We start from the raw sequence: 72089 nt of genomic DNA, 5'->3' as shown, positions 1-72089 counted from the left end.
GGATTTAGGCCAATTTTTCTTTTTCTTTTAAAATGTTTTTGTTTGGCAGCGAGGATACTAAGTACGTCCCTAATATAAGTGTTAAATGTTCTTGCAGGTGGGAGGTATAAGAGGAGTAGCCTATGTTAACCTTTGTCTTGCAGAGAGGTGTTAGGTTTAATTATTTATTTTTCTCTAATTAGAAGTGTTGTTTGCATTTAAACTATTATGCATGTTTTATTGCTTTTAGCCCTACATTATTGCACACATAACCTGCTGCCGGACCCTGGCTATAATAAGACTTTTAGGATGGTGTTAAGAAGGATACTTCCTCCAAAGCGAGATTGCTATGTAGAGGTTGACCTTCTATTCCTCAAAAGTTTTTCATGGTGTTGACTATTGTTGACACTTAAATTTTTTGCCCAAAAATCATTTTCGAAAATTGGAAACTTGTTTTTCCACAAAAATATTTCATGTCAAGTTCTTGCATATAGATTATCTAGGTGCTTAATATAGTTTTTTTAATGGAAGATGTTTTTCCTAAAAAAATAAAAAAAAAAAGATAAAAGAAGCAAGTTGGGGCCAATGATCTAAATGTGACTAGCCAAGCCTAGGAGGTCAGGTAGGAATTAAAATGGCAAGTTGGGGCCAAAACACAATTTTCAAAAGTTGAGGGACCAATTTGCAAATTTTGTAAAATTTCACCCGAGCCCCTAAATCATCATCTTGGCCTCCAATTGAGTTGAAATTGAATTCGGGCCAGGTCTACTTAATCGAATCGGGCAAAAAGGACCAAATTACATTGAATTAGGCATTTTCAGGCAAGAAAATGACCAACTTTAAGGGACTCTCTTGCAAAATTAGGTAGAGAAAATTGTGAAAAATGGTCAAGATCATAAACTACTATACATGAGCTTGCTAATTGATCAAAAAACGCTGCCAAATTGATGGATTAAAGCACTAAAATCAGCAGCCAAAATTCAGTCCATGAGTTGGTCTCAATTCGGAGTTGCTGAGTAAGTAACTTGGTGACCCCACTATATCCTCCTCAGCTGCCCAATCAACCCGATCTCTGCACGTGATGGAAGACCATTATTAGCAGTACAAGTGGACGAAAATTGGTCAGGGATAAGCTGCTGAAAGCACGGGAAAATCGTAGCAAACTCCGAACATTCAACAGCTGCAGAAGTTGAAAATTTTGGCCAAGTCATAAAGTTGTTGAAGTAGCCCTATTGACAGGCTTGGCAGGTGGACAAAAGACCGACCAAAAGTCCCTTAACTCGAGGGATAAGATCACAAAAGAAAGCTCTTTCAGGGGACAAAATGTAGGAGACAAGAGAGAGAGGAAGGAGCTCATGGTCGTCCCCCAAAGAGGTCCTCAGAAGCAACTCCAGAAAAGCAAAACCCAGAAATTCCAAATTGACCTTTAGAGAGAAAATCGAAATTTTCGTATACTTGTAGCGAAAATTAGCCAAAACCTTCAACTAGAGAATGAAACTTCACTCAAAGATATTTCCATCCATAGGTCACACGTTGAAAATGGAGCTCAAGAAGGTCTCCTAAATCCCCCCCGAAAACCACCCTCCTAGCTGGCCAAGAAAGTCTGAAGATTTTTCTAAGTGTTGAGCACGGTTGGTCACAGGTGAGGGAAAGCGAGTGTTTCTAAGAAAATTGAGAGACAAATGAGGAAAACATTTACTTTCACCCCAAACTAGAATACATATAGTTTTGTTTGGTGTTAATTTTTCCAACAGAAGAGGTCTTGAAGTCTAATTTTAGAGTTCAACAAAACCTTCATTGTCAGTTCTTGTTTCTGCAGATCTCATTTTCAGTTTAAAGGAGCCAACTTCCATGTGCCCCCCGAGGATGATTTCTTGGTTTCCTCAGCCAAGAACCACTTGCAAAAGAAACTAGGAAGCAAGTTAAGAATCCTAGATGTATTTTTGGTCAATTTTGAAAAGGTTTCAACCATGAAAAATCAAGAGGAAAACCAGTCCAAAAAATTGATCTTCGAGGCTAGAATTAAGTGCTGAAATCTCTTCAAGACTTGCATATTTGATTTGCTATACCCCATTTCCGTGCATTACTTGTCTTTGTGACTTTGATTAATGTTATATGGGAGTACAAGTGATGCATAGGTCAGCTTGGTTTGGTCTTTAAATCCCTGTGTGAACTATGAGATCATCAAAAACCAAGCCTATCCACATTAGTTCATGACTGGTTAGTGTGGACTTTGCATGTGGGCTTCTTGGAGAGGTTGTTTTGATGTGTTCAGTTGGTCATTCTCTATAATGTTTGTTGCATTTGAAAGCTCATATTACCTACTTTCACTCGGATCAAGTAATGTTTTTCTTAGATCTCGTATGTGATGAGTGTCTGGGCTTGAATATGGGCATGCAACCTGTTTGCTTGACTTGAGTTCAAACCCAGAATTGTAAAATCAGTTCAAACTTGCATATTTGAGACTGATTTCAACCTAGTTCTTGTGTGTTTTAAGTTATTTTTTCTATCTGATCTTGCTCCCTGCATGTGGTAGTATAATTTTGATACTTTAGTTCCACATAAGATTGCTCATGGGTTGAGATTGAAGGCCGCAAACATGGCTTGGAAAAGCTGCTTTGGGGTTATTTGATGCACGCCAAGTGTTCGACAAAATGCGCGAACCAAGTTTCAATCGTGAAACGGTCAATTCAAGCTCCGTTCTTATGATATTTATGTATCGAGCTCTTCCATATTAGTATAAATCAACATATATCGATTTAGAGAATTATTTTTAAATAAAAATTTTAAACAAATTAAAAAATATGAAAATTTCAAAAAATTATAAAAATGATGGATGTTATCAAGTTATGATAGAAATGACATCTATGAAATTTTCCTAATTTTAAAAGGCCATTTTCCTAATTTAATGCTATTTTGGTATTTTATAACCATTTTTGTAAATAATCCATTTTGCGCAGATTAAAATTATTTAGAGTAATTTCATGCATTTAGAGTAATGTCATGCACATTTAAATTTCCATTTTGCTCATAAGGGGCCTGTCCTGGGGCTTGATAACAAGGCCATGTAGCATTATTTACCCGACTTGTATCGGGTTTTTATTTTCTGCATTTATTTTCAAGTCATGTCAATTTCTTGGATGTTTACTTACGCACTACTTTTCATTACTTTGAATGTAAATTTCTCTTCTAAATTATGGTAGGATTAGTTTAGATATTAAGGAAAACAAACCTACAAAACATTTGCATGGACGCTTAGCGGTTTTATAAGAATTATAATTAGTAATCAAGATTGTGTGGCCATTTAGATAAACAACCTTCCAAGTTAGTGGTACCGCAAGGGCGTTAATAGAAACATTGGCATAAACAAGTCCCCGCTCCTAGAAATCTTTGGTTGCGTAGGAATCGAGACAACACTCCTGTGTCTTGATTGGTTTCTAGCTGACCCCAATAGGCTAGTGACGACTCCTAGAATTACATAGGTTGTTAAGAACTAAAAAACAAAAATACCCCTAAACCTTCTTTCAGGTTCCTCCTGGACGGAAAAAGAGAGGTCGTGACAACTATGTTTGTCCATATCCGCGAGATTGTGTGATTATAGGACATTCCATTCGATTGAGCCGAAGTTAGGGGGACCTAACACGTTAAATGCGAGACTGCAATGGTCAGATCATCCTCTTAGCTCCACTTTGTTAAGCCGTCTAGATAGAAATTGAGCCTCACACTTCATGCGTGTGTCTATGTGATTGTCATCCATTCCCGGTAAAAATAAGTTGTCTGAATTTTCACTTCACAATTTACTTATTTCATTGCAATTTCGTCGGTTCATGACAATAGGTTTTGTCGTCAGTTTAAGCAATTTGGAAAACTGACGTACAATTCATTTCTACTCCCAAAAAAGAGCTCAAAATGCAGCTGGACCAATTAGATCATGAAAGTCAGAGATATGTGAAAGCCAAGATCGCCCGACTTCTCCCGTTGTTAGAGATCAACATCCACTCTGGTGTTATATAGGTTCTGCCTCACTTCTGGTGTCCATAGACTTCCTCCGTCATGTTTGGTGAGTACGAGCTAACTCCAACACTAGAGGAATATAATGTTGCCATTGGAATGCCTCTGGAAAAGGAACTTATTAGGTCACCTATCGGTGTAGATTATATTTCTGAATTATCACAATTTATAAAAATCAAGGCCGAAATGGTAAGGGAGGTTGTTTAAGTCAATTGCTATGCATGCCCATTTTTATTTTTGGAAGAATGTTTTTCAAACCAATCAATGATTTCAAAAGCTAGGATTTTCATATTAGCATTTTTTGGACTAATCATTTTTCCTTATCGAAAAAATGCCATTAATCCTTTAATTTCATGGGTGGTTAATCGGATTTGTGACGGGTTGAATTATGTCAATATGGTTTTAGCTGAAACATTTTTGTCATTAATCCGTTTCAAACAAAATGAGGAAAGGACTATGCATGCCCTCCCTGAACTTTTGCTAATATGGTTTTTCTCCCACATAAGAGGGTTTAGGCACCTTATGAAACAATTTAGGATCGATGATTTTCGACACCCCATACAAAAATTTGCGGTCCTGTAACGTTTTTCCCCAAATAAACAGTATGCCCGTTGGATTAATTTCTTAAAAAATCCTAACCCTAAGGCATTCCTATGGCATGCTAAATGGTTCAATGTTGAGGAGGCTCATTTCTCTCACAAGCATGATGAGCCAATCCCATTGCTAGGCCTTTCCGGTGCTACTTCCTATTACCCACATAGGGTGGCCCGTTAGTACAAAGCTCTTCAGGAAGTTCCTCCACCTCTCAAGACAGAGTTGTTCCAAGTTCGTTTCATTCATACGGACTATGACTACTTCAACGAGATCCGGATGATCATTGTTGCATGGCATGAATGCCACCCAGAGAAGATTTTGGTGCCCAAGAGACTGAAAAGCGATGAGGAGATTCACCATGCATCGGCGTTCTACATCCAACAACACCGAATTCCTGTCGCCTTGCGTCCAGTGGTCCCTGATGTGACTGAGAAGCCCACCTAACAAGCACAAATTGAGCATCTTAAGCAGAAAGTGGAAATAATTGAAGCTGAAAATAAGAAGCTTCGCAAGGCGTTGGGATCCCAAAAGCATATAAAGTGAGATGTTTTAAATTTTGATTCCTAGTTCAATGTTTTTAATTCTTAGTTCAATTTTCAGGGATTTTGATTTCGAATTATAGTTCAATGTTTTCAATTTTTAGATTCAATGTTTAGGGATTTTGATTTCAATTCATTGTTAGGGAATTGGGTTCAAATTTCAAATAAATTTTGAATAAAATGAGGTGATTAGACCATTGTCATGGGCCATTTTCCTATCTTGTCATTGGTTCTTACATTATCTTTTTATCCTTAGGTGACAATGGATCCGCCATGCTCGCCTATTGTTACATGATCAATAGCTAAAATGGCCAACCAAATTGAAATGCGTGATCGTATGTCTACCATGGAAGATCAACTCCAACAATTAGCCGCCTCTACGCAGCTTATAATAGCTCAAATCAAATCCCTCTGAGTGAATTCGACTCCTCCACCCGCTCTCCCTGAGATATTAGTCCTGAAATAGGCAAACAGGGCCCAAATGAGTGATGATGACATACCTGAGCTGAAAGATGACTTGCTGTTAGCCTCTGCTGGAAAGGCCAATCCTAATAGCGTTCCCAAGACAGAGCAGGATGAGCACTTTGCGAAACTAGAAGAGAAAGTGAAACAACTGCAGGAGTCACAAAACTCACTCCCATTCGACCTCTCAGTTTATGAGAAGGTCAAGATGCCAAGCAAGTTCAAGATGCCAGAATTCGAGAAGTACATTGGTACTTCTTGCCCAAAATCCCACTTGCAAATGTACCACGTACGCATGGCCCAGCATGTCAAAAATGAGCCCCTCATGATCCAATCATTTCATGCGAGTTTGACCAAGCCTGCACTGAATTGGTACGTAATGAAGAATGTGAACCTCCTCGACACTTGGAACGAAGTGGCTGACGCGTTCCTCAAGCAGTACAAGTTTAACATGGACATTGCACCTTCCCGAGAAGATCTTGAGAGGATGGAGAAAAAGAGGAACGAGTCATTTAAGGAATACGCTGTGAGGTGGCGAAATCTGGCGACTCAAATCACTCTTGAGCCTATTAACAAGGAGTTGATGAAGTTGTTTGTCAAGACTCTCCCGTCTGAGTTCCGTAACCGAATGGCTAGCATGTACATTGAGAATTTCAATCAACTTATTCCTGTGGAAGAACAAATCGAGATGGGGATAAGGGAAGGATGGTTTACTGAGCCATCGAGTAATAGATACTCTACCAAGAAAGAGAAAGAAGCTGCCGTTGATGTAAATGTGGCTTATAATCAAGAAAGTACCAATCATGCTCCGGCTACCCAGGCGAATTCAAGGCAACAACAAAACTGCTAGCCACCAATCATTCGCCTAAGCAAATTATAGAGGACAGTTCTCTCCTCTCCCTAGATCTCCATCCCAAGTGTTGGTAATCCTCCGAAAGAAAGGCTTGCTCACTAGCGAACCAAAACACCCTAACCGTGAAAGCATTCGGGGTTACGACTCGACGAATAAGTGTGACTACCATAGCAACAAATTGGGGCATTCAACTGATGAATGTTTCACCTTCAAGCACCAGATCCAGAACCTATTGGACACGAAGGCTTTTCTATTTCAAACTGCTCGACCGAATGTCCAGAAAAATCCGCTACTGGAACATGAGGGTAAGGTGAATGCTATCTTGGAATCTAAAGTCAGTCGAACCAAGAACTCGAAGGTGCACGTGGCGGATGCCTACAACGGACTGGTGAGAGCTGAATATTATCCAAATAATGAGGATGTTCCCCTATCATTGATGAGGGAAAGAGTTACCAAGATGGTGGATGACGTCATCATCATGTATGCTGACCATAACTGCATAGTTCCACTAATTCCCATATCATTATCAATTGGGAAGAGGAACACGTTGTGCTCAATGCCAACAAAGAACGAATTAATCCTTCGCTCGTGGACATGCCCCCACAAGAAGATGCGTCTGATGAGAAGATAGTGATTGAGATGCCTTAGCCGTATGAGTATGTCAACAATAAGGCGGTGCCTTGGTTCTATGATCTAGATGTTGACCTGGTTACAAGGTTTGGTCGGACTTATGCTCAAATTGGCGCCCAACCTGCAAAGCTTGTCACAGATGAAGAGGCTAAGGAATTTCTTACTGTAATCAAGGCAAGCGAGTATAATGTGGTCGACCAGTTTCGAAAAATGCCCGCCCAGATCTCTTTGCTCGAACTCTTGCTTACATCCCTTGTGCATCAAAAGTCTTTGATGAAGGTGCTGGGTGAAATCCGTGTACCAGAAACGATCGAGGCAAACAAGTTGGAGGATTTTATGGGATCGGTTCTTCTCAAGGACTTGATCGCTTTTTCTAATGAGGAATTCCCTCTTGAAGGTAGGGGGCATAACAAGGCACTCTACATATCGGTTAAACACAAGGCTTCCCATGTGTCCTGAGTGTGACATCCCAAAAATTCAAGTCAAGCTCTAAGGTGTATTAAAGCTCATAATTGAGTAATGAAATTACCTATGGTTTATGCTTTAGCCATTAGTTTTCTCTTAAGGTTAAGTGATATGCTTGTGTTCATGAATTTTTTAAATTTGGACTATAGGATAAATTAATGAGAATAATCTATGCTTGGCTATGCACCTCATAAATTAAATTCCTATAAATAAAATGTTACAAGACTTTGGCCATGTGGAATTTAAAATTTAAAATTTATAAAAGAAAGAATAAGAAAAGGGGTAAAATTGATTTTTTATTTAGGTTTGGGCCTTAAGCCCAAAGGTGGATTTTAATGGGCCAAGTTGGCCGGCCCATTGAAGCCCACAAGTGGGCTGCCGTCGACCATGAAAGGGGGAGGAGTGGCCGGCCCATTTGCTGGCCCAATTGCTCCCAAAGCCCATGCATGAGCCTTGCCAAGTGGCAAGGAGGACTTGCATGCATTGGCCATTGGAAGAGACAATCTAATGATTGCAAATGATGAGGAATTGGGGAAATAAAAGGAAGAGGAGAGAGAGAGGGTGGCCGGTTGTGTTGTTCGGCCAAGTGAGAAAGAGAGAGTGAGTTGCGAGAGAGGGAGAGCGAGGCCGAGATGAGGAGGAGCTCGCCCGTCGCCGCCCGTGTGCCGCTCGTTCGTCTGCCGTGTGCCGTCATCATCCCTGGTCTAGAGGCAAGTTAGGATCCTCTTGCTACTCTTGCATGTGTGTGTTGCATGTATGTTTGGAGTAGTGTCGAATTTTAGGTGATTAGGAGGGAGAAACCGAAGCTAGAATGACTTGTTCTTGAGTGATGTTGCTGTTTTCGCATGAACTGCCTGAGCCAGAATCTTGTGAGAGCCTGCATGCATGTTTTGAGTTCGATTTTCACTTTTATTCATTCATGAAAGTTGTATCCAACATCTTAAAATACAACATAATAAAATTTGGTGCAAAAGGATGGAGATTTAAGGGGTCAAACTCTCATCCTACGGAGATACTAGTCTGGAATGTTTTCGTATGAACCTCCTGAGTCAGAATCTTGTGAGAGCTTGCATGCTTGTTTTGAGTTCGATTTTGAATTTTATTTCTTCATGAAAGTTGTAGAAAACATCTTAAAACACAACATAATAAAATTTGGTGCAAAATTATGGAGATTGAGGGGGTCAAATTTGCATCCTACGGAGACACTGGATCTAGAACTGTTTTGCTGACCTTGTGGTAGATTTGTGGTTGCATGTTGATTTTTATCAAGAATATCTTTTATACTTATTCATGAAAATTGTAGAGAACATATTAAAGATTAATATACTCAAATTTTAAGTAAAATGAACAAGTATAGCCTAGTGAATCGACTTACTCTTGAAAACGGTAAATCTGGAGACGCGGTACAGGACACCCGAGACTTCATGGACCCATATGGTGACTGTTCTTTGGAAATTTGACTTAGATCCCTTAATTAAAGTTGTAGGAGATCTCTGGAAGTAAAACATATCCAAATTTCAGAGGAAACGAAGAAGAAAAAGTGGGTAAAAACTCGGTATTTCGGAGATGACTACACTGGACGTTTCGGTATGAGAACCAGAAGCTTCGGACGACTATAGGAAATTATATAAAACTAATTTGGCCTATAAATCTTCATGAAAAATCTACTATAGTGTCTTAACTATAACATGGTAAAATTTCATAATTTTTGGAGGTCGTTTGGGTATTTTAATCAAATTATTTCAAAAACTGCACATCCTGTTTTTATCCGAAATTGCATGCTGTGATTGTGTGAATGATATCTTTTGTGTGGAACTTTATTGGCCATGTGTTTTTCATGAAATCATTACCTTATTGTCTTGGTTATCACATGCTTTAATTTCATGATTTTTAGGAATCATATGGATATTTAATTTAAATATTTTCAAAAATGGTACAAGCTGGAATTTAAATAAATTTCAAAAAGGCATGATAAATGGACTATTCTAAATTGTATTTTTGCATCTTGCTGCATGTACAATGATGACTGATGATGCATGTATAAATCAAAGGATGAAAGTGATCTTGTTTGCCATTGCATCATGTGCCATGCTGAGTTGAGACCTAAAGTGGTGAACATAAATAATGATAAATGAGGAAACTGTCTGTGGCAGATGATAATGCCCTGGGAGTGTCAGGATGCTCGGGATGGGGAGTGCCGGATGGCCTGGATTGTATTGAGATACAAGGCCGGATGTCCTCGGGAGTTTCGAGATGCCCGGAATGTGGGGGTGCCGGAATCATTGGAGGTTTGTGCCCAAGGGGATGCCTCGCGATGCCAGTTGGGGTGCGAGATGCCCGGCCAGGGAGTGTAAATGCCGGAAGCCCGGAGGTTTTTGCCCGAGGGGATGCCTCGTGATGCTAGTTGGGATGCGAGATGCTCAGAATGTGGGGGTGCCGGATGCCCGGTGGCCTTAAACGGCTGAATGCCGGAGGTTTTTCTCGAGATGCCAGGATGGGGTGCGAGCGTAAAGTATGAGATGAAATTGATGATCCCGAGAAAGAGTGATGTGGTGATCGAATTGAAAATTTAAAAGTGGAAATTGAATCTTGCATATATGACATGATATGATGATGATCACCTATGGCATGATGATATGCATGAATGGCATGTATGATGTTGTGATTGTATTGTATGATGCATTGAGTGGTTATTGGATTCCTTTACCTGCTGAGTGGTTGTACTCACCCCTTCGGGGACCAACATTTCAGATTAGCAGGATGCCGCTCCCTACTGTCACGCGGGGCGTCTTTTACGGCCTACCTTCGGATGGAGAGGTCGAGTGCGAGGAGTTTGACTGTCCCTCTATTCCTGGTCTTACATATATTCAAGTGCGCTATTTAGTTATGTACGATGTGGGCCTGGTTGAGGGCCCTATTGTCCAGGAGTTCATATCCGTCCACATTCGATGCGATGGATTGATGCGTAGGATGTTGCCGCCGCCACCGCCTGATGCATCGGGATGGGTGTGAGGGCCCATGTGTGACAAGTAGGAGTTGAAACTTTTTGGGATTGTTAGCCGACACTAATGATGGGGGATCTTTCACGTTAGTCGTAGTGGGTCGAGTGTTTCTTTTTGGGGTTTAGGCCGAGTGTGGCTTCATGTCCTGGCCTTTCTTTTGATGTACCGACCCATGGAAACGCATCTTGAAAATATGTAAATAAAGTGTCATGGCTTGTCTTTTATTATGATGTTTAGTGGTGTGCAATTGTATCATGGTTGATGGAGGAGGAGATGGCGATGTTCTATTTTGCTTCTGCTAACGAGTCGCGCTAGGACCATTTTAAATATATATATATATATATATGTTTATGATTTACGACGCTTCAGCTAAGAGATGTAATTAGGTGTAACACGAGGTGCCTGTGGCGACCCTAGGTGGTTCGGGGTGTCACAGCGCCCCTTTTTGGTATCAGAGCCAGTGGTTATAGGTGGAGTGATAAGGAGCCTCATTTGGAAATTGAGGAACATGATGACAATGCACACCATAGGATATAAAACAGAATAATTGAAAAACGGGTGATGAGTATTCACTCATAGATCCCTAGTAGTTAATTTTGAGTTAGCTTTAGGTACCAGTAACATGTGTATGTTACTTATGTAGTAGTAGTAGTTGCTTTGAATGGAGGCAGTGAGTCTCAGATTATTCCTGAGGCAATGCTTAGAAATTGCAGGAAAGTCATGGTGCGAGCTGGAAGTGCTCATCCATCAAGGGCTGAAGCCTCTGCTACAAGGGCTGAACCCCAAATGGAAGACATCCTGCAGGCATTGGCCAATATTGGAAATCTGATGGAAAGGCAAGTGCAGCAACAACCTGGGGCAAAACGCCGTACTCAAGGACTGGTGGAGCAATTTCTGAAGTTGAAGCCACCTAAGTTCAATGGAATGGGAAGTCCTGAGGAGGTGGAACAATGGATTGATGGGATGGAACGAATTTTCCGGTTGTTGGACTGCAATGATGCCGAGAAAATAACTTTGACAGAGTACCAGCTGGAGGGAAATGCAAAGTTTTGGTGGAGAGCTTCGAGGGATACCATCTTCCCACTAGGTATTGAGGTTAACTAGGAAGAGTATGTGAGAGCTTTTAATAGAAAGCATTTTTCTGACTATGCTAAGGATAGGAAAATTACTGAATTTGTTTAATTAGAACAAAATGAGCTGACAGTAGACCAGTATGAGGCTAGATTTTTTGAACTGTCTAGATATGCTCCTAGATTGATTGAGGATCAGGAAGAAAAAGCTAAGAGATTTTTGAAAGGGTTGAGAACTGACATTAGAAAGCAACTAGTGCCTTTGAACATAAGAGATTACAATGAAATTTATGAAAGGACACAGTTAGTGGAGCAGGAACTGTTAAGAGAGCGGTCGAAGTTTAGGAAACCGCTGAACTTTAATGATGTGAGAAGGGGTAAGAGACCCTATTCTGGTCAATGTCAGACTTGGAATGTGAAGAAGAAGAGTAATTTTGGAAATTTTAGGGGAGCAAGAAGTGGTCTGAATATAGGGAGAGCACCCTATCAACCTGGTGTTTGTCAAAGGTGTAATGGGCGATATGGCCCAGGACCTTGCAATGGACGACTAAAATGTTTTGGTTGTGGACAAGTGGGCCATCTTAGGAGAAGTTGCCCACAAGAAAGGTCGAAAGTGAGTGTTGGCTCGGTGCGACAGGGATATCGGAGTGCTGTTAGATCAAACTTACAAGGAAATCCTCAGAGGCCACCAGCACAAGGAAGGGTGTATGCGGTCACCCAAGAGGAAGCGGAAGCTTCCAAAAATGTTATCTCAGGTACGATCCTTATTAATGGTGAAAAGGCATATGCATTGTTTGATACAGGTGCAACGCATTCATTTGTGTCTGAAAGATATAGACGTTTGAATAAAATAGAAGTTATGCCTCTTGAGACGCCTCTTTGTGTTTCCACGCCTTTAAAGGATATGGTATTGTCTAAGTTGGTGTGTGGGAATTGTAAGATATCAATAGAAGGAAAGGATATGGAAATAGACCTAGTTGTAATGGCCATGTATGATTTTGATGTTATCATAGGAATGGACTGGCTTCGTAAGTATCGGGCTAGAATGGATTGTTACAGAAGAGTGATCCAATTTGTTTTGCCTGATCAGTCTAGTTGTGAATTTTTAGGAGGTCAGACCCATCTACCTATAGCACTTATTTCGGCAGTAGAAGCCTGTGCGTTACTTGACAAAGGATGTCAAGGATACCTAGCCATAGTTAAAGATTATGCAAGGGAGGAGCCTAAACTTGAGGAAGTTCGAGTAGTTAATGAATTTCAAGATGTATTTCCTGAGGAATTGCCTGGATTACCACCATAGTGGGAAGTTGAATTTGAAATTGAGTTAATGCCTGGAACAGGACCAATATCAAAAGCCCCATATAGGATGGCCTTAGTCGAATTGAAGGAATTGAAAGTGCAACTACAAGAGTTGCTTGACAAATGATTCATTAGACCAAGTGCTTCACCTTGGGGTGCACCGGTCTTGTTTGTGAAAAAGAAAGATGGATCGATGCGCTTGTGCATTGACTATAGGCAGCTGAACCAAGTGACCATTAAAAATAAATATCCTTTGCCTAGAATTGATGACCTGTTTGACCAACTCCAGGGAAGTTCGGTCTTCTCTAAGATTGACTTGAGGTCGGGATACCATCAGTTAAGAATTAAGAAAGAAGACTTTCCTAAGACTGCGTTTAGGACTCCTTATGGACACTACGAGTTCCTTGTTATGCCATTTGGACTAACTAACGCGCCGGCTGCATTTATGGATTTAATGAATAGGATATTTAAGCCTTATTTAGACCAGTTTGTGATTGTTTTTATTGATGACATCCTGATATATTCAAGAGGGCCTAAAGAGCATGAGCAACATTTGAGGATAGTTTTGCAGACCCTGAGAGAGCATAAGTTGTATGCCAAGTTTAGTAAGTGTGAGTTTTGGCTGGACCAGATAATATTTTTAGGGCATGTGGTATCGGGAGAAGGAATTGCAAAGAGACCCGGCTAAAGTTGAGATGGTAATAAATTGGCCGAGACCAACGACACCTACTGAAATACGAAGTTTCTTAGGACTGGCTGGTTATTATAGGAGGTTTATTGAAGGATTTTCACGACTGGCAGGACCTTTAACTAAGTTGACCCGAAAGAACGTAAAATTTGAATGGAATGGGGAATGTGAAAGGAGTTTCCAAGAGCTTAAAAGGAAATTGACCTCAGCTCCAATCCTGACTATACTGACTAGACCTGATGGTTTTACAGTGTATAATGATGCATCTCACAAAGGACTGGGATGTGTTTTGATGCAACATGGCAAGGTTGTAGCCTACGCATCTAGACAATTAAAACCCCATGAACTGAACTACCCAACGCATGATTTAGAACTAGCAGCTATAGTGTTTGCCTTGAAGATATGGAGACACTATTTGTATGGGGAGAAGTTTGAGATTTATACGGATCATAAGAGCTTGAAATATCTGTTCTCACAAAAGGAATTGAACATGAGACAAAGGAGGTGGATGGAGCTATTAAAGGATTATGATTGTGAGATAAAATACCATCCAGGGAAAGCGAATAGGGTAGCGGATGCTCTTAGTCGTAAGTCGGCTATAGAGATGGCCAATTTAAGAATGGCGGAATGGAGCTTGTTAAATTCGTTACAGACTCAGAATTTAAATTGGAAATGGATTGTCTTACTTGTATGCTTAGTGCATTAAGAATAGAACCCGAGATTATTTAGAAAGTTAAAATCTTGCAAGAATCTGACCTGGAGATTTTGAAAATAAAAGACACGGCATCTTTAGGAAAAAGACCGGAATTTCATGTCTCTGAAGATGGAGTGGTAAGATGCCAAGGACGACTCTGTGTTCCCGATAACGAAGAATTAAAGAAGGAAATTCTGTCGGAGACACATAAGAGTAATTATAGTATTCATCCGGGTAGTACAAAGATGTACAGGAATTTGCATCAGCAGTTTTGGTGGAATTTGCCCATAATAATAGTTTCCAGAAAAGTATAAGCATGGCTCCCTATGAAGCATTATATGGAAGGAGATGTAGGACTCCTGTCTGTTGGAATGAAGTAGGTGAAAGGAAATTGACAGGACCTGAACTGGTACAAGTTACCACTGAAGGTGTTGAAATTATCAGGAAAAAACTTAAAATAGCTCAGAGTAGGCAGAAAGACTACGCAGATAGGCGTAGAAGGCCTTTGGAATTTAGCGTAGGAGACCATGTATTCCTTAAGGTATCTCCAATGAAAGGGATATCTCGATTTTGGATGAAGGGTAAGTTAAGCCCTAGATTTGTTGGACCTTTTGAAATACTCAAAAGGATAGGAGATGTAGCTTATTGCTTAGCGCTACCTCCTAAGTTGGAAAATTTGCATGATGTGTTTCATGTATCGATGTTGAGGAAGTACCAGCCGGATCCTGGTCACATACTCGATCATGAAGCCATCAAAGTGGATGAGAAAGCGAGGTACATCGGAGAGCCTGTACAGATATTGGATTGAAAGGAACAAATTCTTAGGACAAAAAGGATCCCATTGGTTAAGGTATTATGGTGACATCATGATATGGAGGAAGCCACATGGGAAAGTGAAGATCATATGAAGAAAAAGTACCCCTATTTGTTTCAAGAAGGCACGAGTGGTGTCTAATTTCGAGGACGAAATTCTCTAAGGAGGGGAGAATTGTGGCATCCCAAAAATTCAAGTCAAGCTCTAAGGTGTATTAAAGCTCATAATTAGGTAATGAAATTACTTATGGTTTATGCTTTAGCCATTAGTTTTCTCTTAAGGTTAAGTGATATGCTTGTGTTCATGAATTTTTTAAATTTGGACTATAGGATAAATTAATGAGAATAATCTATGCTTGGCTATGCACCTCATAAATTAAATTCCTATAAATAAAATGTTACAAGACTTTGGCCATGTGGAATTTAAAATTTAAAATTTATAAAAGAAAGAATAAGAAAAGGGGTAAAATTGATTTTTTATTTAGGTTTGGGCCTTAGGCCCAAAGGTGGATTTTAATGGGCCAAGTTGGCCGCCCCATTGAAGCCCACAAGTGGGCTGCCGTCGACCATGAAAGGGGGAGGAGTGGCCGGCCCATTTGCTGGCCCAATTGCTCCCAAAGCCCATGCATGAGCCTTGCCAAGTGGCAAGGAGGACTTGCATACATTGGCCATTGGAAGAGGCAATCTAATGATTGCAAATGATGAGGAATTGGGTAAATAAAAGGAAGAGTAGAGAGAGAGGGTGGCTGGTTGTGTTGTTCGGCCAAGTGAGAAAGAGAGAGAGTGAGTTGCGAGAGAGGGAGAGCGAGGCCGAGAGGAGGAGGAGGAGCTCGCCCATCGCCGCCCGTGTGCCACTCGTTCGTCTGCCGTGTGCCGTCGTCATCCCCGATCTAGAGGCAAGTTAGGATCCTCCTACTACTCTTGCATGTGTGTGTTGCATGTATGTTTGAAGTAGTGTCGAATTTTGGGTGATTAGGAGGGAGAAACCGAAGCTAGAATGACTTGTTCTTGAGTGATGTTGCTGCTTTCGCATGAACTGCCTGAGCCAGAATCTTGTGAGAGCTTGCATGCATGTTTTGAGTTCGATTTTGACTTTATTCCTTCATTCACGTTGTAGAAAACATCTTAAACTACAACATACTAAAATTTGGTGCAAAATGATGGATATTTAAGGGGTCAAACTCTCATCCTACGGAGATACTAGATCTGGAATGTTTTCGCATGAATCACCTGAGTCACAATCTTATGAGAGCTTGCATGCATGTTTTGAGTTCGATTTTGACCTTGATTTATTCATGAAAGTTTTAGAAAACATCTTAAAATACAACATACTAAAATTTGGTGCAAAATTATGGATATTTAGGGGGTAAAATTCTCAACCTACGGAGACACTGGATCTGGAACTGTTTTTCTGACCTTGTGGTAGATTTGTGGTTGCATGTTGATTTTTATCAAGAATATCTCTTAGACTTCTCCATAAAACTTGTATAGAACATATTAAATATTAATATACTCAAATTTTAAGTAAAATGAACAAGTATAGCCTAGTGAATCGACTTACTCTTGAAAACGGTAAATCTGGAGACGCGGTACAGGACATTCGAGACTTCATGGACCCATATGGTGACTGTTCTTTGAAATTTGACTTAGATCCCTTGATGAAAGTTGTAGGGGATCTCTGGAAGTAAAACATATCCAAATTTCATAGGAAATGAAGAAGAGAAAGTGGGTAAAAACTCGGTATTTCGGAGATGACTACACTGGACGTTTCGGTATGAGAACCAGAAGCTTCGGACGACTATAGGAAATTATCTAAAACGAATCTGGCCTAGAAATCTGCATGAAAAATATACTTTAGTGTCTTAGCTATAACCTGGTAAAATTTAATAATTTTTGGAGGTCGTTTGGGTATTTTAATCGAATTATTTCAAAAACTGCACATCCTGTTTTTATCCGAAATTGCATACTGTGATTGTGTGAATGATATCTTTTGTGTGGAACTTTATTGGCCATGTGTTTTTCATGAAATCATTACCTTATTTTCTTGGTTATCACATGCTTTAATTCCATGAGTTTTAGGAATCATATGGATTTTTAATTTAAATATTTTCAAAAATGGTACAAGCTGGAATTTAAATAAATTTCAAAAAGGCATGATAAATGGACTATTCTAAATTGTATTTTTGCATCTTGCAGCATGTACAATGATGACTGATGATGCATGTATAAATCAAAGGATCAAAGTGATCTTGTTTGCCATTGCATCATGTGCCATGCTGAGTTGAGACCTAAATTGGTGAACATAAATAATGATAAATGAGGAAACTATATGTGGCGGATGATAATGCCCTGGGAGTGTCAGGATGCCCGGGATGGGGGGTGCCGGATGGCCCCGATTGTATTGAGATACAAGGCCGGATGTCCTCGGGAGTTTCGAGATGCCCGGAATGTGAGGGTGCCGGAAGCCCTGGAGGTTTGTGCCCAGGGGGATGCCTCACGATGCCAGTTGGGGTGCAAGATGCCCGGCCAGGGAGTGTAAATGCCGGAAGCCTCGGAGGTTTATGCTCGAGGGGATGCCTCGTGATGCCAGTTGGGATGCGAGATGCCCGGAATGTGGGGGTGCCGGATGCCCGGTGGCCTTAAATGGCTGAATGCCGGAGGTTTTTCCCGAGATGCCAAGATGGGGTGCGAGTGTAAAGTATGAGATGAAATTGATGATCCCGAGAAAGAGTGATGTGGTGATCGAATTGAAAATTTAAAAGTGTAAATTGAATCATGCATATATGACATGATATGATGATGATCACCTATGGCATGATGATATGCATATATTACATGATATGATGATGATCACCTATGGCATGATGATATGCATGAATGGCATGTATGATGTTGTGATTGTATTGTATGATGTATTGAGTGGTTATTGGATTCCTTTATCTGCTGAGTGGTTGTACTCACCCCTTTGGGGACCAACATTTCATATTAGCAGGATGCCGCTCCCTGCTGTCAGGCGGGGCGTCTTTTACAGCCTACCTTTAGATGTAGAGGTCGAGTGCGAGGAGTTTGACTGTCCCTCTATTCCTGGTCTTACGTATATTCGAGTGCGCTGTGGGCCTGGCTGGGGGCCCTGTTGTCCAGGAGTTTATATCCGTCCACATTTGTCGCGATGGAGTGATGCGTGGGATGTTGCCGCCGCCACCGCCTGATGCACCGGGATGGGTGTGAGGGCCCATGCGTGACAAGTAGGAGCTGAAACTTTTTGGGATGGTTAGCCGACACTAGTGATGGGGGATCTTTCATGTTAGTCGTAGTGGGTCGAGTGTTTCTTTTTGGGGTTTAGGCCGAGTGTGGCCTCATGTCCTGGCCTTTCTTTTGATGTATCGACCCATGGAAACCCATCTTGAAAATATGTAAATAAAGTGTCATGGCTTGTCTTTTATTATGATGTTTAGTGGTGTGCAATTGTATCATGGTTAATGGAGGGGGAGATGGTGATGTTTTATTTTGCTTCCGCTAATGAGTTGCACTAGGACCGTTTTAAAAAAAATATATATATATGTCTATGATTTATGACGCTTCGGCTAAGAGATGTAATTAGGTGTAACGCTAGGTGCCTGTGGCGACCCTAGGTGGTTCGGGGTGTCACACCGAGTGCTTATTGATAATGGGTCCGCTTTGAACATATGTTCGTTGGCCACCCTTCATCGCCTCAAGAAAGACCCATCCAAGATATATGCTGCAATGACTTCGATGCGGGCTTTTGATGGGACCAAAAAAGAGGTGATCGGGGAAATCCATCTCGATGTGCAAATAGGGCCGGTCGTCTTCAACATTCCCTGTTAAGTGCTGGACATCCCTACTACATTTAATTTCCTGCTAGGTTGTCCCTGGATGCATACTGCTAGAGCGGTGCCTTCAAGTCTACATTAAGCTATGAAGTTCGTGATCAAAAGGAAGCTAGTCACTGTGTATGGTGAAGAAGACCATTGGATCTATCATGAGACAGCTATCCCCTATGTGGAATTGGATGTCGAGTTCGAATCGAGTTACCACTCGTTTGAGCTGGTGTCCACTATACATGCTTCTCGAGATTCGTCACCACCCACTCCTGAAGTTTTAGATGCTGTCCTCATGGTTGAGAGAGTAATAGTTAGGAATGGCTTTGTTTCTGGCAACAATCTTGGAAGAAATGGTCAAGGCATTCGAAACCCCATTGAAGCCCCTCAGTGGTCCCGTTCGACTAGATTAGGGTACCATGGAATAGGTGGAGAAAGTTTTGGAGGGCGAAGACAGAAAAGGCAGAACCTGCCACCTGACCAAGGGTGAGGGAGGCAAAACTCACTGCCTCCAAACATTCACGAGACATTCCCTGGTCCTCCAATAATGATGCAAGATGAAGCAAAAGTGATGGACACCCTGGGGCAACCAAGCGACAAATTCCACTATTTGGTGAAGTATTCAGCTCCTCCCAACTTTTATATTGATCCCCGTGACATAATCCCAGATGGATGGGGTGGCATGGACGATTCGACACCCCCGAAGACAAAGAACCCTGATGATGCATTGGAAGGAGTTACAAGCTTGTTCAATGACCTCCTCATTGGAGCTATTGACGAAGGACCCCCAGAAGAGATGGGCCCTGGCCCACAAGAGGACAATCTTATAGCATGCAAAGGTGTGAAAATGGTCTAATCCAATGCAGTAAGTGCGGATAATGATGATCTGGAAGACTTAATCGAAGATTCCATTGAGGTGTAGCATAGCTCGGAACAACATGAAAAAGCCAAGGCTCTTACATCCGAGCAGACCGTCACTATTAATTTAGGTGACACTAAAGAAGCCAAGGAGGTGAAAATTTGGGCGAATCTCCCCAAAGACGAGGCTGAGCGCCTAATTCAGCTACTGAAAGAATATCGGGATGTCTTTGCATGGACCTATGCTGACATGCCTAGTCTAGACCCCTCAATCATTGAGCATTGCCTGCCTACTGATCCGAACATCTCACCTAAGAAGCACAGGCTGCGAAGAACTAAACCCGACCTCTCGAAGAAGATAGAGGAAGAAGTGATGAAGCTTTTGAAAGTGAGATTCATTGAAGTCTCACAATACCCTAAATGGGTGGTTAACATTGTTCTAGTAATGAAGAAGGACGATCGAGTTCGAGGTTGTGTTGATTATCAGGATCTGAGCAAGGCTAGTCCGAAGGATGATTTCCCATTACCTTACATAGATGTCCTTGTGGTTAATACTACCGGATTTGAATTATTCACATTTATGGATGGTTTTTCTGAATACAATCAGATAAGGATGAAGGAGGAAGACCAGGAGAAGACTGCATTTATCACCCCGTGGGGAACCTTCCATTATAAGGTCATGCCCTTCGGACTCAAGAATGTAGGGGCAACCTACCATCGAGCCATGGTAGCATTATTTCATGACATGATGCACTAGGAGATTGAGGTCTATGTTGATGATATGATTGCAAAGACCTGACCTGAAAAAAGCCATGTCGAAACCTTGAAGAAGTTGTTCGATCGACTTCGTGAGTTCAAGCTTCGACTAAATCCCTTTAAATGCGTGTTCGGCACAACATCCGGTAAATTACTTGGATTCATTGTGAGCAGCAAAGGGATTGAGATTGACCCATCTAAGGCTAAGGCCATATGCGAGCTGCAACCTCCGTCAACGGTGAAAGAAGTGCGGAGCCTTTTAGGGAGATTGAATTATATCACCCGATTCATTTCCCAACTTTCCAAAATTGCCAAGCCGTTCTTCAAGCTCCTAAAGAAAAATGCATGAGTCAATTGGGATGATGAGTGTCGAGAAGCATTCGACAAGTTGAAGCAATACTTGATGAATCCATCGGTGCTTGTCCTGCCATCGCTAGGGCACCCCTTGACTCTCTACCTCATCATTCATAGTGAATCATTGGGTGTAATGCTGGCTCAGGAAAGTCCTCCCAACAGAAGAGAGCGAGTCATTTATTACCTAAGCAAAAAGTTCACTACATCGAAGCAGAAATATTCTGATGCTGAAAGGACTTATAAGGCATTAGTATGGGTATTGCATAGATTGCAATAGTACACACTACATCATCAGACGTTTCTTGTGACTGAGAACAATCCTATCAAGTACTTGCTTGATCGGTCAGCTTTGGTGGGTAAGTTGGTGAAGTGGCCAATTTTAATCTTAGAATTTAATGTGCAATTCATGCCACAAAAGTCGGTTAAGGGTCGAGTGATTGTTGATTTATTGGCCGAGAATTCAGGAGTCTCAAATAACGATGACCATTCCTTAGACGACCGTTTCTTGAGTGTAAATGAAGACTCATGGACAATGTTCTTTGATGGAGCTGTGAACTTGTCTGGTTTTGGTGCTTGTTGACACCTAACTTTTTGCATAATTTTTAGGGTTAATTTTTACTATAAAAAAAAAACACACACACACACACACACATGGCATATAGTTTAGAAACATTTTATTTTTATTTTGTTTTATTTTAGGCCGCCGGTGAAACGAGGATTTTTCACATATTCCATTCAGATTTTTCACAACACAAGTAATATACATTGGGGGTGTATTTTGCCTGAAAATGGCATAATTTTTTGATGGAATATGCAGAAAATGCAAAAGAGAATATTGCACGAGCAAAATTGGAAACGAAATATGCAATAAAGATTCAATTTTTACCCTATAAAAGGTGTGATGGGGTATAGAAAAAGGGGGGAGGAATTTCGAAAAATTTGGAGCAAAAGGGCCCTTCTTCGGTTTTAGGAGAGAAAGAGAGAAAAAAAAAAGGAAAAGGGGAAAGAAAAGAAGTGACGTGAGAGAAAGAAGAAAAAAAAAGGAAAAGAAAAGCCCCCACACGACTGTTCATCTTCCTCGCGGGGGGGGTTGTCTCCGTCGGCGCAATTGCCGTCCGCTCCTCCGGCGTCCACCCGTGCCATCCCCGCTCGCCCGCGCTAGCATCCGAGCCCCAACGCCCGTAACTTGACGCCACCCGCCGCCTATAGAACTGAACAGCAGCCAGTCTGGATCTGACATTGCCTCCGCCGTCGATCTTGCAGCTCGTGAAGCCCCTCGCCGTTCCTCGACGATCTGCGCGTCGTCGCCATCCAGCAGCCCGTGATCCAGACTCCGACTCGCTTGCACCGGCCGACGCCACCTCTTCCGTTCGTCCACGAACACCTCGCAGATTGCCCTCCGGAGGCCGCGACGATCCCGACGCCAACCATCGCCTTTGCCGCACCTCAACTCATCGTCCTCCGCTCGGTCGCCGACCCTCGTGCCGGCCCGCGACGCCTGCTCCCATATCCTGACGCCGCCCCGTGCCGATCCCCGAGGCTCTTGCTGTCGCGCCGTCTCACGGGAACCCTAGCCGGCGATCTCCCCTCGCCGAACCGGCCACCAGCTTTATTTTTCTTTTTCTTTTTAGAAAAAAAGAAAAGAAAAAAAAAAAAAGCAAAAGAAAATTTAGGTATTTTCTTTATCTTATTTTTGTTTTATTATTTTTGCTATTTTATTTTATCTTTTTAGTGTAATTATTCCTTTAATGTGAAATTGAAATTCCATGATATGAAATTGCCTTGAAATTAGTGATTGTCATTCCAATTTTTGCGCCCGAAATCCGACTCGCAATTACTTAAAAAAATTGCCAATCCGATCTCCCGCCCGAGATCCACCCGTGATTGATGTGAAATTGGCTAACCCGATCTCATGCGCGAGATATGGTTCGTCAATTTGGGTATCAATATATGGCTTGATTTGCTGTGGTGTTACTTAAATTAGTTTTCTTTAAAAAAAAAAAATAAAAAAATGTAGTTTTAGGGTTTGCATGTTCATAATAGGTATTTTATTTCGAATTTTCAAAAATAAATAAAAAATCAAATCAATTAATTTAGGTTGCTAGTTTTTTTTTTTTAAACTTGGATTTCATGTTTAATTATTTGGCAATTATTAATTTCGAAATTTTAAAAAAAAAATGAAAAAAAGGAAAAACACAAAAAAGTCATTATGCATATGTCATGTAAAATTAGGGCATCTTTTGCACATCATAGCATATTAGGGTAAAATTGCATTTAGTTTAATTTTAGATGATGTTTTTCTTAATTTACTATAGGTTTAGGCATTTTATTAAATAGATTGCATTTTAAGATTATCTAGGTTAAGATAATATTTTAGTTTAAATTAGGATTTGGCTCAACCTAATTCCTAATATAAATTAAATAGGATCTTAATCTAATTAGTTAATTTTCACATTTCACCAAATTTCGAATTTCATGAAAAATAAAAAATTTCATAGGTTAAATTAATTTTATTATTTAGGATAAAATGCATTCTTTTAGGAAAAAGAAAAATTGTCATATGCACGTCATTAGGGTTCGATTCATTGAGATGCATGTCATTTAGCATTTTTGCTAGGCCCATTTAATTAGAAATTACATGTCATTGAAATTAGGTCATTTAGTTAATATTGCATTGCATATTGCATGATTTTCATTAATTAAGTGAAAACAAAAAAAGAAATTGTGTGTTAATTAGAAACCATATCTAGGGTTGTTGATGTGGATTTTAATTTAACATTGCAGATGCTTTCGTTGCTTTGAGGTAAGTTTTTGCAATTTATTTATTGTTTATCTGGGTGTTAATTTGGTGGTTTGCGCACCCTTATGATCACCTCACATGTTAGGGAAATATATTTAAAATCAATTCAAGTTGCCTACAAAAACATTTTTGAAAATAAAAGAATGGTACCGAAAGGGCATTAGAGAAATCTAGTGTAACCAAGTCCCCATACCCATAGTCTCTGGTTCGTAAGAGTAAAGTAAATCTCTTGTTCCTTTACTTGGGTTTCTAATCGACCCACCAAAAAATAGATTAGTGGCGACTCCTAATTGAAAATCATTTGCATGTTAAGAACTTGAACCTAAGTCGCGAATTGGTATGGGCTTGGGAGAGCCCGATTTAAGTCTAGGCTTAACAATCCATTAGCCAAACTCTAGGTGATCCACACCCCCCAAAAAAATTGGTCGCGACAGCTTGGCGACTCCGCTGGGGACTTGAGTTAATATTCTTAGTGGACTTAGGCCAGTTTTTCTTTTCTTTTAAAAAAAATTTTTGTTTGGCAGCGAGGATTCTAGGTACGTCCCTAACATTTAAGGTGTTAAATGTTTTTACAGGATGGGAGGTATAAGGGGAAGTGTTTGCTAACCTTTATTTTGCTGGGAGGTGTAGGAATGTATGGTTTATTTTCATGAACGAAGTGTTGTTTGATATAAATTGTTGTGCATGCTTTGCATTTACACTACACTTTTGCACACACAACCTGTCGCCGGACCTGGGCCGCATAGGATCATCTAGGATTGTATTGAGATGTTTGCCACTCCGACTGTATGCTCGCGATACGAGTCGCCCATCTCAATCCCGAAGTTTCTTTCATGGTGTCAAGAGTACCCACCTCGGTCTGCATGCTCGCGACCCGGGTCGGCTCTTTGACCAAGCCGAAGTCATGAGGACCGACATAGTCCACAAGCCCGTGGCTAGTCTGATCATCCTTGTGGCTCCACCTTGTTAAGCCTTATAGACTAGAAATCGACCCACTTACCATGCGCATGTCTATGTGATTGCCATTGATTCTCCTTGGTGAAGTAAGTCTTCTACCATTATACTATGCAATTTACTTTTGGTCCATCCATGACAATCTAGATTAGTTGTTTGATCTAATTCATTTGTCAATTAGAAATGAAATGAAGAAATTGCCAAATTTTGGAGAATTTGTTTTCAATTCATGTTTAGGAAATTTGGTCTTGTTAGGGTGTCTATCTTTATTTTCCTAGTCCATTTTTAGGAAATGCCCTTCTTGTAAGAACTTTTCATGAATTAATGAAAAAAAAATGGAAAAATCGATTAGATCATTGTCATGGATCGACTTTCGATTTACCCTCATGCTTACATGTTCCTGTTCATTTGAATTAGGTGATTATGGAACGATCCTGCTCACCCATCTGTTCACGATCAAGAGCTAAAATGACGAATCAAAAAGAGCTAATCTCATCAAGCAAAAGTGTTGCAATCTATCTTCAATGAGAAATTGTGACTCTAAGGAGAGAGCCAAGAAGACTTTTTGAACCGTATCATTTTCCTGAGGTAGCCAAATTTGATGCCATCATGAAGAGACCAGTGACATATATAGAGAGAAAAATATCTAACCTGAAGGGTTTGCCTCACAAGATCAAGGAGGTTGAAGAATTCAAGTACATATGATTCATGGTCCTAAGTTGTTCCATTTCCTCATTTAATTATGGGCATGCACCTTCCCCCGCGTGGAAATTCTTATCGCTTTTTAGGGATTGATTTCAATTTCTTCTATGCTTGAGCATCACATTCCAATAAATGTAATTTAATTGATGAATATTGATAGAATTACAAGTTTTATTTTGAGGACATGATGAGGTACACCAAACCTGCCCAGTGATGATATCCAGCCGATAAAAGAAAAAAGAAAATCCAAGGAGAATTCCCGAGGCTTGACTTCATCATGCTTTCTCGTGTCAAAATATTTCAAAAAAATGTTTTTGCTTTTTAAAAGAAATATATAAAAAAACATAAAATATAGATTACTCTGTTTATCTTTCTAATTTAGTTACTTCATGTTTCAGGAGCAATCTTACGGCATACAGAGGTGCGGAAATGGTCCAATCAAATACAACAAATGCTGACATTGATGACCTCGAGGACTTGAATGAAGATTCCATTGAGGTGCAGCGAAGTTGGGAACAACATGAAAAAGCCAAGGCCCTCACATCTGAACAGACTATCACTATTAATTTAGGTGACACCGAAGAAATCAAGGAAGTTAAAATTAGGGCAAATCTCCCCAAAGATGAGGCCGATCGCCTAATTCAGCTACTAAAGGAATACCAAGATGTCTTTGCATGGACCTATGCTGACATGCTTGGTTTAGACCCATCGATCGTCGAGCATTGCTTGCCTACTAATTCGGACGTACCACCTAAGAAGCAAAGGCTCCGGAGAACTAAACCCGAGCTCTCGAAGAAAATAGAAGAAGAGGTGATGAAGCTTTTGAAGGTGGGGTTCATCGAAGTCTCGCAATACCCTGAATGGGTAGCTAACATTGTCCTAGTGATGAAGAAAGATGGTTGAGTTCGAGTTTGCATCGACTATCGATATTTGAACAAGGCTAGCCCAAAAGATGATTTCCCACTACCTCACATAGATGTCCTTGTGGATAGTACTGCCGGATTTGAATTATTCTCATTTATGGATGGTTTTTCCGGGTATAATCAGATAAGAATGAAGGAAGAAGATAAGGAGAAGACTGCATTTATCACCCCATGGGGGACCTTTCATTACAAGGTCATGCCCTTTGGACTCAAGAACGCAGGGGCAACTTACCAACGAGCCATGGTAACACTATTCCATGATATGATGCATTAGGAGATTGAAGTCTATGTTGATGATATGATTGCAAAGACTCGGCCCGGAAGAAGCCATGTAGAAACCCTGAAGAAGTTGTTTGATCGACTCCGTGAATTCAAGCTTTGGCTAAATCCCACTAAATGAGTGTTTGGGGCAACATCCGGTAAATTACTCGGATTCATTGTAAGCAGTAAGGGGATTGAGATTGACCTATCTAAAGCTAAGGCCATATGCGAATTGCAACCTCCATCAACGATGAAAGAAGTTCGGAGCCTCTTGGGAAGACTGAATTACATAGCCCGGTTCATTTCCCAACTCTCTGAAACTGCCAAGCCATTCTTCAAGCTCCTAAAGAAGAATGCACGAATCAACTAGGATGATGAGTGTCGAGAAGCGTTCAACAAGTTGAAGCAGTACCTGATGAATCCACCAGTTCTTGTCCCGCCATCACCAGGGCATCCCTTGATTCTCTACCTCACCATTCATAGTGAGTCATTGGGTGCAATGTTGGCTCAGGAGAGTCCTGTAGATAAAAAAGAACGAGTCATTTATTATCTGAGTAAGAAGTTCACTGTATCAGAGCTAAAATATTCTGATGTTGAAAAGACTTGTGCGGCATTGGTGTGGGTATTGCATAGATTGCGACAATACACACTACATTATCAGACATTCCTCGTAACTTAGAACGACCCATCAAGTATTTACTTGATCGGCCAGCTTTGGTGGGTAAGTTGGCCAAATGGCAAATTTTGATCTCCGAATTTGATGTGCAATTCATGTCACAAAAGTCGGTTAAGGGTCGAGCGATCGCTGATCTATTAGCTGGAAATTCATGAGTCTCTAATGATGATGACAGTTTCCTTGATGACCATGTCTTGAGTGTAAATGAAGACTCTTGGAATATGTTCTTTGATGGAGATGTAAACTTGTCTAGTTCTGGTACTGGGGCAGTTCTGATATCCCCAGATGGACAGCACTATCCGGTAGCTGCAAAATTGATATTCACATGCACTAACAATGTGGCCGAGTATGAGGCTTGCATCCTCGGACTTCAAGCCGCAATTGAGATGGGTGTGGCCAAGTTAATGGTATTTAGAGATTCGACACTAATCATATTACAGACTGTAGGTAAGTGGAAGACCAAGGATGCCAAGTTGCTCCCGTACCACAAGTACTTAGAAGATCTGGTAAAGGAGTTTGACGAAATTTCATTTGAATACTTGCCAAGGTCTCATAATCAATTTGCGGATGCGCTCGCGACTTTGTCGTCTATGTTGCAAGTCACTAACGGGTTAGAGGTTGAGCCTTTGAAGATAGAGGTTTTGCCGAAGCCGTCTTACTATATGATCATAACTGAAGAACCTGATGGAAAACCATGGTATTACGATATCATGAGCTACATTAAAAGGCAAGAAATTCCCGAAGGAAGCACTCCAGCTGATAGGAAGTACATCATGAAGATGGCCTTAAAGTTTTTCGTCAGTGGTGAGAATTTGTATAAAAGATCTTATGATTCAGTTTTGTTACGATGTGTGGGTGCAGCTGAAGCCACTCAAATCATACAAGAAGTTCACGAAGGGGTGTGTGGCCCTCATATGAATGGGCACATGTTGGCTAAAAAGATCATGAGATTAGGCTATTATTGGCTCACGCTAGAGGGTGACTGTATTCAGCATGTTCGAAGATGTTATCATTGCCAAGTCCATGGTGATAAGATAAATGTTCCTCCAACTGAGCAGCACCAGTTTTCCGAGCCATGGCCCTTCTCAATGTAGGGCATTGATGTGATCGGCCCAATAAACCCGAAGGCTTCCAATGGGCATCGATTCATTTTAGTGGCCATAGACTATTTCTCCAAATGGATTGAAGCTACGTCATTTGCAAGTGTCACTGCCCGCAATGTTGTGAGGTTCATCAAAAGTGACATAATTGCTCGCTATGGTGTCCCTGAAACAATTATCACTGACAACGGGACAAATTTGAACAACAAGCTTGTTGATGAGTTGTTTAGTGAGTTTAAGATCAAGCATCTGAATTCGTCCCCTTATCGCCCTCAAATGAACGGGGCTGTTGAAGCGGCCAATAAGAATATTAAGAAGATCTTGGCTAAGACAGCTGAGAATTATCGAGATTGGCATGACAGATTACCCTTCGCATTGATGGCATACCGAACGTCGATTCGTACTTCTACTGGGGCAACTCCTTTTGCTTTGGTATATGGCATGGAGGCAGTTTGCCCGTGGAAGTGGAGATTCCTTCCCTGAGAGTATTATCCCAAGTGGAATTATTTGAAGCAGAATGGTCGCAGCAAAGATTTGAACGGTTGAACTTGATCGATGAGAAAAGACTGAAGGCTCTTTGCCATGGCCAATTATATCAACAGAGAGTAGCTAGATCTTTCAATCGGAAGGTGCGGCCAAGGCATTTCGAGGTAAATGACCTAGTTCTAAGGAAGCTGTTGCTGACATTTTCCTGATCCTGGGGGCAAGTTTGCTCCAAACTACGGCGGCCCATATGTGGTAAAGAAGGTACTTCCTGGTGGTGCCTTGATCTTGGCAGAAATGGATGGTCGTGAGTTTTCCACTCCTGTTAATTCAGATGCTGTCAAGAAGTATTATCCATGATGAAATTTGCCATGTCTTGTCTTGAACTGCAAGTATTTTATGATGAATAAGATGCCTCAATCAGTTGAATTGTTCAAATTTGTCATAAGTTTTGCATTCTTCTTTCTTAATGAATTGCGTGAGATAAATTGAATGTGTCAAATGGGATACCTTTGAATGATGAAAGGCAAGCCTTATCCCATACACTATCCCATACACTAACCATTGGTGAGATGTGTGGAAGAGTTCCATGCCCGCAAGGAAGAGGGTGATCTCGCAAAGGGTACACTAACCAAGGTGACGAGAGGCGGTTCTTTCTCTACCCAAAACACTACAGGTATACCCATTGTTTAACCCTTCGAGCCCAAACATGTGAAGAGTTTTTAAATCATCCCTGTCAAGGATCATCCCACATTGGGACAAAGTTGGAAATGAATGATAGGAATTTTCTTACTCACACTTGCATCAATCTTTGAGTATTCCTTTTGCAGTGTAACTTGTACGATGATTTAAAGTGCCATAGGATGATGAAGAGCAGTCATTTCTCTATCCTATACACTTTTATCTATTGCATAGCCCACTTGAGCTTATGAATTCATTTAAAACCCAATTGGTGATCATCCCCCACACTGGGGCAAGATAAAAACATTCAAGTGGCATGAACTAGGATGCCAACAAAAATGGAGATTTTGTCCAAAGAAAAGAGTGCAAAAATGGGGCATGAAAAAGCATTGTGCCCGGTAAAAGCAAGGCCGAATGCCTAAAGAAAAATAAAACACCCGATATGATGAGTCGTACCCTGAACAAGGCAATACTGAAAAAAAAAAAAAAAAAAACTCAAATGCTATTGCAATTAATGAGTGCAAAGAAAATCTTCGACATTGAAGAAGGAAATTTGTGGAAATGTCAAGATGATTACCAACTTTGACCATCTAAACACTTTTTGAGCTTAATGATCCTTTCATTTCACAACCCATGAACCAAGCCTACGTTATGTCGCTTGCAAAGTCTCTTCAGATTAGGGCATTTGAATTAACGTAAGAGTTTATATGCTTAAAAGCATCGCTTGAAGAAGTGCGAGTAAGATTATTTCTGTCTCATTTCATATGTTTCTTGACTTGAAAATCCCAGGACAGTTATGAAATGTCATTTTTCAAATAGCCTCGACTCAAAGAGTTCCCTTTGTTAAGCCGTCGACCAAACACACATTACGGTCCCTCTTAAAGACCTTTTAGATTGGTGAGATCGTACCACTTGCAAGATTACTCAGACCCTTGTTTGGCATGATGATGGTGAGATAAGTGATTGACAAAATCCTGCATCAAAGGTCAGGATGAAATTGCCATTTTAATGAAGATGAGAGAAAAAGTCATTTCAGACCAAAGGATCCCTCATTTGACACATTCATGACACTCATGTGTTTAGAATGGAAATTAGGCGGTGCAAAATTAATGGAAATCATCATGAACCTCCATTATATTGATGCATGTTTATGATTACAAATGCATGTTGCCTCTCCTACGATCATGTTTTGCAGGAGATGTATCCCCGAAGATCGGAGATGTTACCAGGTAAGTATATCTCTATCCATATCTTGAAGATTTGTCATTGCACAGGTATTCCCTTTTAAGCATATCGACACTCAATTGAGTTGTCCCCCAAAGATTTTTCCTCCAGATTCAATTTGATTAAGGCGACCGAAGAATGGTTTGGGTCCTGGTCAGATGATTTCTGTCCCAAAGGCTAGGCAACCGAAGAATGGTTCAGGTCCTAGCCAAGCAAAACCTCAGTCTAGGCAACCGTAGAATGGTACGGGTCCTAGACAACATTTATTGCTCTAACAGGCGATCGTAGAATGGTACGGGTCCTGGAAAAGCAATTTCCTCATTCAGGCGACCGTAAAATGGTACGGGTCCTGGAAAAATAATTTTCTTCATCGAAGCAACCGTAGAATGGTACGGGTCCTTGACAACACCTATTCCTTATTCAGGCGACCGTAGAATGGTACGGGTCCTGGAAAATGAATCCCCGTTTAGGCGACCGTAGAATGGTACAGGTCCTAGACAAAACCTTTCTGCCGTACTGAGCGACCGTAGAATGGTACGGGTCCTAAGAAAGCAGTTCCTTACAAAACCTTTCTGCCGTATTGGGCGACCGTAGAATGGTTCGGGTCCTGAGAAAGCAGCTCCTTTCTACCATACTGGGCGACCGTAGAATGGTACGGGTCCTGGACAGGTAACACCCACTACCTCAAATTACTCTATCCTCCTCGAAGGTAAGTTATTTTAGGTAGGTTCATCTATCATTTGCATTAGTATTTTCATGCATCATATAATTTGCATTAAAAAATGGAATTCATTTCCAACAAAAAATCATTCATTGCATGAGCATGACCAAAATTTAGGTCTCAATTTGTCTTTGAAGGCAACCTCTGCGAGCTCACCTTCAAAGAGGGGCAGCTGTTGACATCTAAATTTTTGCATAATTTTTAGGGTTATTTTTACTATAAAAAAAAACACACACACACACACACATGGCATATAGTTTAGAAACATTTTATTTTTATTTTGTTTTATTTTAGGCCGCCGGTGAAACGAGGATTTTTCACATATTCCATTCAGATTTTTCACAACTCAAGTAATATACACTAGGGGGTGTATTTTGCCTGAAACTGGAACAATTTTTGGATGGAATATGCAGAAAATGCAAAAGAGAATATTGCACGAGCAAAATTGGAAATGAAATATGCAATAAAGATTCAATTTTTTACCCTATAAAAGGTGTGATGGGGTACAGAAAAGGGGGGAGGAATTTCGAAAAATTTGGAGCAAAAGGGCCCTTCTTCGGTTTTAGGAGAGAAAGAGAGAAAAAAAAAAGAAAGGAAAAAGGGAAAGAAAAGAAGTGACGTGAGAGAGAGAAGGAAAAAAAGGAAAAGAAAAGCCCCCACGCGATCTGTTCATCTTCCTCGCGCGGGGGGGGGGGTCTCCGTCGGCGCCATTGCCGTCCGCTCCCTCCGGCGTCCACCCGTGCCGTCCCCGCTCGCCCGCGCCAGCATCCGAGCCCCGACGCCCGCAGCTTGACGCCACCCGCCGCCTGTAGATTTGAACAGCAGCCGGTCCGGATCCGATGTTGCCTCCGCCGTCGATCTTGCAGCTCGTGAAGCCCCTCGCTGTTCCTCAACAATCTGCTATCGTCGCCATCCAGCAACTCGTGATCCAAGACCGGCCGACGCCACTTCTTCCGTTCGTCCACGAATGCCTCAGCAGATTGCCCTCCGGAGGCCGCGACGATCCCGACGCCAGCCATCGCTTTTGCCGTACCTCAACTCATCGTCCTTCGCTCGGTCGCCGACCCCGTGCTAGCCCGCGACGCCGCTCCCATATCCTAACGCCGCCCGTGCCGATCCCCGAGGCTCTTGCTATCGAGCCATCTCGCCAGAACCCTAGCTGGCGATCTCCCCTCGCCGGACCGGCCACCAGCTTTATTTTTCCTTTTCTTTTTCAGAAAAAAAAGAAAAGAAAAAAAGAGAAAAGCAAAAGAAAATTTAGGTATTTTCTTTATCTTATTTTTGTTTTATTATTTTTGCTATTTTATTTTATCTTTTAATGTAATTATTCCTTTAATGTGAAATTGAAATTCCATGATATGAAATTGCCTTGAAATTAGTGATTGTCGGTCCGATTTTCGCGCCCGAAATCCGACTCGCAATTACTTAAAAAATTGCCAATCGATCTCCCGCCCGAGATCCAATTCGTGATTGATGTGAAATTGGCTAACCCGATCTCATGCGCGAGATATGGTTCGTCAATTTGGGTATCAATATATGGCTTGATTTGCTGTGGTGTTACTTAAATTAGTTTTCTTTAAAAAAAAATAAAAAAAAATGTAGTTTTAGGGTTTGCATGTTGATAATAGGTATTTTATTTCGAATTTTCAAATATAAATAAAAATCAAATCAATTAATTTAGGTTGCTAGTTTTTTTAAAAAACTTGGATTGCATGTTTAATTATTTGGCAATTATTAATTTCGAAATTTAAAAAAATGAAAAATAGGAAAAACACAAAAAAAGTCAGTATGCATATGTCATGTAAAATTAGGGCATCTTTTGCACATCATAGCATATTAGGGTAAAATTGCATTTAGTTTAATTTTAGATGATGTTTTTCTTAATTTACTATAGGTTTAGGCATTTTATTAAATAGATTGCATTTTAGGATTATCTAGGTTAAGATAATATTTTAGTTTAAATTAGGATTTGGCTCAACCTAATTCCTAATATAAATTAAATAGGATCTTAATCTAATTAGTTAATTTTCACATTTCACCAAATTTCGAATTTCATGAAAAATAAAAAATTTCATAGGTTAAATTAATTTTATTATTTAGGATAAAATGCATTCTTTTAGGAAAAAGAAAAATTGTAATATGCACGTCATTAGGGCTCGATTCATTGAGATGCATGTCATTTAGCATTTTTGCTAGGCTCATTTAATTAGAAATTACATGTCATTGAAATTAGGTCATTTAGGTTAATATTGCGTTGCATATTGCATGATTTTCATTAATTAAGTGAAAAAAAAAATTGCGTGTTAATTAGAAACCATATCTAGGGTTGTTGATGTGGATTTTAATTTAACATTGGAGATGCTTTCGTTGCTTTGAGGTAAGTTTTTGCAATTTATTTATTGTTTATCTGGGTGTTAATTTGGTGGTTTGCGCACTCGCATGATCACCTCACATGTTAGGGAAATATATTTAAAATCAATTCAAGCTACCTACAAAAACATTTTTGAAAATAAAAGAATGGTATCGAAAGGGCATTAGAGAAATCTAGTGTAACCAAGTCCCCGTACCCATAGTCTCTAGTCCGTAAGAGTAAAGTAAATCTTCCGTTACTTTACTTGGGTTTCTAATCGACCCACCAAAAAATAGATTAGTGGCGACTCCTAATTGAAAATCATTTGCATGTTAAGAACTTGAACCTGAGTCACGAATTGGTATGGGCTTGGGAGAGCCCGAGTTAAGTCTAGTAACATAAACTAAGCACACCTAAAGCATAATTAACCCTCTAAGCGAGGTTTAGTGAGCTAAACTCACCGGATTAGCGAACCGAGCGGACCAAAACGACGGGGACGACGGGATCGACTTTCCTCAAAGCGGGCCGAGCATCCGGCTCGGGAAGGCAGCCAAAACGGCCCACGAAGGGGCTGTCATACCCATTTTCGCAGCCTGCTGATTTGGGCCGGAGAGGCGGATCCCCGCGCCGATTGAGGCGCACGAGGGCCGAGATGGGCCGAGGGACTTCCGCGAGCGAGGCGGGGCGCACGGCGGCTCACGGCGGCGGGGACGAGCTCCGCAGCTCCGAACCTACGAACCGAGACCGAGACGCAGCTGGCGTCGGCTGCGCAGGCGAGCGCGCAACGGCGGAGCGCGAGACGATGAGCGGCGACCGGCGGAGGCGTGCGGGCGCCTCCGACGGTGCTGCTTCAAGGCCCATCCCGAATCTGGGATCTCGAAAGAAACGAAGATGGAGAGAAGGCTCGACGGTGAGCGAACGCACGGCCGCGAGCGCGAGCGGCGGCGATAACGACGGCACCGGGCGGCGAGCGACGAGCGGCGAAGGAGGCGGACGGCGAGGGATTCGGCTTCTTCCTGCGCAATTTTCTGGTCTTTCGCACAAAGAAGATGGAGGAGAAACCAACGGAAGGGAGAAGGAGACAAGAGGGAGGAGAGAGAGAAGAAGGGGGCCCTTTTATTTTCTTTTTCTCTTTCTTTAATCCCACACAATGGCCCACCATGACATCATCAAGTGATGTCATACCCCACTATCCCCAAACCTCCCCAACCTTTCCAATGGCTGCAATTCCCTTTTCCGCCGAGGTCCAATTCTTGTACACTAATTTCTCCAATTCCATTCAATTCTCTTCCAATTGAGTTCAATTGAAGTCCATAAAATTAATCCAATGTCACCACACTTTAATCCACATCTTCACTTGTCTATAGAACCAACTTAAGTCCCAAAAGCGTGACCAAGATCGGGCCCACTAATTTCTCGAGCCAAATTGGCCATTCCATTAGCCAAACTCTTGGTGATGAAAATCTTCCAAAGATTATTCAATGATCTTGAAATGATTTGTGACACACCCAGACTTCCAATTTCTGAATTCGATCTCAATTTCACGGTTAATTTCACTTTGGCACGATACTAGCGCGGCCCAACCTACCGGGTAGCCTTTAGAACTTTTTATGCATTTGACCTGTGGTTGATCCTCTCAAGCCACAATGTACATCTTTGAAACATTGGCGACTTTCGGTTGTCGGGTAATCTCAAGGTTTCAAATACGAACACAGGGTACCCAATCGATAGAAAAGTCGGTCCGGTGCGATCGACATGAATTGTGCGATTCGGGGTGGAATCACCCACACCTGATCACATGCCTCTCGTCGAGTCGACCTATCTCCGATCTTTAATCGATCTTAATTGTGCCGTAATGACCCTTGCGGACTAGCTCGGCCGAAGGTCGCTTCCCGGTCAAATTCTCGAGTCCGATGCATTAGAAATTCTTAACAAACTTTACCCGATAGACTAGTTTTCACATGAGGGCCGACTCAAGGAAAAGAACTATATGCGTGCCAAACGAAATGCCCGTCTCAATTTACTGAAAATAGAATTGGAAAATCGGGATGTCACAACTCTTCCCCTCTTATAAAAATTTCGTCTCGAAATTTAAACCATTAAAAATTCTTCTTCAAAATGGTGGGGTATTGTCGTCTCTCGGATTACGCCTCCCTTCATTACGCCGTATTGCTATCCAAGATCCTCGGTGCAACGAAACATTTCCAATTAACCAGACCACTCCTTGATTCCCAAAAAGGCTAAGCACTTGTCCATCTTTGCAAAATGAAAGTTGCAAAAGTTTTGGTTCTTTTTTTCTTATTTTTCCACAAGCGGCTAACGCGCGTCGGGATTCGAACTCCGACTTCCGGACCACCGCTTCACACCCGGATACCACTCGGCTAGAGGCGCCAACGGTGTCCCAAACCGCTTTCTTTTTCCATTTAAAGCCAAAATCCTTCTTTGATCTCAAACTCGAAATATTCCGCCATTTAAACAGTTCCGGCTCTCCTTTCTTAAAAATTCGAGATGTCCCTTTCCTAGGCGACATCCAAGGATGAACAGGATTCTCAACCTGAAAATTCAAAGATTTTCGACACTTAACTGCGTAAATTTTCCCGGCGGCTCTGAGCGGTCCTTAATCTGTCATTGATATTTGCAATCGGTTTCACCGTCGCCGAATCGACCTCTGGGCTATAACCTTTCATTCTCTCGGGATCTCAACTCAACAACCTGTCTGAATACTCATGGTAATCGACTAAAAAGGAACTATCTGACTGATCTACTGAAACTGGGGACCCCTGGTCAAGATTTGATATAACTCTAACACTGATCTCGGCAACTGCAATCACCGACCACTGTACAGACTTTGGGCTGTGATCTTTCTTTCCCTAACTTCATCTTAGCAATCGAAATTTTGCACTCTCTGCTACGCACTGCTTAAGAAAGAACCATATGAAAGCTTTGCCAACTTGGAACATCTGATCTAGATTCGAAATATAGTTCATCCTCGGCACTCCATGCCGGTGAATTATCTGATGCACACACTTCGGTATACCTATTCCAATCGAGATCTTTTCGTGCATTAAGGTGAGTTGACTCTGATCACCTATCGACTACAACCTCATAAGGAATCAATGCTCTTCCTGACTCCTTAATAACCCTCGTCATAACATCCCATCATGTTATACTTTCATTCTCACACAAACCTCTCTCCCCTTGAAAAGCTTTCCTAGCTTACATTACCAAATCTCACTTCTTGGCGCATCCAACACTTACAACTTGTTCGGCGTATCTATCAGTCATACCGATCTACCAATCCCAATGATGTAGATTTTGACTTATCTTCTTACTGTCTGGACAACGCTGAAGTTGCTATGATGAGCTTCCCATAAGATTTATTCTTTAATCTCGGCATTCTCAATTACATACAATCGTCCTCAGAACCTTAGCGTTCACATCGCCGATGAAATCTGAAAATCAACCTCTCTCTCAATTGCATTCTTTTATGAATCTTCTAAATTTCTGAATCTGTCCATCAAGCGCTTTGATTCCCGATCTCGTACTCTCGGCTCAATTCGAGGATAGTCATAACACTCAAAAGGTGGCCTACAATCGAACTTCGAACTTTCTCAATTAAGATCAAATCCTTGAGTACCAACTATGCAACTAAGGACTCTCGACTCAAGGTGCATCCGACTTTGCTCACCTTTTCCGAGTGATACAAAATATCATGGTCATAATCCTTAATGAGTTCCATCCAGTGATGTCATCTCATATTCAACTCCTAAGGCCTCAACTGACAGGACGCATATGCAATAACTCTATCATGCTGCATCAACAAGCAACCAAATCCTTTAAACGACACATCATTACGAGACCTCATAACTTTCGGGACCGTATGGAATGGTCAGCACAGTCATAGTTAGCCTCTTCTTAGGCCCTTGAAAACTACGCTCGCACTCATTTGTCCACACAAACTTTTCTTACTTCCTTAGTAGTCTTATCAATGGTAACGCTAACGCTGAAAACCCTTTTTACGAACTGTCTGAAATATCCTGCTAATCCCAGTAACTTCGATCTTTACATCGTCAATCTCGGCCAACTATTCACTGCTCCAATCTTGGATGAGGTCTACGGAGATTTCTTCGCTCGAAATCATGTGACCTAGGAACGTAACACAAGTCATCCAAAACTCGCATCTGTTAGGCTTATCGTAAAATCCAAAAGTACTCAAAGTCCAAGTATCATCCCCAAATGTCTCTCGTGCTCCTCAAAGACTCTTCAACACACTAGGATAACTTCAATGAACATGATCACAACTGATTCAAGTACCCTTAAACATTCTGCTCATAAGACCCAAACAAACAACTAAGGTGTTCATCACACCACTCGGTATTACAATGAACTCATAACTGCCATATCGAGTACGAGATGCTAACTTCGGTGTGTCTTTCTTCCTGATCCTCAATTGATGATACCCCGACTTCCAGTCGATCTTGAGGAATATCGATACACAACCACAACGAACCACATTTCTCCTTCATGTACAGAACTGGCGTTTCCCCAAGGTTATGCACTGGAAAGTATGAATCCCCTATCCAATACTTCCTGCATCTACACCTTCAGTCCTTTTAACTCAGGTAACACCATCCGGTAAAGAGCCTTAGGGACTGGCTCTGTTCCGGTTGCTGATTCAATCGCGAACTCTATGTCTCTTTCGACAATGACTTAGCAATTCTTCCCCGACACACCTCGAAAACTTCGTACCATGGCTAAGTTTCTCATATCTCGGCTTCTCAATCGCATCTATTACAAGTTGCCATGCATATTTGGTAACCAACAACCACAACCAGTCACCTTCGGTGAAGCGGAACAAGGGTTGAAGTTCCTCTTCAACTTTCAAGATTCAAAACTTTCACACGCTAACCGAACAAACTAAATTATATCACCGCCACGATTCATAATAGTAGAAAGCTCCTCGAGCCAAACCTTTTTATAAATGACTTCCAAGTCATACATAAGCAAACCCATCAGATACAATTATAGCCAGAGATCCATCTTTCTATCACTTTATTACCACAACAAAGATCCTACAACTTTCATCGAAAATTCTGCTGCACTACTATGATAAAATTCCCTCAAGAACATTTTCCTTTGACTAATGCATAGTCGATCCATTATTATTCTTTTCGCCATCCTAGTGGCGTTCTATCTGCAGTAACAGTGCTTACATTCTCCTGAACTTACACGGACAGTTCTTAACCTGACGGCTATGCTGGCCACACTCGAAGCATGTTTCCTTTCTTACTTTAACACTAGGCTGACTCAAGCCTCCTTTCCACAATCTCGGCACACAATCAGGGAGTCATTTACCTCCTATCAAGGAATATCATGCACCCTTCTTTGCACTGGGGTCTGTTCCAAGTACCCCATTAAATGTCCCGAAGCATGTTTCCTCTATTCTGTCTCATCAACGGCGGTGCAGAAACAACTATGGTTCCATCCATCTATACGAGCCATCTTTGATCAAATGGCTTTACTGGCGACACCCGTAACAAGTCCTTTTCCTCTTACAGCACAGAACAGATCCATGCCATTTCTTACAGACGCAACACACATCGATCGAGTTGAGCACTGACTTTCCAACTCAACTCTTCAGGTTGGGTGAAATAGGGCATCTTTCTTCTGACATCAGCATTTCCTCCAATCGATTTCCATTTCTGCTTAAAATGAACTTTGACTCAGTTACGGAGGCTTGATCCTCGATCACAACTCTAGATTAGCCCTCAACAGGCATGACAATAACAACGATCACAACAACGGGCGGGGAAATAGCGGGTTGTGTGGCTCGGTCCCTTACCCCGGCCCAACGAGCTTCCAAGGAACACTAGCGCCTTAACAATCCTATTAAACCTAGGATCGCTTAGTGCTGCTACACTCTCAGTGCCAGCCTATGGCGGTACTCTCACACACGCCGGACTAAGCTCGCGCTCTACCTCGGGTACCAACTCTTGTCATCCTACCCCGAGGTACGAGTCCTATCGACCTCTTCCAAGGAGTCCTCCACTCTGTCACTCATCCTACGGGCTCTTTATCGATGCCTGTTTCGATTCCAACATCGGGTTAGAATTTGAGTGACCCCACAAACAAGTTACTAAGCAACTATCAACCACATGCATCAGCATATTAAAAGCCTTTCCTACTAACTATCCCAAGACTCATCGCACCTTATCACTCCATACACGACCATGCTCCGATACCACTTAAACGGGGATGTCACGCCCAACCCCGAGCGCGCGCACATCCCACTTCGGTCGATCAAAATGCGACATCCCGGATATGTCGCCGACCCATTCATTCCTTTGCATGCGGAAGCGAAACAAATCCCCGACAACATTTAACTTGGGATAGAAAATGGCAATCAATCACAATACCAAACACTCATTTACAAACACAAAGGGGTTTAAATACAACGCCGGACTTTCTACAAAATAGACCAGCTAGACAAAAGGGGACTATCCTACAACCAACTAGCGGACACACTCCAACCCTTATGACTTCACCTCGGCAACTCCTCAAGGCCAACCAAAGCTATCGCCGCTCCGTCCACCAGGGACCTGAAATTTTAATCCCACAACCGGGATGAGACGATGTCTCACAAGTTCAACCCCTAAACCCCTATTAGAAAGAAAATACGCCCGGGTGGCCTAGCCACATCACACGGAAGACTTACCTCGCCTCGGCCTTTATCTCGAGGTTAGCACAATTTATATAAACCAACCACGTGCAATTATGATAACCAAACAACAAAGCACAATCACATCATCGAACAATTCAACCGCTTGGATCGTCTCAGCGATCAATCGACTTGGCCGATTACATGTCAATTCTAGTGAATCAATTACTACTTCCAATCTCGACCCTATAGGAAGGCTTAATAACCAGTGGCAATCACGGCCCCACTCGGCACGACCTTTAATTAGGTGGTCCATCACGGCCTCACTGGGCACGACCTTTCATAGGTGGTCCATCCCGGCCTCACTAGGCACGACCTTTCATAGGTGGTCCATCCCGGCCTCACTAGGCACGACCTCTAATAGGTGGTCAATCACGGCCCCATTAGGCACGACCTCTCTTAGGTGGTTCATCGCGGCCCTATTAGGCACGACCTCTCATAGGTGGTTCATCACGGCCTCACTAGGCACGACCTCCAATCGGTGGTTAATCACGGCCTCTAGGCACGACCTCTAATAGGTGGTTAATCACGACCAATCTCCCATCAATTTCTACACTTAGGATATCGTAAAGAATCCCTATAAATCACAATCACACTCAATTCATCACAATCAATCATCAATTTCACATTCTACTAGCACAGCAACGATCGGCACGAAATTCTCGAGCAAATAAGGTCCCAATGAAAATTTTCGAATTTAATAAATAATTAAATTTATTCCGAAAATAATTAAATAATAATATCCACAGTTTTGAAATCCACACTCAATTTATAATATCCAATCATCAATTTCAAAATCCAAATGTACCGTAGCGACCGGCACGAAATTCTCCGAGAATTTAGGGTCCCGACCAAAATTTTCGGAATTAAATAAATAATTAAATTTATTCCGAAAATAATTAAATAATAATATTTTAATAATTTCGAATAATAATATAATATTAAATTATTTAATGATTTCGGGATATTTAAATAAATCAAAAGTAAATTCCTTTATGTCACATCAATGTTTATATTAATATAAACACCCACTTAACTTTAAATTAAACACAATTTAAGCTAATTAAACACATTAATATAATCCACACTTAAATAAATCAAACTAACCACCTAATCACACTTAACATAAACTAAGCACACCTAAAGCATAATTAACCCTCTAAGCGAGGTTTAGTGAGCTAAACTCACCGGATTAGCGAACCGAGCGGACCAAAACGACGGGGACGACGCGGGGATCGACTTTCCTCAAAGCGGGCCGAGCATCCGGGCTCGGGAAGGCAGCCAAAACGGCCCACGAAGGGGCTGTCATACCCATTTTCGCAGCTGCTGATTTGGGGCTGGAAGAGGCGGATCCGGCGCCGATTGAGGCGCACGAGGGCCGAGATGGGCCGAGGGACTTCCGGCGAGCTGAGGCGGGGGCGCACGGCGGCTCACGGCGGCGGGGACGAGCTCCGGCAGCTCCCGGAACCCACGAACCGAGACGAGACGCAGCTGGGCGTCGGCCAAGCGCGGGCGAGCGCGGCAACGGCGGGCGCGAGACGATGAGCGGCGACCAGCGGAGGCGTGCGGCTGCTCCGACGGTGCTGCTTTCAGGCCCATCCCGAGATCTGGGATCTCACCCCCCCGTAATGAAAAAATTGGTCGCGACAATGCTAGAGCAATCCTAATATCCCCAGACGGGCAACATCACCCAGTAGCTGCGAAATTGATATTCCCATGCACTAACAATGTGGCCGAGTATAAAGCTTGCATCCTCGGGCTTCAAGCTGCAATTGAGATGGGTGTGGATAAGTTGAAAGTGTTCGAAGATTCTGCACAAATCATACTGCAAACTGTAGGTGAATGGAAGACCAATGATGCTAAGTTGCTCCCGTACCACGAGTATTTAGAAGATATGGTAAAGGAGTTCAAGGAAATTTCATTTGGATACTTGCCAAGGTCTCATAATCAATTTATGGATGCACTCGCAACTTTGTCTTCTATGCTGCAAGTTACCGACGGGTTAAAAGTCGAGCCGTTGAAAATAGAGGTTTTGCCTAAGCCGGCTTATTGCATGATCGTAACTGAAGAACCTGATGGAAAACCATGGTATTACGATATCATGAACTACATTAAAAGGCAGTAATTTCCCGAAAGAAGCATTCCGGCTGATAGGAAGTACATCAAGAAGATGGCCTCAAAATTCTTTGTCAACGACGAGAATTTGCACAAGAGATCTTATGATTCAGTCTTATTGCGATGTGTGGATGCAACGGAAGCCACTCAAATCATGCAAGAAGTGCACGAAGGAGTATGCAGCCCTCATATGAATGGGCACATGGTGGCTAAGAAGATTATGAGATTAGGCTACTATTGGCTCACACTAGAAAGTAACTACATCAAGCACGTATGAAGTTGTCACCGCTGCCAAATTCATGGTGATAAGATAAATGTTCCTATAACTGAGCTGCACCAGCTTTCTGAGCCATGGCCCTTCTCCATGTAGGGCATTGATGTGATTGGCCCAATAAATCCTAAAGCTTCAACTGGGCATCGATTCATCTTAGTGGCGATAGACTATTTCTTCAAATGGATCCAAACTACATCCTTTGCGAGTGTCACCGCCCGTAATGTTGCAAAGTTCATTAGGCAAGACATAATTGCTCACAATGGCGTCCCTGAAGCAATCGTCACTGATAATGGGACAAATTTGAACAACAAACTTATTGATGAGTTGTTCAGTGAGTTCAAGATCAAGCATCTAAATTTGTCTCCTTATCGCCCTCAAATGAACGGAGTTGTTGAAGCAGCCAATAAGAACATCAAGAAGATCCTGGCTAAGACGGCCGAAAATTACCGAGATTGGCATGACAGGTTGCCCTTCGCACTAATGACATACCAGACATCGATCAACACCCTACTAGGGCAACCCCTTTTGCTCTAGTGTACGGCATGGAGGCAGTTTTGCCTGTGGAAATGGAAATCCCTTCTCTGAGAGTTTTATTGCAAGTCGAGTTGTGTAAGGCAGAATGGTCGCAGCAAAGACTTGAACAATTGAAGTTAATTGACGAGAAAAGACTGAAGGCTCTCTGCCATGGCCAAACATATCAACAGAAAGTAGCTAGATCTTTCAACTGGAAAGTGCGGCCGAGACATTTCGAGGTAAATGACCTAGTCTTAAGGAAGTTGTTGTCGATTTTTCCGGATCCTGGGGGCAAGTTTGCTCCGAATTACAGTGGCCCATATGTGGTGAAGAAGGTGCTTTTTGGAGGTGCCTTGATCCTAGCGGAAATGGATGGTCGTGAGTTTTCCAATCCTGTTAACTCTGATGCTATCAAGAAATATTATCCATGATAGAATTTGCCATGTCATGTTTTGAACTACAAGCATTTCTGTGATGAATAAATTGTCTCAATGAGTTGAATTGTTCAAATGTGTTGCAAATCTTGCATGTTTTCCCTAATGAATTGTGTGAGATAAATTGAATGTGTCAAATGAGATACTTGGGGATGCTTGAAAGGCGAGCCTTATTTCATACACTGTTTCATACACTGATCCCCAGTGAGTTGTGTGTGAAAAATTCCATGCCCATAAGGAAGAGGGCTATCTCACAAAGGGTACGTCAACCAAGGTGATGAAAGACACTATTTTCTCTATCCCAAACACTACAGGTAATCCATTGCTTAGCCTTTTGAGCCCACACACGTGAAGAGTTTTTTTTTAACATTATCTCTGTCAAGGATCATCCCACATTAGGACAAATTTGAAATGAATGATTGGAATTTTCTTACTCACACTTGCATCGATCTTTGAGAATTGGTTTTGCAGTGTAACTTGTATGATAATTTAAAGTGTCTTAGGATGACAAAGAGCAGTTCTTTCTTTATCCTACACACTTTTATCCATTGTATTGCTCATTTGAGCCTATGAATTCATTTCATGTCAAACCCAGTCGGTAATCATCCCCCGCATTGGGGCAAGGCAAAAAAATCAAGTGGCATGGTCTTGAATGATAAAAGATGGAGGATGTGTGAGTAAAAAAAAAAATGCAAAAAGAGGGGCATTAAAAAGCAATGTGCCTGGTAAAAACAATGCCAATGCCCAAAAAGAAAAATCAAACATTGGTTGAAGTCGTATCCTAACAAGGTGGTACTAAAAAACTCAAATGTTGAGATGTTACAATCAATGGAGGGTTGATATGAAAAAACTCTCAAAGATGAAGAGGAAAATTGGAGATGTCAAAATGATCACCAACTTTGACCCCCAAACATTTTTTGAGCCTAACAATCCTTTCGTTTCTCACCAATGAACCAGGCCTACATTACGTCTCTTGCAAAATCTCTTCAAATTAGGGCACTTGAATTAATGTAAAAGTTCATATTTTCGAAAGCATCGCTCGAAGAAGTGCAAGTAAAGCAATTTCTACCTCATTTTGCATGCTTCTTGACTTGTAAACCCATAGATAATTACAGCAATATCACTCTTCAACAAGCCTCGACTCAAAAAGTCCCTTTTGTTAAGCCATTGATAAAGCCCACATTACGGTCCCTCTTAAAGACCTCTAAAATTGGTAAGGTCGCACCACTTGCAAGATTGCTTGGACCCCTGTTTGGCATGACGATGGTAAGGTAGAGTGATTGTCAAATCCTGCATCAAATGACAGGATGAAATGGCCTTTTCGTTAAGGATGAGAGAAAAGTCCTTTCAAACCGAAAGATCCCTCATTTGACACATCCATGACACTCATATGTTCATATTGGAATATTCTTTTGAAATATTTCCCAATGAAATTTGGTGATGCAAGATTGATAGAAATCATCACGCATGAATCTCGCGTGAATTAATGCATGACAGTGACTATAAATGCATATTGCCTCACTTATGACCATGTTTTACAGGAGACGTATCCCCCAAGAAGCAGAGATGTCACCAAATAAGTATATCTCTACCCATACTCTAAATACTTGTCATTATGCAGGTATTCTCTCTCAAGAGCATTGACACTCGACTCGGTTGAGCTGTCTCCCAAAGATTTTTCTCCAAATTTAATTTGATTAAGGTGACCGAAGAAAGGTTCGGGTCCTAGTCAGATGATCTGTGCTGCAATGCTAGGCGACCGAAGAAAGGTTCAGGTCTTAGTCAAGCAAAACCTCAACAGGCGACCATAGAAATATACGGGTCCTGAAAAGCTGTTTCCCGTTTAGGCAACTGTAGAAAGGTACGAGTCCTAAACATTATATTTGTAGCTCTAACAAGCCACCGTAGAAAAGTACGAGTCCTAGAAAGCTGTTTCCCGTTTAGGCGACCATAGAACGGTATGGGTCCTAGACATTATATTTGTAGCTCTAACAGGCGACCATAAAAAGGTACGGGTCCTGGAAAAGCTGTTTCTTATTCAAGCAACCGTAGAAAGGTGTGGGTCCTGGAAAGTGAATCCCCGTTTAGGCGACCGTAGAAAGGTTCGAGTCTTAAACAACATCTGTTTCTCATGCAGGCGACCGTAGAAAGGTACGGGTCTTGAAAAAACAAATTTTTCCGTCAAGGCGACCGAGGAAAGGTTCAGGTCCTTGACAACCAAATACTGTCATACTAGGTGACCGTAGAAATGTACGAGTCCTAGGAAGGCATCTTTCTCTTACAAAACCCTGTTACTATTTTAGGCGACCGTAGAAAGGTACGGGTTTTGGATGTGTAACACTGGCTATCTTGAATTGTTCTACCCTCCTTAAAGGTAAGTCATTTCAGGTATTTTCCCTTGTTGTTTGCATTAGCATTTCCATACATCATATAAATTGCTTTTCAACATGAGATTGATTCCCCCCCCCAAAGGGTCATTCGGTGCATGTGCATGATCAAAACTTAGGTCTTAACTTGTCTTTGAAGGCAACCTCTACGAGCTCATCTTCAAAGAGGGCAGTTGTTAACACCTAATTTTTTTTAACATGATGAAACTAAAAATAAAAATCACAAATAAAAGGAAAAAAAAAAGGGAAAATAGATTCAATTGATTATGCATGGAAGTTTGAAATTCTGATTAATATTCAGATTTTGATAAATGCAAAAGCAATTAAAAATCAGGTGAATAAAGGGCAAGGATTTCGATAAAATGGAAGGAATCAAGCAAAATCGAGCTGATTGCGAAATCGCGCTTTGATATGCAGCCATAAATTAATGCAATAGAAAATGGAAGCTCGAAATTTGCCATAGAAAGAGGTCGTTTGGAATCACTACAAAAGAGAGCTACATTTTTTCGTGATGAAAAAAAAATTTCGTAGCAAAAAAAAATTGAGAGGAAATTCAAAAAAAAAATTCAAAGCAAAAAGGTGAGGGCCTTCCTTCGATTTTGGGAGAGAAAAAGAAAAAAAAAAGGTCAATGAGAAAAGAAAAAGAAGCTTTTGCTTCGCAGAGAGTGAGAGGAGAGTGACGTAAGGGGACATCAATCGGCAAAAAAAGAAGAAGAAAGAAACGAAAGAAAGAAAGGCACGACGACTATTCATCTTCTTCGGAGGGGTCCCCCACCGATTGCGCCGGCCATTCGCCTACCAGAAGCCGCCACAGCAACGCACCTTCGCCCCCACCAGCCATCACCGCTCTTCCTGCTTCGCCACTGCTGCTGGTCTGCCGCCCTGCCAGATGCCGCGTCGATCCCTGCCATCGCGACCCACCTCTGCCCCTACGCCCCACAGATCTGCTTCAATGCCTTGCAAATCTGCCTCCGCCTCTACTTCGCCTGCGAAGCCGCTGCCGCTACCGAGTCGCTCCACCAGCCCGAGGAAGCAGCCTTTGTGCCGATCTGTGACATCCCCGACACTACTCCTGGTTCGTTCATTGCCGATCCGCCTGCCACCGCGAGCTCGCGACGTTCCTCAGTGCCGGTGCCGTCCCTCATCCGCAACCAACTAAAGCTCGCCGTGATACCCCTGCTCGACGTCTCGTCATTATTTCTGCCCAGTTTGTTTCTGCAAATCCCGCGACCCCTTTGCCTCCGCTACTGCGCGTCTCCGCCACCGCTGCTCTACTACGCCCGACTCTAGAAGCCGTCGCTCCTCCCTCGAGCACCACCCAGTCGAGGCCCAGGCTCCACCACTGACCCCGCACCATCTTCACCGCTACTACGAGCTCGAACTGCAAGCTGAGCCCCCGCTCGCCGTCCTCGAACAGCAGCCGACGCCCCTGCATCTCCATGCCACCTCCACAGCCACCGTGCCTCTGCCCTTCGCTCCTCTGCCCTCCGCTCATCGGCACTGTTGCCGCTGTTGCCGCCCGCCAGCCCTCGCTAGAGCCCCGACGCTGGCCATCCTTCACTGATGCTGCCCACCGCCGCTTCTCCCCTTTCCAAATCCCTTATGTAGTTTAGTTTTTTTTTTTTTCATTTTTCACTTACTTTATTTCATTTTATTTATTTATTTATTTTAGTTTAGTTATTTAAATTAGAACATTGATGTCAATACTCATTTCATGAATCTTGTAAGCATTGTCCGAGGTTTTGCCCAAAATTACTATAATTATTAATTTGATCCGTAAGATATCGGATCATTTTTTTAATTATATGAATTTTTGGGCATTTTGATGGTATTTTAACTTATTAAATCATTATAATTATTAATTTGATCCGTAAGATTTCGGATGAAATTTTTAATTATTATGAATTTTCTTATATGTGGTAATGTTTAGGGTTAAAATAATCGTTAATTTAACTCGTGAGACAACAGATTATTTTTTCGAATATTTTAATCCTTTAGTTGATGAATATCTTGATTGTTTAGATATAATTGCTTGTCTTGGAAAAATACTAAAAAACTTTAAAAAAATCAAATCTTGTACCAGAGCATATTGGTTTAGTAAATTAGAATTGCATTTTTAGGATTGCACTTTTAGATAATTTTTTGGAATAGGTTAGGGTTGAACCTAAATAAAATTTTTTTTTTCAAAAATAGGGTCTTAGATGAAGTTTGCATATTTTAATAATCTCATACATTTTCTAAAAAAAATAGTTTTCCAAGATAGGATAGAGTTTAAGTGAAATTACCCCTTAAAATATTTTAGAAAATTATTCACTTTTAGATAGTTTAATTAGTTTTTTTATTACAAATTTCAATAAAAAAAATACAAAAATATTAGGTGCATGTCAAATAGTTTGCATAATAGGTTCATTTAATTAGAATTAGTTTGTTAGTAAAATTAAGTCACATAGTTTAAGTGCATGTTATATGGTAAAATTCCGATTTCGAGATAAAATAAAACCCAAAAAAAAAAAAATAGTTGTCTATTTTGTGTGTCTATTTATTTTGATGCAATTTATTCATTTATTTATTTATTTGTATTGAATGTTTAAAAGTGGATGAGCATCCGTGTGGTCACCATATTTGCATAATAGTATTTAGGTTAAAATAAATCTTAGCTGCCTGCAAAAAAACATTTAAAATAAAAAATGGTACCGATAGGGCATTAGAAAAGTCTAATGTAACCAAGTCTCCATACCCTTAATCTCTGGTTCGTAGGAGTAAAATAATTCTCCCATTATTTTACTTAGGTGTCTAATTGACCTATCGTAAACTGATTAGTGGCGACTCCTAGATAAAATCTATTTGCACGTTAAAAAAAAAGAAACCTAAGTCGCGAATTGATATGGACTTGAGAGAGCCCGAGCTAAGTCTAGGCTTAGCAATCCATTAGCCTAAACCCTAGGTAGTGCACCCGAAATTTAGGTCGCGACAATTACCCTAAGGAAACTTGGAAGGAGAGACTTTCGCTTAAACCAATTATAAAAAATAAAAATAAAGGAGCCACATTCGATCAAATCGACTTTAAGTAGAGGGGTGTCAGGACAACTTGTCAAAAATTGAACTATGCAATTGTTTTTTTTTTCTCGGTGAACTATGCAATAGGTAGAAGGTTATTATTCAAATCGAACCCCGCAACTTGTCCATTGACGAACCATGCTTCCAATCTCAAGAAATTGTCAAATTCAGTGTTTCAATTCAAGTCAGCATTCCCACTTACAGGACAATCATGTCATGATCGGCACTACATTGTTAAGAAAGTATATTAAGTGAAGTAAGTAATTCAATTGATTGGTTATGGCACAAAAAGTAGAAAAAAAGAAGAAGTAATTAAGTAAATAAGCATTAGGCAGGTCGCATTGTAAGAAAATGAGTTGCATAATGATATATTTCAAAAAGATGCTTAATTATCTATAAATAAGCGCCCCTTTTTATGAGCTCTTTATGATAGTCAATGACTTCGTGACAGAGTGTGTAAGATAAAATTTTATTGCACCTTACCCACTTCTCAATTGTCCCCTGGCTTATCCTTGAAGACAGCACAAGACATTAGAAAAAGAAAATACATAACCGAAAAAGCAAAAAAGAATAAAAAGTGATTATTAAGTAATTAATATTACCCTCTCAGACATGAAGAGCTTCTCGAACCGCTCTATCGCTAGTCCAAATATAGCACTACATGTAGTTATAATTCTACGTTGAAAAAAAAAAGTGATTAGAAAATTGAACTATCAACTTTGCAATTTGATAATAGTTCTTTTGAGTGTCGAACACTTGGAGTGTCAAAATTTGACACGGGAGGATAATTAAGTGTTAAAAGTTATGAAAATGACACTCAAGTATCACTTTTTTTTAAAAATGAGACATTTGAGTACGAAGTCCGACGAAAGTGACCGGAAATCCTATATGGTAATTTTTTAATAATAAGCTAGATAGTACCTTAGAGAGCTAAGTCATTGATGAAGAATCAAAACGACGTCATTTGGTTTTTTTTTTTTTTGAATTTAAATATAAATATTAATTAAATTAAAATATGTATATTTACAAAATTTAAAAAGAAGAGAAAAAGGAGGAGCAGGCGGCAGCAAGGGCTCAGCCCTTAGCCACCTAAAATCTTCATTTTCTTCCTTTTTTTTTAATAAATAAATTAGTATAAAAATCAAATTTAGTTTAAATTTAATTTAATTAGTATTTATATTAATTATTTAGCCACGTTAGCAAAACGACACCATTTTTGTCCTTGTTTAGTCACGTCAGCGTGCAAAATAATATTTTTTTGTACTTATCGTCCCAAAAAATCACCTCGTTAGCATTTTAGTAAGATTTTATCGACGTTGGCATTTAACTGATTTATTTTACTCTGATATTGGCATTTAAATGTCATTTTCATAACTTTTGACACTTAAGTATCTCCTATGCCGAATTTTGACACTCCAAGTGTTCTTTTCAATTGTTTCATTGTAATTTGCAAATTACTAACTCCACACAAATTTCCCATCAAATTATTTTTCAAGTCAGTAATTTCCTCTTAGATTGCTTGAGGGTGGTTTTTAAGCACTCAATAAGTAAGAAAATGAGTTGACAATCATTTGATTAGAGGGCTCAAGGAGATTATCCATAAGCCGATGGTCATGTCAATATTTATATATGTTGGAATTCAAGTCGACGGAAGATGACTTACCTTTTTCGATGCGCAATCAACAATTTACCCAGGAATGAATATTGAATTGCGGATGAATCACGAACAATACTACCTCACGTTGGTCTGAATGTAATCACGAGGAAAACATCCGATTTCCACGGCGTAAATGCAAATTGTTCTTGTAAAAGTGAAATGGTACGCTTCTTTTCTTTGATGGAAAGTGAGGAATTCCTAAGCGTATATTCAGCCAACCGTTCCAATGGTTGTCTCCAAAAGACTTTTATATGACTCCCCCATACCCTTTCAAAAGGTGTCTTTCCATCGTAGTGTTTCAAGTCGAAACGGTGTGTTCCAATCGCACCCCATCATGGACGTACCCTTTAATTACATCATCTCCCACTTGGACATGATGAGCTTGATAGCGCTCTATCAAGAATGTAAGGCGTTCAACATTCATCAACTTTACAAAACAATTCATACTGGCAAGTAAGCCGTGCGACCAGTGAGTACACCTGCACTTGAGAGCTCAAATTATACACTTGTTAGGGATGACATAATGGCTACAACCCTAGAAAGAAATAAACAATCGATGTCTCACAGTGCCCCAGACATATTTTGTTACATCGGTCCAAGTATACCTATCCCCTAAAGGCTATACTTGACTGTTCTCAAAACACCATGTATTTACAATTATATCCGCAACAACAGAAGGCGATATAATTGGTCGACCAATAAATATATGTGATGGATGTAAAACAACAATAGTCTTCCTTCGCACTCATGTCTCTCTCAATTTCAAAACAACTGCTTTCTTAGTCACGTCCCATAAGGCCATATCTGTTCACGACCGCCGGTAACATGCTAAAGTAGCAACATTGATCTTTCACTTCGAGAACATAGTCAGAAGTAACATAGGGCACAAAATGAGTTAAATTATAGATTACCTCAAGGGCTCACACGATGAGTAAATAGGGATTATTTCACTCACCTTCCCTTGTCGGTCGTACAATGCACATGTAGTATGAATTACATGCTATAGTGGATTTCTCTTTCTGTAAGAGCGTATGTCATTTATCAAATATATCCACTATATGGATCTTAGCCTAAACATAGTCACGTGCTTCTCACGTACTCATGTTTAGCTCGAGTGCTATATTAGCTCGCTTTCTATAGCGCCCAATTAAGTACTCGCATCCAGCATCTTTTAGGCATACATGATTGTGGGACTATCATGTTCGGTCTTTTATAAACAAATCACAGACCTCATCTTGACTCCAATCAAGGCGACATATTATTTTATGTACTGAACTTGCTCATCAGCATTCATTTGTAAATAACATCTCATCTCAACATGCTAACTATAGCACTTGAGGTGATTGCTCGTGTGAGTGAGCCAATCATTGCCTACTGACATACTTTTCAATATATGTGTGTATGTGCTAGTCTCATAATAGATTTGTACTTATTAATAAAACATCAAGTCACTAATAAACAAACAAGTACAATACATATGTCCACAAATACATAAACTGATGATTCTCTACAATAACACATATCACATTCTACGCAATCCTAGTGACATCTGGGTCAAGAATATGTCTCTAGGAATAGCCTTCGTAAATGGATCAGCAACCATTCTATTGGTTGAAATGTATTGTAGGATCACTTCTTTGTGCACTATTATATCTCTTATAAAGTTGTTCTTTATGTAAATGTGCTTCGTCCTTCCATGATACTTGGGATCCTTCACATAGGCAATGGTAGCTTGACTATCGCAATAAACCATCACCGGTCTTAGAACCTCAATGACAATGGCTAAATTTTCCAATAATCGTTTTAGTCATACTGTTTCTTGCACTGCAGCAGAACATGCAATAAATTCTGCCTCCATCGTAGACAATGCCGTGCATGTCTGTTTCTTGCTATTCTAAGAAATTGCACCTCCATTAAGCAAGAACGCATATCCAGAAGTCGATTTACGCTCATCGAGGTCTCCACCCCAATCAACACCTGAATAGCCTAATAGGCGTAAATCACTCCTTTAGTAACAAAGTCGATAGTCCATTGTATCTTTCAAGTATCTCAAAATCCTTTTCACTGCTTTCCAGTGAGCTTGACCAGAATTTGATTGATATTGGTTCACCAATCCCACGACAGAACATATGTCGGGTCAAGTACACATCATAGCATACATCAAACTTCCGACCGCACTAGCGCAAGGAACAGTTTCCATCACCTTATTTTCCTCTGGAGTCTTAGGACACATCTCAGTACTTAGGCCTTCACCTTGCACGATAAGGGTTATCAATGGGATTACAGTACTGCATATTGAAACGTTCAAGAATCTTCAATATATAAGACTTTTGTGATAAAGCAAGGAGTTTCCTTGATCGATCTCTTTCGATCTTAACTCCTAATATATAAGCAGCTTCTCCCATGTCCTTTATTAAAAAATTGAAGGACAACCATTCTTTTATGGTCATAACCAAAACCTTGTCATTTCCAACCAACAGAATATTGTCCACATAAAGTGATAAAATCACAAATTTATCTTTGGATCGCTTGACATATACACAGTGATCTTCTTCGATCATCGTGAAACCAAAAGTTGTTATGGCTCGATGAAAACGAAGATATCACTGTCTAGATCATTGCTTAAGGCCATATACTGAGCGATGAAGCTTGCAAACTTTATGCCCTTGACCTTTAGCTATGAAACCTATTGGCTACTTCATATAGATTTCTTCATCTAGTTCTCCATTGAGAAATGCCATCTTTACATCCATTTGATGTAATTCAAGGTCCAAATGTCCAACGATGGCTAGAATAAAGCATATCGAGGCAAACCTTACAACTAGTGAAAAAGTTTCCTCATAATCTATACCCTCTTGTTAAGTATAACATTCCGCCACAATGCGAGCCTTATACTTTTCAATGGATCAATCCGCCCTTCACTTAATCTTAAAGACCCATTTGTTTCCAATGGCCTTACGATTGGGTGGTAGATCAACCAAGTCCCAAACGTGATTTGCCCTTATTGACTCCATCTCATCTTTCAAAGCTTTTTTCCATTCTTCCTTGTCAGAAGATGAGAGAGCCTCTTGAACGGTCTTTCTCCTGGCATCGTCTTTTTGAGCAATCATAAAAGCTTCCCCTTCAATCTCAAAACAACGACGAGGAACACTTTTATGATTACTTTTACGCAACTGAATTTCTCTTGAATTCAGTTCGCCAGGCAATGCAACACTCCCACTAGGTCTTGCATGTTGAGGTAAATCTTCATTTCCTTCTACAATATTAGTGGGTGTGTCATTAGGATCTTCTGTCTCATATAATTGGAAGTCCTTATGAATCTCACCTCTACTAGGAAAATCGTTCTCCAAAAACGTGACATCTCGTGACTTCATTTCGATCACACTTCCATCGGTTTGTTCACCTATGAACACGTACCCTTTGGAGTGTCCAGAATATCTTATAAAGAAATATTTCTTCCCTATAGGGCCTAATTTGCCATATTTATGGGAAGAATCATGAACATAAGCTGCACATCCCCATGGATGTAGACTACTTAAGTCTGCTTTCCTACAAGTCCATAATTTATAAGGGGTGGAAGTGACCTATTTTGAGGGCACTCGGTTAAGTACATAGACAACATTCAATAATGCATCTCCCCAATAAGAGATAGGTAAATTTATTTGCGCCATCATAGACCTAACAATTTCTAATAGGATTCTATTCCTTCTCTCAGATACCTTATTTTGTTGTGGAGTACAAGGAATAGTCAATTGTCGTACAATTCCCTTTTCATCACATAGAGCCTTGAATTGCTCCGATGGATACTCATGTCCACGATCGGTTCTCAATGCCTTTATTGTTTTGTTCAACTGATTCTCTACCATCGATATACATCATTTAAAGCAGTCCAATGCTTCTGACTTATGGGAGATCAGAAAGACATAACCAAAACGCGTAAAGTCATCTATGAAAGTGATGAAATATGAGGCTTCATGCCTCGCCCTCACGTTCAAAGGACCACAAATGTTAGAATGTATGAGTTGCAATGGAAGTTCGGCTCTAGTCCCTTTACCGAATGGTTTTCTAGTTGCTTTCCCGCCAGACAATGTTTGCATATGAGTAGATCAACATTAGTGAGTGATCCTAAAAGGCCTTCTCTAGCTAATCTTTGCATTCTTTGCAACCCAATATGACTTAATCTAGCATGCCAAGTACTTGCATCAATCTCAATATTACTAGAAGACGCAATTAAAGAAAAACAACCATCAACATTAATATTATACTGATCATAGTCAATGCCTAACACCATAAAACCATTTGATACATGACCTGAACCATAATAAATAGTTCCAAACAAAATGTCAACACAATCACCATGGAAATTCAATACATAACCCAAGCTAAGAAGAACAACTACTGAGACAAAGTTCTGTCGAATATCTGGAGCATAGAGCACATCATGTAGGAATAGGTTTTGATCACCACGTAAAATTAATTTACATGTACCGATACCCTTCACTTCAATTCTTGAGTTATTCCCAACATATATCCATCTTCTTCCAAGCTGTATCCGACGATACTTCACAAATGCTTCTCGGTCTCTAGCTACGTGGTCTGTTGCTCCTGAGTCTACAGTCCACATTGGATGAGATTCAGCAAGCAGTACAATACTAGAAACAAAAGCATTACTTAAAGTAATGGAGTAATAGGGTACATTTTTCGGCTTAGTGCATTCACGAGCAAAGTGACCCATCTTGCCACAATTGTAGCACTCCATCTTGGCCTTGTTCTTCTTCCCACCACGCTTCTTGCGTTGGGAGGTCTTAAACCTTTTAGGTGCCTAATCAATCTTCTTTTCTTTGTTGTTGAATTGATGATTCCTTTTACGCTTGAAGCCCAAAGCTTTGCGCGAACTCGATTCAGCAACATAAGCATAAGTAGAGGATCTCGTAGCCTCTAGGCGCTCATCCTCTAATTCCAAATGACGCGCAATATCATCAAAAGTGACAATATTATCATTATGCGTCATATTGATCTTCATATGCTCCCAATTGTTAGGAAGAGACCTTATAATAGCATGAACTTGCTGTTCATCAGTAAGGGAGTGACTTGCCGACTTTAGCTCACAAATCATGTTTGACATCTCCGGAAGATGCTGCCTCATCGTTACATTTGGGCACTTTCGGTATGTGTCAAACTTGATGGTGAGTCTTCTCAGCTTAGTGGCAGATGTACCCCCAAACTTATCTTTCAAGGCAACCCATATAACTTGAGCTTTATCATAATTTTCAAACTCACACATGAGATCATCTTGCACACAGCTCAGCAACGTGATGTGAGCAATGCTATTTTTCTTCTTCCAAGCTTGGTAAGCTTCTAGATCTCTCCTGTGTTGAGCTGAAGTTCCATGCTCGGGTTCATCCATGGTGTGGTTGAGGGTTTCCAAAACCTCTTGCTCCTCAAGGATATACTGAACTTTTTGATGCCAAATATCATAATTGTCACCGTTCAGCTTCTCGCCCTTATTGAGGTCAGCCACAATGATCTTGGATGCCGAAGCCATAATCAATTGCGATAACACATTGACATAATAAACGCAAAATCAATACTAGCACACTTGTAAGAGTAACACATATATTTAATTTACAGCAAAGACAAACTAAATTAATGATAATTCAACAAAAGACACAGAAACGAAAGTTCACTATATTCCCAATCAGCTCCCATGTATGATTGTTCTATTATCATTAATTAGTTTAATTTGCATAAATTTTAAATTTTAGGTGAGAACTCCTTTGAATTCTATCAACCTACGACTCCCACTAGGAAAAATAATTACATGATCTCATGTAATTTCTATATTTTTCCATCAACACAAAAGCATAGCATGATGTGGACCAACATATAAAAAAACAATCATGCTACTACTACAATCAAAACCACAATTCAACACGTAACGGGAAAACAAAAATTTCCTACCATTGTTCGAATTTTCTTGAAACTAGAAAATTGCAAATGTATAAAACTATATACATGCTACCATCGAACCATGCTCTACACAGCATACATTATATCATTTTTATGCAGGCAAGCTACTATATTTCCAAAACCATAAGAAATACAAGCTAAAAATGAATAAACAACATATTTAAACCCCAAAAATACGCATACATAGGGTTCCCTACAGATTTTCATACATTTATAAAATTCAAAAATAAAAAATAATTATACCATAGTGTAGAGCACATCCATACGAACCAAACGCCGCTAACCACACTCCAATCGGAGCTCCCACGTGCCCACACGTGCCACCTGAGTATGTGGCGTGTGTGGTGCACGCACCAGCAAGCCAAACGGTTCCTGGCCGGTCTGACCAATCCGACCAGTCCAACCGGTGATTGGTCAGACTGGCAACCGGTCCAATCGGTCCAACCGACGACCAATCCGACCAGTTTGATTGCTAGTTCGGTTGACCGGTATGATCGTTGATCGGTCAACAGTTAGGTCGAATCCGGGTCGGGTCGGTTCACAGGTCAGGTCGTCGACTGGTCATCGGGCGGCCAACTGCCGTCGGCAGTGATGTCATCGATGACCTCATCCCAGCGGTTACGACCGTTGGATGACGTCTTGGTGACGTCAGCATGCATCGTTTCGACGACACGCATGCGACGCACATGCGCTGGCTTGCCCAACGCGTCAGGCGCATGGCGCACACGCGCAGCGGCTTCTAGCTGCGCGTGTGGGTGTGTCCGGTGTCCTCCGGTGGCGCTTGATTCATCGTTGGACTCGTCTCAACGAGTACTTTCACTTTGTATATTTAAAAATCGATTTTGGCGGAAAAAATATTTCAAAAAATGGCCAATTTCTCACGGGTGTACTCGACCCCATACCCGTTCTTCGCTTCGATTCGTTTTTGATGATTCAGATTGCAATTCCAAACATTTAAACATCTAGACGGTGTAGATTTCATTTTCTTAATCTCAATATCAAATGGTAAACGAGAAAATTTGATAGAAACAAGGCAGAAATCACGATCGAGCTCTGATACCAATGTTGGAATTCAAGTCGGCGGAAGACGACTTACCTTTTTCGATGCGCAATCAACAATTTACCTAGGAATGAACGTTGAATTGCGAATGAATCACGAACAATATTACCTCACGTTGGTCTGAATGTAATCACGAGGAAAACATCCGATTTCCGCGGCGTCAATGCAAATTGTTCTTGTAAAAGTGGAATGAAACGCTTCTTTTCTTTGATGGAAAGTGAGGAATTCCTAAGCATATATTCAGCCAACCGTTCCAACGGTTGTCTCCAAAAGACTTCTATACGACTCCCTCATACCCTTTCAAAATGATGTTTTTCCATCGTAGCGTTTTAAGTAGAAACGGTGTGTTCCAATCGCACCCCATCATGGACGTACCCTTTAATTACATCAATATAATATGAAAATTTTACAGTCGTAAGCAGCAAAATTTAATTAAAGAAATAATACCAAAAGTAAAATTTAATTCAGGAATTGATTAGTTCCCCTTATTGAAAAGATTAGTACCATAAAAAAATTTAAACCAGTAAATTTGTAACAAATTTATCTCAAAATAATATTTTGATTTACAAAACTCAAAATTGATACATTTGTGATAAATTCACCTTACATTAATTTCCATTAAATTGTACCATCAAATTATTGAGTTGGATGATACATGATAAGTGATGGGTGTACTTACGTGTGATCTTATCTTCCACTTGTTAATGTGTATCAGTTTGTAATTTTTTGTGATATTAATCAAATTTAATGAAAATTAATAGAGAGTATATTTATTACAAACGTACCGATTTGAGGTTTTGGTAGTCAAAATTTAAATGGGAGTAAATTTGTTATAAATGTACCAATTTGATTTTTTCATTATATTTACTCTTATGAATAAAAAAAAATATTGTAGCCCAAATTTAAAAAGAAAAAGTCTGATACTTACCCGGCACCAAGCCCGGGGAGCTTCCAGCGTCGGCAAAAGGAGAAGTGAAGGGTCTTGATTCATTGAGCTGGGGTCCCACGTATCACCCACCGTCCATTTGGGAGTCTGAGCCATGCAGTTCCAGGATGTTCGACATATATATAGGCAAAAGAAATCGGATTGAATGTCCACCAACCTCGGTCACAACTTTAAGATCGTCCACTATTGGCGTTGCTTTCATTGACATTTACGTAATCGCGTTACAATTAGTGTCAGCTGGCTGTGATGCATTAAAAAAGATAGACATTAATTTTTGGGTCGGATATTAAATAAAAATAAGTGATTAGTGGAGAAAGAATAGACGTGGCAAAAAAATCCGAAAATAAGTAATTGTTTGCCTTTCGTTTTCTCGCTTTTTATGATATTTATCTTGCCAATTAAGAATGTTCTGAATTCGCATCACGTCTTAAAAATAATGATACGCCATCTATATCTAGTCCATTTCGTATACATCGGAATCGATCTTTTCACACATTGTGAGGAAAAGAAAAGCTTGAACCTCTTTTCACATGTTATGCTATAGGCAGAGTGGAAGTCAATTACCTCGTACAAGGAAGTCAATTACCTCGTACAACTCATCAGATATATGACCCTTCAATAAGCAAATTTGACTGTTGAATTGATTTCGCTATCATCATTTTTGAAAGGGTTTCCGAGCAAGTGGCCCTGAATTGAATTCGATCATAAGTTCTGTTATTTCAAAAAGGAAAGGCAAATTTAAGGAACAGTATAATAATGTGATGATAGTAATAAGTTACCTCAAAATTCATTTTAGGCGTCAAACCGGCTTCATTTTCTGGTAGAAATCAAAGAAAAAAAAAGAATCGTCTTTTGCTATGGAACACTAATTCGGTGTCGATACTTGATAGACTATATTGTATGGTTCTTTGGTTTTCCTTTCACTTCTAAAATGCATAACTTGAGAAAGAAAGGATTAATACGTTATTCTACTCTGGGATTTACTAACAAAAAGTATGTATTCTAGACTGAGTGATTAAGTGACTAGTCTAAATTTGTAGCACTTGTATATAACTTTAAGGATGAAGTTTTATTCGATGTACATGTGCATGGCAGTTTGCATATATTCATAAAGATTAGTCCAACACAAAGGTTCGGATGACCCCCATATATATAGAGAGAGAGAGAGAAAAGCATCTGGCGCGGCGGCTGACCAAAATAGAAAACTATTCTACAGACACCCTAAGGACATAGAAGCTTGCAAGATGACATTTTCATATATGTGAAATGATGATATAATTATTCAGATTTCAAATGTACTTCTGTTAACGTCCTATCACAGTCCATGATAGTTAAAGCATGTCTGAGTTAACTTTTACTTTTTTCTTTTTTAAGTTTTTCGTTAAATTTATATTTTGGGATTTACGCACTTTGGCTTTTTCAAATTAGAACTTTCGTATTACTTAAATATTGTTACGTAAAATCTCAAGAATAATGGCTTACTGACGAACAAACAGAATAAAAATCGAATAAATAACCAAACCTTGAGCAACTTTCAGAGTGATAATTGGAACAACGATACCCGAGTAGGAATCCCCAGTAATGTAAAGGGGGTTGCTCAAAAACTCCGGATGGAGCTTAAGCCACTAAATCAAGCAACAAGGCCAAAATACATAAAATAATTATAAATTTTGATTATCTAGAGGCTCTCCTTTGTATGAATGATTCTTTTTTTTTTTTTTCACATTACCTTCCTCAGATATTCATAAGATTCAGTGGCTGAAAGAGTGTAGCTCTGCCAGTTATTTGCATAAGAGAATCCAGCTCCAACTGACTCATCTAGGAATATAATATTTTCCACCTCCATGAAAATTCATTTGCAAGAGCTGATCATGAGACGAATGGCTTGCTAGCCCTTGCTCAAAACGGCAAGATTAGCAAATGGACGGTACCGAAAAAAAATTAATATCTAAATTTTATTATGAGCAGTTCGGGATAAGAATTATTCAGTTTGATACTCACGTTGCCTCACTTATTGATTAGGTATACTCAACGATTGTCCAATGCAATTATGAAGGTCATGTGGAAAAAATCACAGTTGGGAAAGAAAAAAAAAATAGTTGCTGTTACCTTTGTCCATGAATATTCATGCAATTTTAAAGCTGGTCTGTCTCTAGTAGAATTCTCGTAATCGAACGTACTATAATTCATAAATTTCAAAAGCTAACCACATATACATTTTCTTTTAACAACAATAAACAATCTGTATTAGGCCGTGATCAGCATTTCATGTCATTATTGTGATAATTACATAAAGTACTTTATCGCATACAAGTTACATTATCGTGACTAAGTGCCTATTTGATAACTGAAGTAAATGCTGAAAAATTGTGCATTCAGCACTTAATGAATTTAATAAAATTTAATTAAATTATTCAATTAAGTAAAGAAATCACTTAATCTAGTAAGGAAGGGGTTATTTAACTATTGGAGTTTGCCCCAATGACCACCTTTTTCACATGGGAATGGGGAGATGGGAGGTTTGAATCCCCACCTTTTGAGAGGTCGAGGTGAAGACAATTTAAAATCAGGTGTGCGTTTTGACTCCCATACCCTATAAGGAAGCGGAGTAAAAATTTGAGAATGAAAATTAGAGCTAGAGTATAGTAGGACCGACAAAAAAAAAGGGTTAGTTGATTTAGTCAATAGAAAAATAATTTATAGTAATTAGAATCTCACCAGATATATTGATAAGACCTATCAACAGAAGTCTTTTTAATGTTTGGTAAGAGATTGTTTATATCCTAATATTAATTTGTAATATCATCAAACCACTTTATAGTTCTATTTTCAACACCATGCTTGATATAAGTCAACAAAGAAGGATAATTTGTGCCGACTGGCATGATCAGCCATTTAACTCATGTCCAAATTGGAGGGGAATACTTTTGTCAAGGATAATTCTTTCTTCTCCCATTTTAATATAATCATTTCGAATTGAAAGAGTGCCTTTTCAAAAATTAGGGCAAAGGTTATAATTGCCAAATCAAATTGAATTGAATATTTCAGTTTGGTTCAGTTTGCTTTGGAGAGTAGTTAGATCAATTAAAACTTAACAGGAAAATGTAGGACACTTTTTCATTGTCAAAGTCCATCTTCTTCAAGCTTTTTTGTCAAATCAATTTTACGAATTTATGCAAATTTTATCCTGACTCAATCAGTTCAATTTGATTTCATATATAAACGAACTGCTCAATTTATTTCGAGTCAATTTAGCTTTGTTGTAATTTTTCCATACTGAATTTGTTAATTTTAATCCAATATGCCGTCCATTTCAAACAAAACTCAAGCTAAAATGTACATCAAGCAAACAATAGTATATAATAAGATCTTTAATTAATTTCATGTTTCAGCATTTGGCCAAAACTTTGATACCCATGCAAAATTATCCTGCACTTTGGTGTTATGCTCAACTAGCATTTGTTATGCACTTGTTGACACAAAAATAATGATCGACTTGTAATTATTATCGACAAATGACAAATCGAGTCAATAAATAGTTTGGTTAAAACATCAATAACTTGAAACAAATCGACAACTTGCCAATAAAGTCATTGACACCAAACATCAATTATTGATGAGAACCTTCACTAGTCGACGAAGTCATCGACTCCTATTGCAAATTTTACTTAGGGTTGGAACTTGGAGGCAGTGTGTCACATCCCGATCCTCCGAGTGTGTGCCCATCCCTCAGTGGTCGATTAAATAGTGACGTCCCACGACGCGTCGCCAACCCATTCATTTTAATGCGCATGCAAAAGCGAATAATTATTCCCCAGACAACAGAAAGGTGGGATAGAAAAGCAGGGCCACAAATTTTCGAAAACCACAACACACTTATATACATATCAAACTAAGTCATATACAATATTAGCCAATATATATGAGGTTTGCAAAAAGGGGAGGGCTACAAATCCTTTAAGCATTCGAGTCTTTAACTGAATACTTCGGGGACTCTAGATCTGAAAGATTCGGGTCTACCACTAAACCACCAGGAGGATCTATCGTGCCCTTGCCAAAAGCGATATCCAGTACCGACCTAGGAATCTCAGACTCTGAATGGGGGCCTTCTCTAGGTCCATCTCGCTCGTAACAATACCTCGATCTAAATTGATGAGGTACCTTATGGGGTAGACCCTCATCAACCTAGACAATGAATCACACGAGCTCATAGACCCAGGCTCCTTGGCTCCCAGGGAGGGGAATCTGAGAGTGCTACTCAATAACCTTCTTCCGTTGGCCAAAACGCTCGGGAGGTATAACCATCTAAGGACCTGTACTGTTATCCCACAACGGGATGAGACAACATCTCAGCAAGTTCACCCCCTAAACTTTGACTAGGAAGGAAATACGCCTAAAGGCTACCTATGCATACAAGAGATAGGTGACTTACATTCGTCTCAATTCCTTCTTGCAAGTCAGTACAATTCATATCACTTGTATTCAAGTCAAATCAAATTGAGTCATCGATCAATCGGTCCAATCGATTCCATACCAACAAGACCATCTCTCGGTCAACCCATTCAATACCATCTATAAAGTCCGATTACATCCAGGACTACTCATCCTAAGCTGAAGATAGATAATATAGCTCGCCAAAAGCTAATAATTAATATAGCTCGCTAAAGGCTGATAACAGAGTATACTGCTCACCAAAAGCTGACATATCAAGACCCGAAGGCTGCTATAGTATACTGACAATGCTCACCAAAAGCTGCTAAGGTATACTGCTTACACTAAGCTGATATATCAAAGCCCTCAGGCTGATATAGTGTATTGATGATGCTCACACTAAGCTGATAAAGTATACTGCTCGCGCTAAGCTGACATATCAAAGCCCGTAAGTTGATATAATATATTGTTCTCACCAACTGAGAATGCTATTATTTTTATCATACCCGATAAAAATAATCGTGTGTGGGTACATGGTTGGCCTTAGCCAAAATACAATATTTTCCTTTTTGAAACTCCAACCATTTAATGTAATCCACCAGAATATTTTTGGCGTTATAAACCGACGCCCGATGTTTCCTGATTAAATATTGAAAATACTCAATTTTGAGATAAATTCCAAAAATTACAAATTCCACTCAATCAGCACAAAATAACATTCAATTAAATAAACCTACCACATAGTTGCAATCAGCACAAAATTCTGGTCACCGACTATCCCGATCTAATTTTCAGAAAATATTAATTGATTAAATAATTACAAAAATTAATTAAATAAATACCAATAAATGCCAAAAATACAAACTTAGGCCGGAAAAGCATAATTAAATACTAAAACGGGCTCGGAAAATTTCTGAACCTATCTAGATAAATAATACGACCTATCTACTTGCTAATTGCACTACTCTAACCAACTTTTTTTTTTGGTAAAAATACTCTAACCAGCTTTTGACACCTAAATTTTTGCATAAAAAATGGAAAATTTTTACCCCAAAAAGTAATAAAATTAAAATTGCAACATATAGTGTTAGAAGCGTCTATTTTATTTTATTCCATTTTTGCATTGGACCGATGGTGAGCATTGATATGATGTGAGATTTTTCACATATTCAGGTAATATATATAGATGGACATATTTTTAAGGCAGAAAAGAAATTTTCAGATGGAATATTTGAAAAATACAAAAGAGAATATGGCGCATGGTGCATATATTTCAACGATATATTCTGGGGGATCATGCACAAGCAAAATTAGAAACAAAATATTCCACAAAAACCTAATTTCTTCCCTCATAAAAGGATGATGCACGTACGGAAGAAGGGGGCTTCTTTTCTTTCGAGGAAAAAAAATAATAAAAAGGAAAAAGAATTGTTTTCCTTTGGGGGGGTTCGGGGGGTTCTCTTCGAGGAAAGGGAAAATCGGCAGAGCAGAGAAGAGAGAGAGGGACGGGAGAGAAGTGACGTGCGACAGGGGGGGAAAGAGAAAAAAAGAAAAAAAAAAAGAAAAAGCAAAAGGGGAGAGAGAAGCGTCTTCTTCCTCTCGCCGTTGCTACCCTATTCGCGCCAGCCCCGCGCCCGCACCGGTCGTTGCGCCGGCACCGCCTCTGCCGGCTTCCCCCGCACTCGCGCCACCACCGCCGTTCCACTAGTCGTCCGAAGTTCTGCCTTGCTGCTCACCGTCCATGAAGCCCGCGAAGCCTCTTCTGCTCCCGCATCGCCGCACCTTAGTCGATCTCCCTCGCCGATGCTTGCTGAAGCCGCACCCCTGCTGCTCATTGTCGCCTTGCTGTGCCGCCACGCGCTGATCCACAAGTCACCGGTGACCCAGCGTGCAACACCGCCCCCTGCTCAGCTCACGCTGACCCGCAACACCCCTGCACGACTCCAGACGCCGCTCCTACCCCGACGCCCTGCTACCTGAGCCGCTCTATTCTGCTACGCCTCCTCCACGAGCCGCCGCCTACTGCACTACCCGCTGCACCAGCACCAACGCCCGAGCTCCATTGCCATGTCTGCGTCGCTTCTGCCGGCCCACATGTCTCCAAGTGGCCCCCTGCTCGCTCGTCCGTCACCAGCAACACCTGCGACGCTCCCTCACCGGTGCCCCGAACGCTGGCAGCTCCGCTCGTGATGCCCTTGCTCCGCCGGTCCCTAGTCCCCAGTTATTGCCCTTGTCTCGCCTAACCCGCAACCAGCTACGGCTGCTACATCCACCAGCTGCCGCCCCTTTTTAAGCTGCTCCTCTCTGTTCGCTGCCTGTCTGCCCTCGCCGGAGCTTCAACAACCATCCCTTCACTCTGGCCGGCGACGAGCCGCCCTTGGCAACCCACCATGAGCAGCCAAGCCCTGTTTTGAAAAAGAAAGAAAAACAAGGGAAAATCAATTTAGGTAGTTCTTTTTATTTACTTTATTTTATTTTTATTATTTTTATTATTTTATTTTACTTTTTTAGCAGAAATATTCCTAGATGTAAGGTTGAGATTTCCCAACATAAAATAGCCTCTCAAATTAGGGATTGACGGTCTGATTTTCACGCCCGAAATCTGACTCGTAATGTCACTGAAAAATCGCAAATCCAATCTCACGCTCGAGATTCGATTCGCGGTTTATTTAAAATTGGTCAACTCGATCTCATGTGTGAGATATGGTTCATTAATTTTTTGGATATCAATCTTATCTTGCTCTGATTTGCCGTCGTGTCGTTTGAGTTAATTTTGCTCTCATAAAAGAAAAATCCAAAAAATGTGAGTTAGATTAGGTTTATTTCTTGTTTTAGGGTTTTTCCATATTTAGGGTAGGAAATTTACTATTTCAAATTTTTTAAAAATTAAAAATACCAAAAACATAAATTTAGGATGTTAGATTTTCGTTTCATTAATTTAAATTGCATGTTTAATTATTTGTCAATTTTAATTTCGAATTTTTATTAAAAAAAGAAAAAATAGAAATGGGGCTCTATTTGCACGTAATTGCATATTATGATAAATTGCACATAGTTTAATTCTAGATAATTTTTTCTAATTTATTATAAGTTTAAATATTTTTGTTAGGTAGATTGCATTAGGGATGTCTAAATTATGATAACATTCAAGTTTGAATTAGGGTTTGGCCTAACCTAATTCCTAATATAAATTGGATGATATCACAATCTTGATAGACATTTTTCTTTTTTTTGCAATTTTATAATTCCGAATTTCATGGAAAATACCAAAAAATTGCCTTTAGAATAAATCAATTTCATTCTTTAGTATAGACTGCATTTTATTTATGTTATATAGGTAGGTCATATTGCCATGTCATTTCATGTTAGATTAGTAGTATGCATTGTATGATTCTCATTAAATAAGTGAAAACAAACAAAAAAAGAAATTGCGTGTTAATTAGAAATCATATCTAGGACTGTCGATGTGAATTTTGATCTAACACTGCAGATACTTTCGTTGCAATGAAGTAATTCTTGCAATTTATTCATTGCTTTTATTTGGGTGTTAAATTGATGGTTTGCGCACCCACATGGTCACCTCACATATTGGGGAAATAGATTTAAAATCAATTCACGCTGCCTGCAAAACTTTTGTTTTTCAAAATAAAATAAAAAGGTACCGAAAGGGCGTTAGTGAAAGTTAGCGTAATCAAGTTCCCAAACTCACAAATCTCTTGTTCGCAGAAGTAAAGTAAGTCTCCCATTATTTTGCTTAAGTGTCTAATTGACCTACCATAAATTAATTAGTGGCGACTCCTAGATAAAATCCACTTGCATGTTAAAAAACTTGAACCTAAGTCGCAAGTTGGTATGGGCTTAGCAGAGCCCAAGCTAAGTTAGACTTCGTAGTCCATTAGCCTAATTTTAGGTGGTGCATCCGAGATTAGGTCGCAACAGTTTGGCGACTCCACTGGGGACTTGAGTTGAAACACTTAGTGGACTTAGGCCAATTTTCTTTTTCAAAAAATATTTTTGTTTGGTAGTGAGGATCCCAAGTACATCCCTAACATTTAAGGTGTTAAATTTTCTTGCAGATGGGGAGATATAAGGGGAGTAGTCTTTGCTAACCCTTGTCTTGCAGGTTGGAGTTGGGGATGAATGTTTTAAATTCAAGTTATTGAGGTGTTGTTTGATTTAAACTGTTGTGCGTACCTTGCATTTAGCACTACACTATTGCACATACAACCTACCGCCGAACCTGGGCCGTATAGGATCATTTAAGATAGTGTTGAGATAGATATCACTTTGAGCGCATGCCCGCGGTATGAGTCGCCCATCCCAATCCCAAAGTTTCTTTTTTGGTATCAAGAGTAACCACCTCAGTTCGCATGCCCGTGACCTAGGTCGGCTCTTTGACCAAATCGAAGTCATGAGGACCCGACTTAGTTCACATGCCCGCGGCTAGTCCGATCATTCTTGTGGCATCACTTTGCTAAGCCTGTCTAGACTAGAAATCGAGCCTCACGTCTCATGTGCATGTCTATGTGGTTGCCATTGATTTTCCTTGGTGAAGTAAGTTTTATATCCTTACAGTAATGCAATTTATTTACTTTGTCATACTCCTGGTCCGTCCATGACAATCTAGGTCAATCATTGATTTAATTCCTTAGTCAATTAGAAATGAAATGAGGAAATTGCCATGCAATAAATAATTTGGAAAATAACAAAAAAATTTGGAGAATTTGTTTTCAATTCATGTCTAGGAAATTTGGTCCTCCGAGGGTGTCTATTTTTCTAGCTCTTTTTTTAGGAAATTCCCTTCTTGCACAAATTTTTCATGAATAAATGAAAAAAAAATCAATTAGATCATTGTCATGGATTGGCTCTCTATTTACACATCTGGTTACATATTTTCATTCATTTGAATTAGGTGATAACGGATCCCTCACATTTGCCCATTATTGCACGATTAAGAGCTAGAATGGCCGATCAAACTGAAATGTGTGATCGTATCTCTACTAAGGAAGACAAACTCCAATAGTTAGTCACCTCTATGCAGCTTCTGACAACTCAGACCCAGTCCTTCCAAGCAAATTCAACTCCTGCACCTACTCTCCCCGAGATTGTAGTTTTAAAGCAGACAAACAAGGTCTAAGTGGGTGATGACAACATGCCTAAGCTGGAAGATGACCCACCGTCGATCACCGCCGAAAAGGCTAAGCTTGATAACGTCCCTAAGATGGAGCAAGATGAACGCTTCGTAAAACTGGAAGAAAAAGTGAAACAATTGCAAGAGTCGTAGAGTTCACTCCCGTTCGACTTGTCCGTGTATAAGAAAGTCAAGATGCCAAAGAAATTTAAGATGCTGGAGTTTGAGAAATACGATGGTACTTCCTGCCCAAATGCTCATTTGCAGATGTATCACGTACGCATGGCCCAATATGTCAAGAATGAGCCCCTCATGATCCAATCATTTCATACAAGCTTGACTGGGCCTGCACTGAACTGGTACATAATGAAGAATGTAAACCTTCTTGACACTTGGAATGAAGTGGCTGACGCGTTTCTCAAGCAGTATAAGTTCAATATGGACATTGCACCTTCCCGAGAAGATCTTGAGAGAATCGAGAAGAAGAGGAGTGAATCATTTAAGAAGTATGTCGTGAGATGGCGAAATCTGACAGCTTAAATCACTCTTGAGCCTACTAATAAGGAGTTGATGAAGTTGTTTGTCAAGACTCTCCTATCTAAGTTCCGTAACCGAATGGCTAGCACATACGTCGAAAACTTCAACCAACTTGTTCCCGTGAGAGAACAAATTGAGATGGGGATAAGAGAAGGGTGGTTTACTGAGCCATCTAACAAGAGGTTTTCTATCAAGAAGGAGAAGGACCTTGAAGCTGAAATTAATGTGGCCTATTCTCAACCAAATCATAACACATCCAATTGTGCTCCGGTAATTAAGATTTCTACTAAGCAACAAGGTGGAAGACATCAGTTCTCGGGTCGACGGCGTAATGTTTGAAGACAGTTCACACCTCTTCCCGGACCCCTATCCAAAGTGTTGCTTGTCCTCTAAAAGAGGGATTACTCTCTATTGAGCCGAAGCGACCAAATCCCAGGTAGTATCATGCATATAATCCCTCTGAAAAGTGTGACTATCACATGGGAGAGGTTGGTCACTCCACTGATGATTGCTATATTTTGAAGCATAAGGTCCAAGACCTCTTGGATACAAAGGCGTTCGCTTTCAGGAGTAATCAGAAAAACCCTCTGCCCAACCATGACGGAGGCGCAAATGCTGTCACTGAGTGAAGGAGTTCTTATCTTCATACTCCTCTACGAAGGAGTCTCTTTTTATGCTTTCTAGGATTTCAAGCTTTTTTAGGATTTCCTGCTTTCTGAGATTTCAATTATTGCTTTCGTTTTTAGGGTTTGCTTGTTTGCAGTTTCCATTCCAATAATGTAATTCATTTGATTATATTAAATGAAATTACAATTTTATTTTCAATTTTGAGGACATGATGGGATACACCAAACTAGCCCAATGACGATATCCAACAATGAAAAGAAAATATCATCCATGGAGAAATTATGAGGACTAGGCTTCTTCATACTTCCTTATCCAAAAAATTCCCAAAAAAGGAGAATAGAAAAAAATCATTTTTCAGGCAATTTCCAAAAGCATGCATTAGATTAGCCTTGTTTAGTTTTCTGACTCGTTTACTTCATGTTTCAGAGCATTACTTTCTTGGCCTGATAAGAAAGCATTTGAAAGGCATATCAGGGGCAAAAGAAGGAATGAAGTATTGATTGATAAGGGCAATCCAAAGAGACAGTCCATTTGTGGAGCAATCTCTTGAATAAATGCTTAAAACCATGTTTTGACAAAAGCTTTCCATGCTTAAAGTTGCTGGACTCTTTTCAAAAGAGAATTTCGATAGTGATTTTGCCTATTTAACTCACCAATTTCATGTGGAGATTTGTCAAGATAAACAATTTAATGGAGTGACATCAATGCTTAAGAACGCTGAATGATATGTGTCGGGATAATGAAAGGCAAGCCTTATCTTATAAATAGTCCCCTACTTATACACTTGTGAGATGAGAGTAGGAAGTTCCATATCCACAAGGTAAAGAGTTCTCTCGCAAAAGGTACAATGATCGAAATGATGAGGGGTAATTCATTTCTCTATCACAAACACAACAGGTGATCCATTGCTTAACCACTTTGAGCCTTATAAACTTGTGGAGATTCTTTTCAAATTACCCTTGTCAAGAACCACCCTACATCGGGGCAACTAGGAGGTAAGATGGCATCATGAGGTGAAGATAATGAAAAGAAATTTTCTTGCTCTCACTTGCATCAGTCTTCAAGTCATGTTATTTCATTGAATTCATGTGGTAATTTAAGTGTTTTAGGATGGCAAAGAGCATTTCTTTCTCTATCCTACATATTTATATCTTTTGCACAGCCCACTTGAGCCTACAATTTCATTTCTTCAAACCCAGTTGGTGATCATCCCCTACACTAGGGCAAGGCAAAAGGAAGATGAAGACTCTTGAAAAGTTCGAGTGTCATTCAAAGTGTAATTGCTTGATGCATTGTGTGCAAGAATCGAAATCAAAATAGAACTAAAGGGCATGAAAAAGCAGTTTGCCTGGTAAAAGCAAGGCCAGTGCCCATAAAAAAGGAAGTGAAAAAAATGAATGAGAACTAAGGGCATGAAAAGCAGTGTGCCTAGTAAAAGCAAGACCAATGCCCATAGAAAAAGTGAAGAAAAAAAAAGGTTGTCAAATAGATGACTATCAATTGCAAAACTTGTATTCCAATGGAGCAATACTCAAAGAACTCAAATGCTGAGTTTTTATAATCAGTGGGGCGCCTTATGAAGACAATCCCCAATGGTGAAAAAGAAAATCGGTGGCAATGCCAAGATGATCATCAACTCTCTCCCTTTACACATATTTTGAGCCTAATGATCCTCTCATTTCTCAACCCATGAACCTAGCCTACACTACATCCCTTGCAAAGTCTCTTCAAATTAGGGCACATGAATTAACATGGGAGTTCATATGTTTATAAGCATTGCTCGAAGAAGTGCGAGCAAGATTATTTATTTCTCATTTTGCAAGGTTCTTGACTTGTAAGCTTGGAGATGATTACAAAATTATTCTTTCAATAGCCTTGACTCAAAGAGTCCCTTTGTTAACCAAGCCCACATTACGGTCCCTATTAAAGACCACTCAGATTGGTAGGGTCGTACTACTTGCGAGAATACTCGGACCCTTGTTGGTATGATGATAGTGAGATAGAGTGATTCTCCTAAAATAGCCCTTCTGAATGAGAGTGAGTGAAAGTTCTTTCTTACTGAAAGTCTCTCATTTAGTATTCTTAGAAAATCCATGTCATGAGTGAAAATTGTCTTAAATGATAATTCTCTCTAGTGGAAATTTTGGTGATGTAAATATGGTAAAGTTTACCATATTGAATTGATGAAAATTTGATTTTATTGATGAAAACCCCACTGAACTTTAAAATTTGTACTCTAGAGTAGCTCAAATTATCTATGTCTTTAATGAATGCATGTCAGTTTTTGCTCTAATCATGTCTGACAGGCAATATTTCCTTAGAGACCGAGTAATACTTGACGTTCAAGTTGCTCCTTAAGGCCTTAAGATTCGACGTGCTTCCGTAACTCGGAGTTCCTAACCTGGTGTGCTTTCGTAGCCCGAAATTCCTGACCTAGCGTGCTTTTGTAGC

Source organism: Eucalyptus grandis, chromosome 7 (assembly GCF_016545825.1).
Source record: "Eucalyptus grandis isolate ANBG69807.140 chromosome 7, ASM1654582v1, whole genome shotgun sequence".
Lineage (NCBI taxonomy): Eukaryota > Viridiplantae > Streptophyta > Magnoliopsida > Myrtales > Myrtaceae > Eucalyptus > Eucalyptus grandis.
This window is presented reverse-complemented; position numbering follows the sequence as displayed.